The sequence below is a fragment of the Helianthus annuus genome, chromosome 1 (genome assembly GCF_002127325.2).
Source record: "Helianthus annuus cultivar XRQ/B chromosome 1, HanXRQr2.0-SUNRISE, whole genome shotgun sequence".
Lineage (NCBI taxonomy): Eukaryota > Viridiplantae > Streptophyta > Magnoliopsida > Asterales > Asteraceae > Helianthus > Helianthus annuus.
Window position 1 is genome coordinate 121749474 of NC_035433.2, and position 72089 is coordinate 121821562.

General features: G+C 35.8%; 4 protein-coding genes across 7 annotated transcripts; 3 read left to right on the forward strand and 1 right to left on the reverse strand.

The window, feature by feature from the left end:
- The first annotated feature begins 9032 nt into the window (after positions 1–9032).
- LOC110875385 lies at positions 9033–20113 on the forward strand. Of its 4 annotated transcripts, XR_002556578.2 has the most exons (10): positions 9033–9183; positions 10714–10956; positions 11195–11288; positions 12186–12234; positions 12393–13346; positions 13430–13619; positions 13714–14045; positions 19587–19694; positions 19778–19899; positions 19968–20113. XR_002556578.2 is itself a non-coding variant. In XM_022123589.2 (8 exons), the coding sequence occupies exons 3-8, from the start codon at positions 10725–10727 to the stop codon at positions 13932–13934; spliced, it is 1740 nt and encodes a 579-aa protein (XP_021979281.1). In that variant the 5' UTR covers positions 9060–9183; positions 9430–9469; positions 10714–10724; the 3' UTR covers positions 13935–14523. The 4 variants fall into 4 exon arrangements, 2 of the variants coding, with proteins under 2 accessions (XP_021979276.1, XP_021979281.1); XR_004859882.1 differs by lacking the exons at positions 19587–19694; positions 19778–19899; positions 19968–20113 and adding an exon at positions 16755–16842; XM_022123589.2 differs by lacking the exons at positions 19587–19694; positions 19778–19899; positions 19968–20113 and adding an exon at positions 9430–9469 and having other exon boundaries at positions 9060–9183; positions 13714–14523.
- On the reverse strand, positions 16306–16927 carry LOC118479665. Its single transcript, XM_035974308.1, has 2 exons — positions 16738–16927; positions 16306–16649 (listed from the first exon to the last, which is right to left on the reverse strand). The coding sequence occupies exons 1-2, from the start codon at positions 16909–16911 to the stop codon at positions 16428–16430; spliced, it is 396 nt and encodes a 131-aa protein (XP_035830201.1). The 5' UTR covers positions 16912–16927; the 3' UTR covers positions 16306–16427.
- Positions 20114–32217: 12104 nt separating the features above from the next.
- Positions 32218–41981, forward strand: LOC110875400. Its single transcript, XM_035974309.1, has 15 exons — positions 32218–32441; positions 32864–33079; positions 33180–33353; positions 33438–34309; positions 34402–34520; positions 35275–35379; positions 35464–35799; positions 35882–36133; positions 36217–36430; positions 36513–37258; positions 40014–40616; positions 40688–41194; positions 41265–41391; positions 41488–41552; positions 41634–41981. The coding sequence occupies exons 4-12, from the start codon at positions 34090–34092 to the stop codon at positions 41084–41086; spliced, it is 2994 nt and encodes a 997-aa protein (XP_035830202.1). The 5' UTR covers positions 32218–32441; positions 32864–33079; positions 33180–33353; positions 33438–34089; the 3' UTR covers positions 41087–41194; positions 41265–41391; positions 41488–41552; positions 41634–41981.
- LOC110929683 lies at positions 41159–41873 on the forward strand. Its single transcript, XM_022172860.1, has 3 exons — positions 41159–41194; positions 41265–41552; positions 41634–41873. The coding sequence occupies exons 1-3, from the start codon at positions 41159–41161 to the stop codon at positions 41871–41873; spliced, it is 564 nt and encodes a 187-aa protein (XP_022028552.1).
- Positions 41982–72089: the final 30108 nt, after the last annotated feature.

Sequence of the window (72089 nt, forward strand, 5' to 3'; positions counted from 1 at the left end):
ACTAGGTCGTTTCTAAGACATCAACCCGGACTAGATCGAGTCTTGCCTAATTCCCTATAATTATGGCTCTGATACCAATCTGTCACACCCCAACCGATGGCGGAAACATCGGGGCATGGCACTGAGCGAAACAGATTGTCCATGAGTATCCATAACAACTATTCATTACCAGATAATTAAACGTCATGTCCTATACCACAACATATCCAAATAAAAACAGTTATTACAAATAATTGTCTCACAAACAAATACTGTTCCGACAACTCAAATTTAAGCATGACATAGCTAGACCCCTAACTTGATTCACCAAAGCACAACAATTCCTAGCATCTTAAGCACCTGCCACATACGTTAAAATAGAGGTCAATACACATAGTGTAAAGGTGAGCATACAAGTCTGATTATAGCATAATAGAGTTCGAATGAGTTTACATATAACAAGCATGAAACATGTATAAAGTGAAGGCAAGTAGGCTATCGACAGAGAAATATGCACAGACGTGACTGCGAGTTGTAGAATGCGCAACACATATCCCCACTGGGATACGTGAAGTAAAGCCCTTAACAACCCCTGTCCACGACAGGTGCTGAGTCCAAACTATAGTACTATCGTTGCTAAGGTGTCAGGCAACAATCACTATGTTAACATAACATACAAGCATTCATCGAATAACGCGTAGCACGCAATAACGGTTAGCGTATAAATAGTGTTTGCGTTGTGTGTCGATTGTGATTTGAATATAGATAACGTATGTAACACCCAAAAGTGCAAAAAGCAAAAAGGGATCGAGTATACTCACAGATTGTGTTTAACAAGTAAACACGCTCTTGGATTGAAGGGAGCGCTGAGAGAGATTAGCCTGAACAGTTAACGATAGCATAAATGATAAGCGGCGCGTAAAACGGTGCAAAGTGATAAGTGTCAGATGGTCATCCGTTCGGATTGCCATCCGATCGGATGGCCAGTCGATCGGATGTCAATCCCTTCGGGTGGTCATCTGATCGAATGGCTATTCGATTGGATTGACACCTCGTTTGGTGAAGATATGTTTGTGTACGATGGTTTGTCTTTTGAAATTTTCGTTGTAGCATTTTGAAAACAGAGAAGTATCTCTATCCTTCAGGTCGATCGATCGAACGACGGTTCGATCGGATGACGATCCGTTCGGCGAGGTATTTCTCAGAGAACAAGTTCACAGCAGTGTTGTCACTCGATCGGATGGTCTACCGATCGGGTGGCAATCCGTTAGAACTGGTAATGCATTGAACATGTTGAAAATTGTTTAAGTGTTGAAGTTCCAAACATCACATGGTCGGGTGGTCGTTCGATCGGATGGCAATCCGATCGGACGGCAGTCCGTTCGATGTTCAAAACTTGAAAAGGTTGAAATAATGTTTAAGTGTTGAAATCAAGTGTAAGCCGATCGGGTGACAGTCCGATCGGATGGCAATCCGATCGGACGACAATCCGTCCCGTGACCTAATCGTCTTTGACACTTTGATTTGTTTTGTAGGTTTTGCGTTTTGTTCGAGACAGCGTGATAACGTGCTAAACAACAGAAACCTCGTCAAGACTCAAGTGATCCGATCGGACAGGAATCACCCTAGTCCGGTCAGTCACTGGTTCGAGCCGGTGGTTCATGCTTAACCCGAAATCGGTTTGTCTCTTGGATAGAATTCAGATCTTGAACAGATACATCACCAAGAAAGAGTAGAAGATCAGAACAAATTCTTATTCCACCGGTTTTGAGTGCATTGAGTGTAAAAGAGTTGAAAGAAAGTTAGAAAACCATCTTTCAATCCTTTTCACCATGAATATGTTCAGATCTATGCAAGATCTTTGTTTGTTTTATGTGGAAATCGTTCAGTTCTAAGTTGTTCTTGGTGGATTGAAGCCAAAACATGAAGTTCATAAGAACTCCATGATGACATCACCCTAGAACACCTCAAATCCACTGATTTCTCGGTTAAAAGTTAAGATTCAAAAGAGAAAAAGATGAAGGAGTGCGTGTAGATCATAGAAGTACAAGATTTTGGTTGAAAACTTACAAGAATCGTGAGAAATCGGGAGAAAGAAAGCTTGAGTGCGGCTGGGTCGAGTGAGAGTGCTGTCACATCACAAATGATGTGACAGGTAGGTATTTATAGAAAGTGCAAGGGATCGAGTGGGTCACCGATCGGATGACTGTCCGATCGGATGACAATCGGTTGACCATCCGATCGAGCGGTCACTCGAGCGAGTGGCTCCGACGATTGAGTTTCGGTGTTTCGTTTCGTGCGTTGAGTTTTGCGATGCGTCGAGCGATGCGATAGAATTATCCATTAATCCCAACTACTATATCTAACATACAATCATCCAAAGTAAGTTGCGTTTAGCGTTTGCGATTCGATTGCGATAGAGTTGCGATTGCATTTCGATTAATTACCACAACATAAACATAAATAAACATGCACAAGTAACACATAAATAGCACACACACGTAAAACAATATTCAGAACGCATAAATTCGGGCTGCGAATGCGATTGCGATGCGATAAGCGATAAAACAATAAAACATGCGATAAATAGCGATTAAACCTCGATTATTATCATGTACTCCACATAATACAACTAATGCGATAAAATAAATAGATTATCTATAAGTCAAAGAAGTCAAAACAGGAGTTGAGCAAGGAGTGATAGATCGCAATTAGCAATCTTTTCTTCCTTTGACTTCAGCCTTGACTTTGACTTTCGAAACACGGTGGTGTTACAATCATATACCCGGATTTTTTTAATTTATATTTTTATTTTCCATTAACCCTTGTCTATTAGGGATTTATTTTAGTATGTTCATAATGTTAAAAAATAAATTTTCTTTTAGTATATATATTTGATAATAGTATTTATATTTTGTATGTTGTGAAGTATATACATTTAAGTCTATAAGTATTATAAAGTTATTATTAATTTATGATAAAAGTTATATTATGTAATGTACGTTTTTAATTTATAACAGTTGTATAAATTAAATATATAATAATTATAATTGTAAAAGAATGTATTTGGAAACCCCAATGTAAATATTTTAACAAATTAATGGGTATACCCGATACCCGCGAGTATACCCAATACCTGACGGGTAATTACCCGATAAATACCCGATAGGTATTGGGTCGGGTATGGGACACGATTTTACAAGCGGGTATAGATATGGGATTATCAATACCCGACCCGAACCCGACCAATTTCCATCCCTACTCGTGTTAAAATGTAAGTGGATTAAAATGATTTTTTTTTTGTTAGAAGTATTAGTAACTTCGAAATGCAACGGTTATAAGGGTAAAAAGGTTGATAGTTGTCTACAACTTAAGAGCTTCAGATAAGTTTTATCAAATTTGCCCATCTTACTAAATTCAGGTTAGAGTACATGCTATTTAAATGTAACTAGGATTGAGACCCGCCGCAATGCGGCGGGGATTCTTTAGTTAATTAGTTATAACTAAGTCGATCTAGGACCCGTACGCTATGTTAAACCTGTCAAACGGGGAAGAAATAGACGATGTAAAACCGTTCACCCACAGACGCACGTTGCGTCGTGTTAACTCGCAAAATTTAGAACGAAACGTAAAAACGTTAAACCAAAGATGTAGTCAATCTAGGACCCGCACGTTATGTTAAACCTGTCAAACGGTGAAAAAATAGACGATGTAAAAACGTTCACCCACGCACGTTGCGTCGTGTTAAGTCGCAAAATTTAGAACGCAACGTAAAAACGTTAAACCAAAGACGCACATTGCGATGTGTTAAGTCGGTCACAAAATTTAGAATAAAGCATAAAGCAAAAACTTTGTGGAAAATGAAAACTATAAAGAACAAAAGTTGAAAGTAAAAAAAGTTGTTAGGATAGATTACAAAAGATAAAAAGTTTTGGGTTAAAAGTAAAAAAACAAATAGTTTTGGGTTAAAAGTAATTTATGAAATATTTTTAGGTGAAAAGTAAAAAAAAAATCACTTTTTGGAAAACCCCCAAAGCCAAGGTTACGACAACTATATGCATAACCATTTTTTCTTTGGAAAACCCCCAAATCACACCCCGTGTTGCGGCAGGGCGTAAAACAGTGTCAAATAGTATTAATGTCACACAACCGTTATCGACCACCAACACTGACTCGACCTAGGATCTGCGTGTTGCGACGAACCTGTCAAACATGAAAAAATATAGGTAAAAAAGTTGAACCACGCATGCACGTTGCGCCGTATTAACTTGCAAAATTTGAAACAAAACATAAAAAAAGTTGAACCACACTCGTATGTTACGTCGTATTAACTCGAAAAATTTAGAACTATACGTAAACCGAAAATCTGCCAAAGATGAAAAGTATAAGTGAGAAAAGTTATGAAGTTAAATTGCAAATAATGAAGAGATTTGGGTTAAAGTTAAAAAACAAATTATGTAGGGTTAAAATTGCAAAAGGTAAAAACCTTTGGGTTAAAAGTAATGAAAAGTTTTGGATTAAAGCTAAAAAAACAAATTATATAGGGTTAAAATTGCAAAAAGTAAAAACCTTTGGGTTAAAAATAAAAAATCAAGTTTTTTTTTTAAAAAAAACCCCAAAACACAATGTACAAGTTGCAATGCATATTTTTGTTGCTTATCTAGAGTAATAAAATTAATCAATCCCATAGGCATATGTTTGTTATACAGATTTAATGTTTTAAAATACAGTAGAAACTCGATAAATTAATACTTGATTATTTAATAAACTCTTTAAGATAATATTTTTTGCCGGTCCCGACTCGGGGATAGGGTGCTAAATTAATAATTCGCTAAAATTATAAGATAATACATTTTTAATAATTTCTTTAGACCCCATATAAAATATAAATTAATAATTCCTTATATATAGCATATTACATGAATGATTTATGAATGTTTCTTGAAAAATGACTCAATTGTCTTTTGTTTTTTGTTGAAATCAATTTCCCCTTGAGTTCTCAAAAGTCATGTTATCTGTTGATTGAAGTTTACAATGACGAAAGCAGTTCGCAATTGTATTTGCACGAACATCCATAGTCCATGCTGAAATTGCAAGATTCATTGCATCTAATACATTTATTTTTGCTGGATTTGGAACCCCTAATTCATAATTGGGTCGTTCATTTGATATACATGCATTGTATACAATAATTAAGTGAAAGCTTGAAAGGTGTTTGCAAACTAAGTATTCTATTATAAATTAATAAAATATTAATTAATATATAAATTAATAATTATTAATTTATCGATTAATTAATAACTCTTTTAATTAATAAATTTTGGTAATCCCAAATGTATATTTTATAGAGTTTCTAGTAGTTGTAGTTGTAAAGTGGTGTAATTTCCAAATAGCCTTTGAGAAAGATAGCAAGTTGAAAAGGCATTCGTGGAAGTATCTAATAGTGCTTTGAACTTGATTCACTACGGCATGTATGTGTATTATAAAGGAGATAAATGATTAAACTTTTAAAGATTATCTGATCTTTGTCTGTCGGTATCAAAGAAAAAGAAAAACAACTTTGAGGGAATTAATTAGCTACGGTGTTCGTTCATAGTAAACCTTCTTTGTATAATTGTATGTTAGTATAGTTGTCCTAAATGATTATTACATAAATAAATACAACAAAAGTCACGCTACACAATAAAATGGGATGTGATAGAGGATTACACGGAAGAGACTGAGTAATATCATATCCTTTTTCATATCATCATCTTATTATCGCTAGTTGTGAACCGTGGTTATGTCTAAAATCTAAATTAACTACTCATGTGTCTGCCAATGAGCTAGTGATAGTGTGGTAAAGGAGAGATCAGGTGTTCTACCTGACACAAGTTTGATTCCTGTCCTCCCCGTTAGTTTCTACGGCACCTGATGGGAGACTAGGGGATGATCGCTAGTTCGATCAATGAACCGAGGTTTGATTCTTGCTCTTCCTGTTAGTTTCCACGACACCTGATGGTGGTGGTGGTGGTGGTGAGAGACTACGGGGTGATCGCTAGTTCCAGGGTCGGCCCTGAGAATCCGTGTACCCTGTTCGAGCTCGAAAAAACATGCTCTTAGGCCTTAACGAAATTGGGTATTGAGCTCACTAAAAGTCTAAACCTAATGACAATGGGCTAATAACTAATCTAAACCATAAGAATATTTTTGTAAGTGGGCCTATGTTGGTGTTTGTACCCTGTTAAAAAATATTTTACATATACATATCGGGTTTTTTTCATAAAATAACATGCCCTTCGAAATATCGGGCCCTGGCCGGTGGTCGTCCCTGCCCACCCCCTAGGGCCGGCCATGGCTAGTTCAATTTTTGAACTGAGCAAGTTTTACTTCACTCCACTATCATGCCTTTGGGCGAGTGTTATCATGCCTTTGGGCGAGTGTTCACATGCTTCGGCTCAAGATGAAGGTTTTCTTCTTTTCATAGATGAGTGTATCTAACTTGGTGAATTTCACGAGTAACATATTTGAAGAATTCTTTCTCCATTAAAAAAAGAGTAAAATGCACGGATAGTCCCTGTGGTTTTGCAAAATAACACTTATAGTCCCAAATTTTTGGAAATTACACGGGTGCTCCCTGTGGTTTGACAGTTTGTTACTCGGATAGTCCCTAGAGTGGATGACGGTTAGTTTTCTCCGTTAAATGGATGTGAAATGACAAATTTACCCTTCATCTTCTCCACTATATAAAAACAAAACAACCCCACTCACCCCACCTTTCTCTTTGTTTCCCTCACCATTAACCACCCACCTCCCACAGATTAGATTTTAATATTTGAGTTGCAGTCGTTTTTTGTGAAAAGAGAGTGACGATTGGATCTGAAAGAATTTTGAAGATCTGAATCGACTTGGTTTGATTTTCAATGAGTTTCGATTTCAGACAATTTCGGATTGATTTTCGGTGATTTTTGATGAAAATCTAATCTTTTTGAACAATAATCATTGTTTTTTGAGTAATCGTTGTTTAAATCAGACTGTTTCAATGTGTTATTGAACAAATTTTGATCTGATTAAACAAGATCAATTGTGAAATCGGTGTCAGTTGTGATTTGAGAGTTTCGATTGGGCCATGATATAATAATAAGAAAGAAACAAATATTTTTTGTCTTGTGATTTACGCAGAAGAAGTATTGATAGTGTTTGTGTTTTTGGACAAGTGTTAATAGTTAAGATTTGGATCAGAACTGAGATTCGTATGTTGATTTTGGTTAAATTTTGATGAAATTCGGATTATTTGGTGAAATCTGATTGTTTTAATTTTGAGTTTATACATTCCGAAAAGTTTTCACTGAATTTTGAACCAATTAAACATAAATAATCGACTGAAAGCAAAACAATTTGAATCTTAGCAAAGCTAGCTGATGTTGATCTGAATCTGTGAATGATGGCTGGATAATTGTAGGTGGGAGGTGGTTAATTTGGGGGGGGGGGGGAAGGTGGGGTGGATGGGGTTGTTTTGTTTTTATAGAGTGGAGAAGATGAAGGGTAAATTTCTACTTAACGGAGAAAACTAACTGTCATCCACTCTAGAGACTATCCGAGTAACAAACTATCAAACCACAAGGAGCACCCGTGTAATTTCTAAAAGTTAGGGACTATAGGTGTTATTTGACAAAACCACAGGGACTATCCGTGCATTTTACTCTTAAAAAAAAGAGTAAATTACAAGTTTTGTCCTTTATGTATGTACCAAATTACAGGCGCTGTCCTTTGACTTTAAAATTGACTGATTTTGTCCTTAACATTTCAAAATCATGCACGTTATGTCCTTTAGCCCTAATACAATTAGATTTTTTAATTAATTGAAGGGTAAACTGGTCTTTTTACTTATTTATTTAAAAAACATTTTTCTTAATAATAAAAGAACATGAATTATATTATATTATATATATGCACAGATATAAATCTAAACACAAACATGCTCCCCTGCTCTCTCTCTCTCTAGGGCTAAACCCACCACCACCTGTTGCCACCAACACCAACACCTCCCGCCATTAGCACCACCACCCACCCCCACACCAGCAGCACCACCGCACTACCCACCACCGCAACAACCTGAAACTTAAGCGGTTTATGCCACGCTTTCCGTCGCAAATGGTTTCCCCACAGTTCCCCACTGCACCAGCCTGAAAATCGATTTCAGTAGCAGTTTGAAACCTAAAAGATTTCCCACACGCTTTTCGTCGCAAATGGTACATCACAAGCTCTTCATTGGTGGGGTGAAACCGGAACCCAGGTGCTAGTGATGTCGCCGGCGGTGGTTGTGGCACTGCGGCGTTGCCGGAGTAGCTACAACGATGATTTCCCGGCACATGCTTGTTGATTTTCGATCTGCAACAGATTATTACAGGTATTGTAGATTTGAAGTTGTTTGTTGTAGGTTATGAAAAGGGGGGTGAAATTAGGTTGAAGATAAAGTTTGGTGTTGAAGTTGTTTTGTTACAGGTATGAAGTCCTCTGTTACGGTAATGATGATTGAAGATAAAATAAGTGGGATAGTTAAGGTGGTTGTCTGTGAGTTAAGAAACCTCTGATCAAGAATGCCCAATTTAGGTTAGGGATTGAAGAATGGGGGATTTAAAAGAGGGATTTAAAAGGATTATAGTTGATATGGTTGTGCTGGTGTGGGGTGGGTGGTGGTGCTGATGAGTGATGGCGGAAGGTGGTGGTGTTGGTGGCAACAGGCGGTGATGGGGGTTAGCCCTAGAGAGAGAGTGGAGAGAGAGAGAGAGCTTGTTTGTGTTTAAATATATATATGTGTATATATAATATAATAATTCATTTTCTTTTTATTATTAAAATGTTTTTTTAAATAAATAAGTAAAAAAGACCAGTTTACCCTTCAATTAACTAAAAAATCTAACTGTGTTAGGGCTAAAGGACATAACGTGCATGATTTTGAAACGTTAAGGACAAAACCAGTCAAATTTAAAGGTAAAGGACACCGCCTGCAATTTGATACATACATGAAGGACAAAACTTGTAATTTACTCTAAAAAAAAAAAAAAAAACTACTCGTGCACCGGGTATCCCTTCAAAAAAGTGGACTTGTGGTTTTTACATGTCACACTCTAAAGAAGTTTGAAAATGATTTATCAGTTCTCTGCCCCAATTCCACAACGGAAGAGACCGACGCATGCATGAAAACCTAACAAACAACTGCAGGTTTCTTTCTATATCATCCATCAAATTACCTCTATATTTCTCCAATTAATACCTACATACATTTCATTTGCTATTATCTGATGCATCTTTGAACAACTTACGCTATATATGTGTTTATTTGTAATCGCTCTGGTACAAACTTAAAGCAACTTGTATATTAGGTCATTTTTGGCGCTTTTAGAGTGAAAGTTTGGGTGTAATATGACATTATGGCTCTAATCCTGCAAACAATGTTGTGTTTATTAGGTTTTGCACTGGATTTTTCATACTGAAAGTGTAGAGAGAGGTTAGAATTGATGCACATGGTGTGTTCGAGTTTAGGGTTTGAGAATGGGAATGGTAGAAGGTGTATGATAGCAACCATACACTCCACTGATCAATGGGCATATAATGTAGCATTGTTCAGTGGCGGATCTTGCCCGTTGAACCTGCCATGGCCGAAAGACACGGACACTAAAATTAGCACTGCGGCCGAAAAACTTGCCAGGGCCGTACATAGTATATATACAAAATTTCGATCGAAACGCGGAAAATTAGCACTACGGCCGAAAAACTTGCCAGGGCCGTGGCCCTGCCACGTCTCCACTAAGATCCGCCCATGGCATTGTTGTAAAATTCGGGATTAATCGCCGATTGTTTACCGATTAAATTTCACCTAATCAGACTTAAAATTGGTAATCTGTCAAAGGCAGTCAAAATCGGTTGAAATTTGGTCAAAATCTTTGAAGTATTTGAAAAAATACTCTTATTAATCCAATCCGATTAATAAGTTTGAAAAATTATATATCAAATTTTTTGTGTGCATATATATATATATTTTCTTTTGAAAATTACATATAAAATTCCAATCCGATTAATCCCTATTAATCGTTAGTCAGTACACCATTGCCTGACTAGCGCCTACCACAGGTGTCAATAGCAGCTATAGCGATCGCTATAGCGCGCTATGTAGCGAATCGATGAAGTGTCGCTATTTGGGTTATAGCGATAGTTATTTTCTTTTTGATGTAAATAGCAATTAGATATAGCTATAAAATAGCTGGATTATAGATTTTTGTTAAATATACATGTAAAATAGCATATATACCAGGGTATTTTGATATAATATACATATAAAAATTTTCAAAATTATTTTTCTAGTGTATCGCTATTTATAAAATAGCGGTCGTTATTTGTCACTATTCGCTATGTAGCATATAGGTCCCTTGTCGCTATTCGCTATTAACAACTATGGCGCCTACTGATTTTTACAACCATGTTATGTAGGTTACCTTAGGGTTTAACCCTAGATATTGGTTAATGTATTGATCAATGTGTTTATGTTTATGAACGTGAATATTGTATTATCAGATCGGGTTTCATATTCTTTGATCATGTTTTGGTGATGTTTAAGTAATCAGCGTTTCACCTGGTGAAACAAAGGGTGTCCACCAGGTGGTTGTGTTTACTATTAGTTTATTTAAAATCAGTTCCGACTCGTATACTGGATTTTGTGTATATTTGTTGATTTTAGTTCTGCTGTATCTGCAGTTTCCTTACTGATGGCAAAGAAGAAGAAAATTGAGAAACAGATGGGGTCCGGTCCTTTGAGGAGGTTCGATAGACGTAAGTTTTTGGTTGATATTACCAAATTATCAAACATCAAGTCAACAAAAGAGAAAACTGCAAACAGTTCAAAACAGAGTTCAGAAGATGTTAATGAAGATAAGAAAATCGAAAAGCCGGATCCAGATGTCGGTGCTAGGAAAAGGAAGAGAATAAGAATTGAATCAGGTGCCTATGTTTATTCTGCCTTTATTATTTTCCGTCAGGATATCATATACCATAATCAATTTTATTCTAGATATTAATTACAATGTGAACCATAATGTTTGACATGTTCTTAAATTATGAACTTATAGTGAATTAGTGATTTGAGTATAGTTTCTTGATAGCAGTCTTTTAAATATGTAACGTTTTCAGTTTTTGTTCGTGTGAAATTATGAAAGAATTGATCGACATTCCTTCCCAGGTTTGCGAGCCGGTGATGAAGAGGATCTACAAGTGGAAGACAAGTCACCTCAAGCTAGTACTAGCAGGAACACGTTCCGCACATCATCATACAGGTGATTTTGGTGTATTTAAGATAATCACAGTGTCAGTGTTTTTGGAACGTATTAGTTCATGTAAACGTGGGATAAAATTGAGTGTTTGACATTCTTTTTGAGGTTTTGGGAATCCATAGAGCTATCCTATATACCATTGATTAGCATTGTTGTTTTTGTTTTCTCTTTTTTTGATAAGATGGGGATAAGGGTCAGCCTTTGACCTTGCACATGTAAGGATAGGCATTAACTAGGGCACGAGGCTATCAGTGTTAGACTTGCATACTTATATACTATGCAGTTAATATCGGTTATATCAATCAGATCGGTCCCTTTGTAAAATATCGGTGCCAAATATCAGTACCGATATTATCAGCGATATTGACCGATATAACCGATATATCACCGATATTTGACTTATATAACCAATATATCACCGATATTTGACAAATATAACCGATATATCACTGAATTATATCGGTTATATCGGTCATATCGGTCCCTTTGTAAAATATCGGTGCCAAATATCAGTACCGATATTATCGGCGATATTGACCGATATAACCGATATATCACCGATATTTGACTGATATAACCAATATATCACCGATATTTGACAAATATAACCGATATATCACTGAATTATTGGTGTTAACTGTTAAATTCCTATATATATAAATTCTGCATTATATTAAAATTACCGATATCCCACCGATATCTCACCGAGATAACCTATATTTCAAATATCGGTCCTTGACCGATATCCGATATTTTACCGCATTAATTACATAGCTTATATAATCATAGTTTCTCCTCATAGTAGAAACTAGAACAAGTTTACAACCTTAGTTATTCCGTAGTATCATTCTGTAATACCTTTTGTGCAGCCCACAGTGATAAGTTACTCTTATCCTGCAGGATTGAAAATGATTTACAGAATCAGCAGGAACTTGACGCGTGTCACCAGGTTGGTCAATGTTTTTGTTTTTTATGATTTGAATAAATCTAGTTCGATCATATTAAGATAAGTTTTCTATGGTTAGAAAGCAAGGAGAACGTTCTAATATCTAGCCGACTTCAGTGGACACATTCTAATATTAGAAAAGTTTTTATATGTTTACAAAGGGCGAAGAAGCGTTTGAGAAGATTAACACTGAATGGGGTGAAAAGAGGGAGAGTTTAGAGAATGATTACAAAGTGGATAAATGTTTAATCCATGCACTTTACATGAATCCTTTGATTAGATCTGAAAAACTGAAAATATTAGAAAGAGAATTTGCAAACAAATTGGAAGAACATGAAAAATATTGGGAGACTTGCTTTGACGAGTTAAAGACAACAATGCTGGCAGCCCGACAGGTGGCAGCTGAGGTGGCCCCCACTTTACCTGAAACTCCAATTGAAGCGCAAAGTCAGGATGAAAAGGAGATGGTTGATGCAACAGTATCAAGTGAGCAGATTGGAGAACTTCCAGCTCAGCAGCTTGATGATGATATGGCGGTTGATGTGGCGGAAAAAGTTGACTCTGGTGTGAATGATATGGCGCCACATGTCCACTCTGGTGACGTTGAAATGCAAGCTGGAAATTACAACACAGAGCATGATGAAGATGGCATTGTAGGCCTTGATACATCACATGTTGCGGAAGACCGTCATGAAACTGTTGATAATGTAGCACCCGAAGTTGAATCTGATGAGAGGGGGACGCCAGCTGGCACCGTTGGTGATCTGCAACCGTCAGGTGCCAGTCAACTTGATAGGATCATTCCAGATGATGAACCAGATTTGCCGTCATCTACCGACCCAACGGTTGCCGAAAATCCAACCGTTACTGTCTCCGAATCTGGAAAAGTTTTGGAAGAAAATCTTGCATCTGCTACTGAGACACCTCATGAGGCACAACCGCCTCGTTTGGCTACCCCGGTTTCACCCGCACCACTGGTTAATGCACTATACATGTTTGATAACCTTACCAACGAAGTGCGCCATCAAATGCCCAATCAAACTCATCCACTTCAAGCTGAAGTAGAGCGGTTATACACTGTGAAAGAGAATGTAACCATGCTCCATCGAGAAATGGTCAGTCATATATTTTTTTATCTTGATAAGTTGACTCATATAGATCGACTTTTCATCATCCTATCTGTATTGTTTTCGTGCAGAAACAAAGGCTGAATACCGAATGTGAAAAGGAAATAGCGGAAATTGTTGCTGAAATAAGGCTCAAGTATGAAGCTAAACATGTTGAAGCTGATGCAGCTTATAACTCAAAAAAGATTGAACTTGAGACCAATATCAATAGATTAATCTTGAACAGACTATTGGCCGAAGCTTTCAGATGCATGGGCCAAGGTATTATATAGAAAAATGATATATAAATTAAAGAAAATTGTATATTGTTTTCGCTTCGTCAGTTTTAATGGAATATTGTTTTCATTCTTTTCAGACTCTCGGGCTGGAATAATGCAGCAACTGCTTAGGTTATCGGTTTCACCTTCTATAAGGATTTTCCATGGTCAATCTTCAGGAAACCAGCAGCCACTACAACCACCATTGTCACTGCCACAAGCACAGCCACAACGGCCTCTTCAGATAGTTCACCAACCAGCAGATCTGTTCTCAACCACACCAAGCAGGCTACAACCACCACCTGCTCTCTTGCATTAGCTACTCTACTGATGTCGCTCTATTGATCAACTTATCGTGGCCCTGCTCCTCTCTATTTTCCGCCACACGCAACTCACCAGGCACCACTACTGTTCTACACCACCAACAAAGGTAATCCTCTATACCTTTTGTAAAAATATTGACAACTGAAACTTGAAACTTGTTTTTGGGGGTTGGGGCAAACTCAAACACCTAGGAATACAGTTGGGGAAGATGAGTTCGCAAACAATATGTTAAAAAGTGTTAATTGATTGGCTTCGTCCACCATTGAGGTTTGGTCTGATGCTCTAGCCCTACAATTGTTCATTATTCAGTTTGAAACATTCCAAACCTATCATTGCTTTGGGTTCACGGTTGGTTTTTCAAAAAAAAAAAAAAAACGGTCAGTTGGGTTAGGAGCTTTCTAACCGTATCAAACGGTTTGGTTTGTGGTTTATACTTGAGTTGAAACCGGTCGAGAAATAACCGAACGAGAGCGTAGAATTTTGGGCCAGGTGGATTATACACACGATTGAATTTTGCTTAAAAATACAATATGAGGAGCCGGACTTTTAAGTTCACTCTTGAATGTTATTGCTTCATTTAGTTTGATCGTATTATATACTATTTTGTTATAAAATCAGCTCAAACCGTGAAAGCAAACGAAGCCACATCATTAGTAACGATTCAGTTCAGTTACGATTTGATTTTGGTTTACAATGGTCAAAAACTGTTACTAATGTTCTTGGCTTGATCTAAAACCCGTCAAAACCGAACTGTTAACGTTATCCTTTGAGCAACGAGGTGGTGTTTTCGATTCTAGCTTGCCACGGTTTTTAATTTCTTTTGCCAATTGTTTTTGTATGTGGTTGGGTAGTGGATACTTGGATATGAACTTTAGGCCCAACGGTCGTTTTGCGGCACACATGTGCAACCGATACGTTTGCTGTTTATTACATTTGTTCTACTTATTTTGAGTAAATTATGTATTATTATATCCTCAATTCAGTTTAATTCACTGAATTAGTCATTTTGTTCTAGATTTAAAAGCAAGTTGTTTAATTTATGCCAATAATACATAGAATGTGGTGTTTGTAGATTTCTAGTTATAATATTATGTACAGTGTGATTCACTGCTTTGTCAAGTCTTATAAAATATATTTTTAAATTAAATTCAGAAGATACTTTAAAAGATATTTTATAGAGATGGTTTCGGGCATGTTGGATAATAGATCAAATAGATGAATATTTTAGCGACGAGTGAAAATTGGGTAACCGGTTGTGTACACCAATAATTAACAATGTTAAATGATAGTTAAAGATAAAAAAAATTCGATAATAATACCTATAAGTTATGAAAAGCATATGCATCACGAATCGAGAAGTATACTTTAAATAGGTTTCATATTTAATCGATAATTCTGTTATCATTAGCTTCTTTGAAGTCAAAGGTGAATAAATTGTTGCTTGCTTTAAAATTTTAAGAATTATTGTTCCTTCAATCAGCAATGTAAATTGACATTCAGACTACTTGAACTTAAATATGTATCAAAAGGTGAGCTTCCATAAGCAAAAAGATGGTCATGAAAGAGGAGATTTGTAACTTAAAAAACTCTTCAAGCATATCAAAATTAAAATCTCAAAGCACTTGAGTTAAATTTTAATTCAAAACTTTTCTCCAAGATTTTTACATGAAAATTAATCTGAAATCTCAAAAAAAAAATCTAAAATTCTAATATTCAAGCATCATTTTCTATTAGATTTAGCAGCAAAACAAATCATTTAAAGAATATAGCATCAACAATAATATAGTTTAATCTCAAGAATCACATTTAGTACCTCAGAGAGTACAAATTTCTATAAAGTTTATCAAATTATCACATACGGGGGCAAAGTGCAAGACTGAAAATTGCTTTACACAATTTAGATACACATTTGACTTTATGAAGTAAAAGATAACATCAATTTAATCAGTTAGGCAATTTAGATACATATTTGACTTTAGGAAGTCAAACATAACATCAAGTTAACCCATTTATATGGGGGAAGGTTCAAATGAAAACCAATAGTTATCGCGAAAACTCGAAAACTAACTAAAAAAGGCAAATATAAAAAAAAATTCAAAAAAAAAAAATTTTTTTTTGTACTGCACATGTGTAATACTACACATGTGTACTACAAATTTTTTTTTTTAATTTTTTTTATATGAAAAAAGCTGCGATTTTTATAAAAAATTGAAAAAAAAAAATTTAGTGTGTTTTTTAGGCTTTTTTTAGTTAGTTTTCGAGTTTTCGCGTTAAAAGTGGTTTTCATTTGAACCATCCCCTTATATGATAATAAGCCAAACATAATTTTATGATAAAAGCCAACGATAATACAACATAAGTATGTCTTAACATAAGTCAAAGATAACATCAGTCACTAACCCAAACAAACATACCCAACATAAGTCAAACATGTCTAAACTTAAGTCAAACATATACCTAAACATCCTTAACATCATTCTTGAGTAGCCTATGGTGCACCTTGTGTTGCATCTTGTGAAACAAATTCTTGTGCTATAATTGCTAAACCTCGAGACTCACCTTGACCTTTGCAGCTTCTACAATTGTGCCTCTTATTCCCACATTTGCTACATGTTGGAGTGCTCCCCTTCCTTGTCATTTTACCGCCTTTGTCAAATGATTCTTGAACCTCCTCAATAGACTTTCTCCTCATTTTCTTTGGCCTTTCCACCTATTCAATTGACATTCCCATTTTATGTTAATAGAACAAACATATGCCATTCAACCGACTGCCATTCATAGATACATTTAATTCATACCTGCTTATGATGTGTAGGTGGAACGAGTGTTGTGGAACACTCTGATGGAGTCCACATATCAGGCCCTGTGATTGGTTCAATGACATGCTTGTGAGCTTCTTTCCATGTATCTAACCAGTAAACATTAGACACCCAATTTTCTGGTATACCAACTCCAATACCATTTCTAGACATGTCTCAAATTGCAGCTACTGCATGTTTACACGGCATCACAGTCAAATCCCATTTTCTACATGAGCATGTTTTCAAATCCACATTCACCGCACACTGAGACTTTGAACCACTCACCTAGTAATATAATGTCCAACATTAGTACCATCTTCTTTGAAAAGGATGAAAAAATTTAAACTATTATACCTGATATTTCAAAGAATCCACCATGAGAACATTCATCTGTGATGCTGCTTCTTTAATGTCACTGAAGACCCCTTCAACATACGGTGTTAATGGACCATTTAATTTTTCCTGAACCTTCTTCACATTAGCAATCCTTCTTGTCATGTATTCCCTGATGTACTCCAAACATGTGATCACATGCTTGTCTGTAACTCCAATTATTTGTCTGCTAAACTCCTCACAAATGTTGTTGAATAAAATATCACACAATGCCCTACTTGTAAAATGAGATCTTGACCAAGTTTGAGGTGGGATCTGACAGAGCCAATCATGTAAGGCTAGATCTTTATCCCTTATGTCTTGCATAGCATTGTTAAAGTAAGCCGGACTAGTAACAGAAGCTGCTCTCCATAACAAGTTTCTAAACACATCTCCACGCCATTGTTTCTTCATGTTCTCGTGTATGTGTCTAAGACAATACCTATGCTCAGCATTAGGGAAAACTCTCTTCATTGCTTGAATAAGACCCTACAGGAATTGGACCAAACAAGTTAGATTAATTCATATAGATTAGACATAATTGATTAATGAAAACTTGCCTTTTCACAATCACTAATAAAAGTGATACTATAAATTATTGTTAAGTCAAGATCATTCTGTAGGGAATCTAAGAACCATGACCGGCTCTGATAAGTTTCATCTTCCACAAGAGCAAAAGCGAATGGATATATACCATTGTTACCATCAACACCCACGACACTCGGGATATGACCAGGATATGGTCCATTCATAAAACAACTTTCCAGTCCAAGAATTTCTCTCCCACCGGGCGAGTCTGCTAGATCTGGCCACCCCCACTCCGGACGACGCCACAGCACCCCCTCCATCGCCCCGAGTCCGTTTCAAGCCGATCCGATTTCCGGACCTCCATTCCAAACGCACCGTTGGAGGTGCTCTTAGCATGGGTGCATCACCAAGGAACTTTCCAATACCTGTAAAGCTAACGACGGAGGAGATGGCTGAACTTGAATCATTTGCTTTAGTGAAGTTGTGAAAGGTGAAAGACTCAAAGACATGCATTGATGCAACTGACTTGGATAAATTCAGACTCCTCCACGATCTTCTTGGAAAGCCAATTTATAAGCTTTTTAATATTAAGTTTGTCAAATAATGGGATTTGGGTCAAAATGGGTTCTAATTAGACTTGGCAATAAAAACTCATTTGGGTTTTTTGGGTTTCTTGGGTTTTTTGGGTTATTTTGGGCCATTTTAAAAATGAGAAAGGATCAGGATGGATTAAGAAATAAATAAGGTTGGGTCAAGACGGATTGTATGATATCTATTTAAAATAATTCGTGGGCCAGTATGGGTGTTACGCTGGGTAAATGGGTAACTCTAAAAAGAGAATCACAGGCAGATTCTTCATCCTATTCGAGTGTTCGTAGACGTGGATTTCGCAAAGAAAAAAAACAAAAAATCAAAAATAAAAAATCTAAAAAATAAAAAAAATCAGAAAAATTAAAAAAATTAAAAAAATTCAGAAAAAATAAAACAATAAAAAAATCAGAAAAAAATTAAAAAAAATCAGAAAAATAAAAATTAAAGTTCCAAAAAAATTCAGAAAAAGTAAAAAATTAAAAGTTCAAAAAATTTTAAAAATTTAAAAAAAACAGAAAAAAGTAAAAAATAAAAAAAAATAAAAAATCCCAAAAAATAAAAAAATTCAGAAATTAAAAAAAATATCGGACAAAATAAAAAAAATGTTAAAAAATCAGAAACATAAAAAAAGTTTAAAAAATCAAAATATCCATAAAAAATTTTGAATTACTTTTATTTTTTTGTTTTCTAGTTTTTCATTTTTTTTATTTTTCCGAATTTATTGATTTTTTAGGGATTTTTAATTTTTTAATTTTTTGCATTTTTTTAATTTCTTTACTTTTTCTTATTTTTTTTTATTTTTTATTTTTACATTTTAAAAAAAAATAGGTTTTTAATTTTTCTGATCTTTTGATTTTTTTTGGGATTTTTTACTTTTTTTAATTATTTTGATTTTTTGGATTTTTTTTTATTTTTTACTTTTTTTTCATTTTTTTATTTTTTGAATTTTTTATTTTTTCAATTTTTTTTTTTTACTTTTAATTTTTTTTTGTTTTCATTAATTTTTATGTTTTATTTTTTGCTTGTCATCATCGAAAGTCGAACTAATATTTACCCAAACTCATCTTTACTTTTAAAAAACTAATTTTTACCCAAACTCATCCTAACCCATATCTATGCTAACCTTTTTCTTAAAAACTCATTCTAACCCAAACTCATTCTAACCTATACTCATCCTAACCCATAACCCAAACCTGCCCGACCCATCACTTTTGCCACCTCTAGTTCTAACTTGAGTTTAAGTTAAAACAGGAATTTTATATATATTTGAATTTGGTTGGCTAATCGAAGTGGGTTCACTTTGTTGAACAAATTAAAACTGGGAGGTGTATTAATAAATTTCGTATGTTGTGCAGAACCAACTAGGAATTCCGAATTTGGTGAAGGTTCCTGTTTTTATAGACACGGATGTGCAACTCAGAGAGTTGTTCTTCCCTTTCAGATGTTTTTGTACTAGAAACGAAGTTAGTCTTGTTGACTATTATCTTGATCTCAACCTAATGTCACACTTTGTATTTTATAAATCTTTTCTTTTTTCGTTAAACAGATATGATCACAGAACGTTTTGCTAGAAGATATAAATGTTGTCAAAGGACTACTCAACTTTGTCACACGTTCTATAGTAGAAGTTTTGATCATCAGATCCCCCTCAAACGGCGGACTTTTCAAGTATGTGAGTTCATCCTTTTTAATTACCTTTTTCATTTTCTAAGATTATATCTTTTTTTGCTGCATAGTTAAGATGGCAAAAGTACCAACACATTATCTGCCAAGCAACGATGACGTAGAAGGACCAAAGCGCGCACGCCGTGACTTTTCTTCTAATTATGTAGGCCACCTCATTTTGTTGAATGGTATCGTCTAAATTCATTTTCTTCTGTTTGTAAGAAATTATTTCAATGATTCCCTTATGTACTAAAATCGCATAGTATTCTTATTAATGGTTGAACCGATATGTGCTTACGCTCTAAACGCCTATTTTAATCACCTAATAAATGCATTACACCGCCGCTAAGCGCGGTAGGTAATTCCGTAATTCGACGCTATGGACTTAACCACTTTTGAATTACTTAAAAAAAGCATTACACCGCGACAACGTACAATGAGTAAATTACTTCACATGTTAATATAACGAATAACCCACGAATGTTATACACACACCACAAACCCAACAACTACGAGGCGACAAAATAAACGTGTCCACTGCAACGCGCAGGCTTTCCCACTAGTGATTCTTAACATTTTAAAGCAATTAACAATTTATTCACCGTTTTCTTCAAAGACGCAAGTTAAGGTATTCTTCTCCATTTTTTTTAATCTTTGACCATCATTTACCGGGTTAATCAATGGGGTACACAAACCGACACCCAATTTTCTTTCGTCACTAAAATATTCCATGTTAACCAACCCGCATGAACTATCTATACAAGATATCAACCCGTTACCCAACTCAATCTAGGTTTTAAAAAAAACTACGAGAAAAACGCCCTATTTGGAATTTGCTATAGACCTCCAAAAAGGTTAAGCCGCCCCTAATTCTGGCTAAAGGGACCCTTAGAATTTCGAATTATTATCATTGTACCGCTGTTTAGGACTAGAACAATTGAAATTCACCTATCCATAGAGAATTAATTGAGTCTTAACATCATGAACTTCAATCTTTGAATATAGTCGGCATTTATTAGGAATTTTATAACAAAATCATTTGTGAAATACATTTATAAGTTGCAACACCTACACTTTAGGTATATACCTAATGAGATGGTGGTGGGGGGAGGGGGTGGGGGAATTTCACCCACCCAATCATAATATGTCATGTCATTTCTCTCTCATTCTCCACTTTTGCCCAAAAACAGAAGGGGTGGTTTCCCCAAACCATTCAAAAAAAGTTGATTGGTTGAGAAGATACTGGGCCCCACACTTACCCCTCTCCCTCATCTTTGCCGCATGCGGCGTATGTTAACCAAAAACCTCCTCCCCTCATCTTTACCGCGCGGCAAATGTTTGATGGTAGTGGTTACCCTGTGCAACAAAACCTTTTGCCGCTTCCTTTGCCGAGACCACCCCGGACACCCTCACTTAGAGCATTCGCATTGGTTCCCTCAAAAATATGTGAGTAGCTTACTTATATTTATAAGAAATGGCTGTTAGTGGTTTTGAGTGCTTGTGAGTGGAGGAAAGAGAAAATATATGACAATGTTATTGTTCATCTGTAAATATATGGAAACACTGTTCACCCCTTAGACCGTGGGATGTGGGGCTTGGGTTTGGGCGTGGGAAACCCACCCAAGCCTTCACAATATATGATATTATATAAAAAAAATGCAGACTCCGGTCTTTGAACCTCAAAAGAAAAATAAATAGATTGAAAAAGTAATTTTATATGCTACCTCATCAGTATTTTCATCACCATTACCATCTCCACCAACCAATGTTGATCAGTTCTGTTTTAGGCATAATGGAAAACATGAAAAACATACCTGATTGCATCAGTACAGGCCAGCAGAGAATCCAGATGGAGACGCAGCAATAGTGTTTGACATGATTGTCAGCTTGATCTGGTTCCTCCTTAGGATGCAATCTAATGATGGTGATGAAGAAACCGAAAAGGGTGTTCGGTTGGGAGAGGGAGGCTAGATTGATGTTATGTGTTATTAGGGTTTGTGTAATTGTCTAACCCTTTAACCTCCACTTTATTCTCCTTATATATGCACCCAGGAGGAAACCCTAATTAGTTAATAAGGGTAATTAAGCCCATCAACAATTACCAACTAATTATTTAATAGGATTGTTATATATTTTGATCCATATAATGTAAATGATTATAATGGCTACTAGATTAAATATAAAATAAATATATTTAATCTTACATTCTCCCATTTAGCCGAGTAATCATTTACTATGAGTGTTAGGTAAGCCTGATCAGGAGTTAACTCTCATTTTAGCCTTAAACAAGTACTATAGCAGAGAAATACAGCCGTTGAATCATTATGCGGCTCAGGACCCCCATTAGTCATACTATAGCCTTAATTTAAAACCTAATCGTTATGATCAAAATACGCATACGAATAATCATCCTCATTAACCATGTCATGATTTCTCATGAATTTTGGTTATAATAGATGAAATTTATAAGTCTCATTTTCCTTTTGTCAAATTCTCAATTGCATGATAACAAAAGTTGTGAAAATGTAAGGTATCATCTAGTTTCATGTTAGTAATGTTTCTATCCAGATATTTAGAACAAATAAAATGAGAGTTTAAGGTAAGTGTGACTTTATGTTGACTATGCAAACCTCACAATCTTCATAATATTGCTTAATTATGATACTATATTCTGATTAATCTTCAGAATATATAAGGTATCGAAAATGTTGTTAAAAGACTGCTTATTATGTTTCTTGTAGTCTTAACATTTAATTTTGTCACTAACTCTCATGTTGTTTATTTGTTGACTTCTGGTAAGGAAACGTTTAAAACTAGAGTCAACTAATCATGTGTTAATAGGAATATTAAAATTATCAGACTTAGATATCATTAGTAAGTGACTAACTAATTAATTTATCCAACCGTTCTTCTGAATAATAGATAGTCTCGTTGCTTATGACTAGTCTAATGGCATAATTATGCAGTGAGATTTTTCCTTGAAGAACCTTAGAGTTGGGATTTTGTACTTATATTTTGTCTATAGACCTTAGAACAATCTTCTTTCAAAGTTTAAGTGGTTGTAAGGTGAGTAACAACTTATTTTCCAGCTTCAAACATTTATTTCTTTGTACATATGTTGCTTATCAACACACTCATTATACTTTGGTACTTTTGAGTGTTATAGTTGATTTATAAGGCATCAAATTGTACAAGTGAAAATCTTAGTATGTAATGTACTGGAAAATGTACTTATTTCCATGCGTAAGCCCTTAACTTTATGGGTCATGGTATGGTATATTATAATGTATTCACATATACCACTTAACTTTATAGTTTAGAATTTTAAATGAAGGCATGCATCTTAGGAGTTCTAGTGATTATTCCACAATTATAGATTAGTCTTAGGGAAGACTTAATCTGGAATAACCTTTTAGTGACAGCACTTATTCTTGATTATCATAAGAGACATCATGTTCGATTTATCCTAATCATCATGCTCTACTTTTCTTCTTTAGTGCTTTATCAGAAGAGAGCAATAGGATTATCGTGTCTTAAGAGATAATCAAGGATTTAATTTAAGAGCTAATTCTTATAGAAACTTTAAGCAAAACATATTAGATTTAGGAATTAGAGTGGATGAGATATAGATTTATAGAAGAAAATTATAGTGAGTACAATTATGGGTACTAAGAATAAGGCAGACGGAATGATCAAATTAATTAAGGATCATTATGTGAAGAGGTTGTGATATGTCTATTACTAACATCAAAATAATAGACTATTTAAAGTTCTACTTAAACGAAGACAACTCAGCTTTGTCCAGAAGTGTAATCATTTAAGCATGTGTGCAAAGTGGTTGTAACAAATCAGCTTTGGCCAGAAATTGAGACAATCACTTTAGTTATGCACTTGTTAAGTATGCCATCTATGAAGGAATTAAATCAGCTTTGGCCAGATATTAAGACATTCATGTTTATGATGCACACTTAACATAGCTTTCGTAATACTTGAACGATAAGTAGATGTATCAAATCAGCTTTGGCCAGAAATTATACATCAGAAGCTCATTCAAGTTAAGCCATTTTGGTTTTGTAAAACATTATTTGATCCTTATTAATTAACTAAGTAATTACAAAAACCAATTATTTAGTAGCAAACCACCTGTTAGCGCGGATCGAACACCGCGGTGAGTTCGCTGGGGGGCGGAGCCCGAGCTAAATCTTAGTTCACATTAAACAGCCTAACATAATGAGGTTTCAGGTGAGATCTCGACTCAATTATGAGGTCTCGAGTCAAGTCTCAACTCATCTTGCAACATTATAAGGTCTCGACTCATTAATGGTCTCGAGTCGCAACCTCAGTGTCTCGAGTCGTAATCATGGTCTCGACTACCGTGTTTTATGAGATCTCGAGTGCTTGATGAGATCTCGAGTCGCAACCATGGTCTCGAGTTGTGAAGATTGAAGTCCTTAGTCAAAACCTCAGTGGTCTCGAGTCGAAACCTTATGGTCTCGAGTCGAAATCGTTGTCTCGAGTTGTAAACATTTGAGAACACTTATGATTTCGAGTTGAGACCTTGTGATCTCGAGTCGAGATCTTGATCTCGAGTCGAAACCTGATGGTTTCGAGTCCACTGTTAACAGCTGTTATTGTGATAATAACTAAAAATTCGAATTCTAAGGGATTTTGAGATATGGTTTCCTGTTTTAATGATGATCTAATTTTGTCAAAATATTTCGAAAATTTTATCTGATTATCAATTAACAGTTTTCAAATAAACTTAAAAGATAAATTTGGATCAAACAGGAAAAACACTCATCAATCCTAATTACATTCCAAAACATAAAGGAATTTTCGAATTTTCTAAGAACATATGATAAACCCTAAAAAAATAAAACATAATTCTGGAACCCGAAATCTGAAAATTAAGGCTTCTAAAACAGATTTCGGATTTGTTGATTTTAACCATTATGATTTCGAGTCATTTATATAACATTCTTTTTCCAAAAAAAAATGATTTCGGCACATCAGAATCGAAATCGGCTGATTGTGATTATGAAGTTGTTCAAAAATTACTGTTATCATGATTTCCGAAACACTGACTCGAAACAGTAACTCGAGAATAGAGTTTCGAATTTTATTAAACTCTGAAAATTTATGTTTTCCAGATTTCAATCCCAGAATAATGGATAGAATCAGAACTGATTTATCAACATATACTCTGATACCACATGTTGATCAGTTCTGTTTTAGGCATAATGGAAAACATGAAAAACATACCTGATTACATCAGTACAGGCCAGCAGAGAATCCAGATGGAGACGCAGCAATAGTGTTTGACATGATTGTCAGGTTGATCTGGTTCTAATGATGGTGATGAAGAACCGAAAAGGGTGTTCGGTTGGGAGAGGGAGGCGAGATTGATGGTATGTGTTATTAGGGTTTGTGTAATTGTCTAACCCTTTAACCTCTACTTTATTCTCCTTATATATGCACCAAGGAGGAAACCCTAATTAGTTAATAAGGGTAATTAGGCCCATCAACAATTACCAACTAATTATTTAATAGGATTGTTATATATTTTGATCCATATAATGTAAATGATTATGATGGCTACTAGATTAAATATAAAATAAATATATTTAATCTTACAACCAACTCAGCAATTATTACTGGATCATCACATGTTCTTTGCACGGTATAAACATGATAGTCATTTTTAAGATTGAACTCTGAAACATCAATCTTAAAAGCGACCTTCCTATCAACCAATGGAAATATCTCATAAGGAAAACATTCAGTATCATTCACCTTTACCTGCCTCTCTCTTATGTCACTCGCCGCTAACCCAAGAAGCTGCTTCTGAACATCTCTATCAAACATAACAAAAGAAACACTACCACTCTCATCCTGCACCCGGACTTGCACCTTGAACCTGAAATATATACAAATGACTAAGTAAACTCCAAAACTATATTCAAATATCAGTCTTAAACTGTTATTTATATAAATAAAATGTTAAATAATCATCATTGCTTACTTTGTGGTGATGGATGTACATTCACTACGACATTTGGGACAAACCAAAGAAGTCGCAGGCAATTGAACAATATCATCTGAAACATTTTCAACATTCTGTAAGTATTCACTTTTAGCCATCACCTTCTTGAGACACTTACGACAGGCAGGGTAAAACCAACCATACTCTTCTTGCACAATCTTAATTGTCGCAACCACAACACCAGACATTTCCTGTAAAAACAATATATCAACTTGTAATCTATAATTTGACAAACACACAGGTGATAAACAAACAAATAACTAAACTATATAAAAAGATGTGAAACCTTTTCTATCTCACTAATCTCATCAACATGTTTCCTCACACAATCTGTTACAAATTCTTTATGCAATGGAAAAACGCTCTGAGACGATAGTATTGTTTGAGAAGTAGAACCACTCCCTTGTCCAAACTTCAGTATAAGACTTTTGAATACCACACATGATTAGAATTAGTATACAAATAACATGAAACCAAGTATTTGACTTGAATATCTATATACAATAGAAATTATATTGACAAATTACCTCCTCCTTAGCTGATTAACTTCATCAATTTCTTCATTCAGAAACATTCGTGTTGCAAACTTATCACTTTGAACTGTATATTCACCTACATGCAAAAGTATATAGATATTTTGTAACGCCCCAAAAACGGGTTTGGTAATCAAACGCCGTTAATACTGAAAGACGGGTAAAGTACTGTTAGAGGTAAACTTACCCGGTAAATATTAGGACTTAAATAATTAAACCTAATATTAAATAAAGGTTGTACGAAGAACTTTCAAGAAACAAAATGGATAAAAGGCCGAGTAACGGGACTTAAACCAAACCTAGTCATAAATTTCTCCGAACCCACTAAGATAACTAGGAATGCCAAACCTAGTTAATAAGTGGGAATATGGTTAGAAAGAATTAGGTTGTGGCTAACTTAATAACTAGCCAAAATACGGAGGACTAAAGTTGGATAACTTGAAAATGGAATTATAAAAATAAAACAAAACACAACACACACACACACACACAGTGTGTGTGTGCGTGCGTAGAGAGCGACCAGAAGGCTCCCATGGAGCCAAGAACCCTAGTTCAGCTATTCCTTCAAATTGAAAGGCTAATTGAAGCCCGAATTCAAATCTGAACACATAATAATGATCACCAATTCAAGGGGATCGTAAGGTATGTCGAATTTCTAACATTCATGAAAATGTGAAAATTTGTTAAGTTTGCATGATGCGATCAATGTGTGAATCGTAGAGGCTATGGCTTAACTAATGAAATATGATTGCTTAGGAACAAGCCCTAAGTAGAAATTTAAAGCAGAATTGCTACAATTTGAATGATTTGATGATTACCCATGTGTGTGCTAAGTGGGTTTTATACTATTATGATGAACATATGCTTATGTATGTTAAATTGTGAGAAAAACTGATGCTATGATGTAAGATAGTGATACTGTTCATGAAAACTAGACCAAGGGCTTGATTTTGATAATGTAGATTTGGTTAAAAGTTAGTATTGAACTAGATAAACCTAGTATAAAAATCTTGCCCGCAAGGTGTTCGTTAAAACGCCTATATGAAATTTGGTGCCTACTAGTTAATAAACTTGAATGTGCATTTTATATACTAAGGGACGTTTGACTTTAAAAAGTCAAACTGACCTAGAATACGATGAAGGATAATTTTTGGATATAAATGCGTAAGGTGGAGTAATAGTATTAAATTATGATTAAACTAACCACCTTGTAAACGATGATAATAGTTTGACGCATAACAAGCTAGGTGGAAGCTTGGAGGAGGAAGCGGGTCAAACGAATTAAGAAGGAAAAGAAAAAAAAAGCGTAATTTGGATGCGAGGTAAGTTAAGTATACACCCCTTATATTTACAATACGCTTACTTGTGAGTAATGATTATGAATTATGTTAAGTTTTTTTTGTATGATGATCCGATTCGATATGATTTGGATCGGAATAAAAATAAATGATGAAAACCATGGTTAGTGGTAAAAAGGGGCGAATTGGTAATTTAGTCATGTAATGACTAAGATTTAATGGGTTTTCGTGAAGGTTACCTTATAGTGTAACCAATAATAAGAAAAAGGGGTAAAATGGAAATGTAGTCAAACTGTAGACTAAGGTAAATTGAGGATTTAAGTGTACCCATGGTGTAAGCCAAAATGGGTTAATTATGCAAGAAAAAGATGAAAAAGAAACATTTGGGGTAAAATTTGAAATGGGTCGGATGCGTGGATTTGAAATTAAATACCAAGTTTTTATAAACATAAATGTTTGGTCATTTAGGCCAAACGGGTCAAATGGTAGTGATAACAACATTTGACAAAAATCGACTAATGTTTGGTTGTCAAGTCATATGTTCACAGGAGCGAATAGCAATTTGGATAATTGCGTCGCCGTAGAATTTCGGCTAATAAACGCGAGGTATAAAAACGGGTCCATTTGTTGACCCGGGCCAGGTACGCATATATAGTCTTATAGTTAAAAGTGCAATGATTGGTCAAGTATTTAGTGAAAGTCCTTCATCGCAAGTTGAAGGATTAAAATCGACCAAAAAAGCCATTGATGGGTCAACCGGGCAAACGACCCTTAGAGGTTGTTTAAAATCTTATTTTATGACCATGCAACCCTTGGGTGCGCATAAAAGTTGTAGGAATAAACTTTCTAGGGTTAAACGCCTTAAAGTGCGTCTTGCCGTAAAATGACATATCCGAGGGATAAAATTTGGAATAAGTATTTAAGTACGTTAAATCCACCACAATCAAAATTGTGGTGGAAGACTATTCAATATAAATGGGTGGACTTATGTTGCATACAAGGGACGGGCGTAAATTAAGCTTAAAAGTACATAAATACCCTTAACGGGTCAAAACAAGCATTTAAGCGTAAACGGGATTTTATTATGTAAGAAACCCGTGATTTGAAATTAATATGATAGAAGATATTGAAATAATGAATTTCATGAGTTTAATAGTCAAATAAACACGTTGGTGTGATAAAATCACGAACGGGTCAAAGGTTGGTAAAAAGGGTAGTAACCCGAGGATTAAAAGTCTGAAATTTTATCATGTTGGATGTTGGATTTTAACTCCAATAGATGGAGGATTAAATTACGGACGCGTAGGAAAAAAAATCGGGTAAAACGGATCAATAACGAAGAAGTTATGGCCGTTTACGTGAAATCGGGTTGAGCTGGGAATGTACAGCAACAGCTGAAGCAACAGTCTGTGAAAAAGGGGGCCTAGCGTCACGCGACGCCCCCTAACTCCGAAAATTTTTAAATTCTGTCATTTTTAACCCCTGTACTTGTTTGAACTAAATATTTGACTATCAAAACTAACTTTTAAGTTGGTTTTGATCATAGGTGAATGTCAAGAGTGCCCGGATGAAGATCAAGCGACGAGCAAGAACCGAACACGATTACGAAATAAGCTTCCGCACTATGTATCGTTATTATGTTAAACGACGAACTTATTTATGTTATGTTGAAAACTTTTAAGTTGTAAAAGTTTTAAATTACTCGTATTTTTCTGAGGATACTTAATCGTAATTACATGTTTATTTTCGTTATTTATACGCAAACCTTTAAAATAATAACAAGAGTGTTACAAGTTGGTATCAGAGCCTTGGTTTAAGAGATTCAAGTATGGTGGGAAAACCATGCTTGGACTTAAACCTTATGCTCTTAATAAAGATAGGTGTTCGGTTCGAGGCTTGATCGCAAATCCGGTAAGTACATGTATATCAATGGTTTAGTATGATTAAAGTGTTGAGAACAACACATATGGTTATCGTGTAATACACGTTACACCAATAAAAACGATATAGAATAGATATGGTCAACGAAATTACACGCGTTGATGTTTATAGTAGAAAAGCCTTGTATTATAATACGGGCATCCTTTAATGTTGAAATTACTAACTGTTGTATATGTTTTAGCTGAAGGACACTCGCATATGAGGATAGCGAGAGTTTAACAAATCGCAGATGCGACAGAGGAACGGTCCAAAGAGTATGCTCGTCAAGGACCTAAATCGCGTAACGATCGCAAATAAGTAATGGCAAGAAAGCCCGTTAGGGCAAGCATTATCAGGTGCACACTTTTAAATTTAATTGCACAAGTAGTAATATGCAACAAACACGTAAGTAATGACGGTTGCATACATATATGATAGAACTTAGAAAACCTGATTTCCAAGAGAAATTTAATAGAAAATGTGTTATTCACGATGATGAATAACAAATGAATAACAAGATTTGTTCATATGGAAACTTGGATTGGGGTAATTATCCAAGTGGAAAACTCTCAATTTAATGCTATTGAGAAAAGTAGCAATCACATTAACAAATGTGATTATATATTAGTTTGATAAAAAGGAAAAAACATTGTATATGTTCATGAATGAAACATGTAAATCCAATAACTGTTAAATAGTAACTGAATAAATGGTTGCTAATGAAATTCAAGAATATAGAAAGATTAGAGGCGTCACTTACATGGGGTGTAGTGCGGAAATTATGAAAAGGTCATGTGTGTCATGTGTTGATCGCTTACTCTGTCTAAGTAAGTAGTGAACACATGATGTCATGAATTTTTTATGATGGACATACTTACATTCGATGTAGTGGGGACGGGGTGAATGAGACAATTTAAAAAGTACCCAAATGAAACAAATGAACAAAATAGTTGATAATAATGTAAACGCACAGCCGGGTGACGGAAGCGTATTACATTAGGATAATGAGCCCAAGAGAAGGGACAAGGATTAATGTAAATGATGATACAAATGAATGATCAAAAGAAAATTCACGAAAATAAGTCATCTTGGACGAAAGGGCCATGGTGAACAAAATGGGCAAGTAAAACCAAAGTATAGATGATCCGTCGGGTCATAAAAACAAAGGTGTTGCCCACACGAAAAAGATAATCAAGGTTGTTAACTTTAGTCGTAATAAAGCTAGGATAACGATGATAATCGTCACTCATAATTAATAAGGCCACCAATGGTGGTCATTTAAAGAATAAAAGACATGATCGAACAAAAGCGATGGATTTCGCTAAAACGACCAAGTAAATTGAAATGACGTCTAAAACCATATGAGAATGGTTACTTGATAATGATTTCGGTAAAGATACCCGATGTATGGGTAGGATTGTGGACGAGTGCGTAAACCAAGAGACGGGAACGCGAAATGGAAGGTTAAAAGACTCGGGTTTTGAGTCATAACTAAAAGACGATAGGATAATGTAAATAGAAATTTTGAATAAATTATGTTCAACTATTTTAAAGTTGAACGGGTCGGGTTGACTATTCGATTCAATTCGGGTCAAATAATAATAGTTCCAAATAAAAAAAGTGTATATTTACCAAACTACCCATTATTTATATACAAAGTTTATAAATATTTAGGATATACAATTTAGGAAAAATAATCGGGGGGCGATCCTATATAAATTTAAAATTTTCGGACGAAAAAATCGGAACTTATACACTTCTAACCGAAACATTGGGGTGGGCGGGTGCACCCCCGGGCACCCAATATACTTCGCCCCTGTGTTTGGGAGTGCTTATAAAACTCCTTATTGACTTTTTGGAAAAGCCACTTTTCCCTCACATACACCCTCGTTGCCAAACATCATTTTGGAGCTTATGACTTTTCAAAAAGCCAATAAATCAATAAGCTGTTTCAAAAAGCTTAGTCAAACATGCCCTCAGTCTATGGTACCTACTAGGGGTGCAAACGAACCGAGCTACTCGCGAGTTACTCGAGCTCGGCTCGAAAAAAAGCTTGAACGAACCGAGCTTAAACGAGCTCGAGCTCGAGTCAAGCCTAAAAACAAGCTCATTTAGTAAACGAGCCCGAGCCTGAGCTTCGCTTATCGAGCTCGAGCCGGCTCGCGAGACTAAACGAGCTTTCTGTTTATATATTTTTATTAATATATTAAACATATATTTATATAATAATAATTACCATTTTATAAATATAAAAAAATATAACTAAATTACATGTATAATAATAATTACAATTAATATAAATTAATTAGTAAATACTAAACGAGTTGAGCCCGAGCCGAGCTTGAAAAATTACGTTTAGCTCGAGCTCGGCTCGACTCGTTTGTACCCCTAGCACTTGCACATGTTATAGCAATCGAAAAAAAACCCAAAAAATAAGATGATAACATAACCAAAACGATATATAAATCTGTTTGTTTTCAATAATCATATATTTTTCTTCTTTTCTCAATTTTTAATTTTCGATATTTCCCTCTTTCGAAACCAAAATTTCTGTAACGACTTATCACACCCGTATTCTTATTATTCCTTCCTTCACACACTTCCCTTGTGTTCTACCACCGGAGACCTTTTTCACTCGCCGGAAACTTCTCATTACCGGCGTTTGCATGACACTCTCACGATCCTAACTAACAACGGCAACTTTCTCTCTTTATTCATGAAATTTTCGTACAATATTCAACAGAGCTCGAGGTGATTCTGCAGTTACGTTCATTTGCTGAAATTCGGTGCATTTGTTAATGATTTTAGCTGTATGTGTGTTTATTTGTTAGAGTAAATTGTATATTAGGTCAATTTTTGTATATTTTAAAGTAGAATTTCGGTTTTAAGTACGCATATAATGTTGTTTCATGCATGTGAAATTGGTGTGTTGTTTAGTTTTTTTACTGGATTATTGATTGTGAGAGGTTAGAAATGATGATCCTATGATAGTGTTTGGGTTTTTAGGGTTTTAGGTGAAAGTTTTGAAGTATTGCCCTAAATTATAGGGATTGTGTTGAGATGTGACATTTTTTGAAGCTTTAGCAACCATACATTGTTGTAATCTATAAACACTTGTTACATTTTGTCTCTGCTTATTTTTTGTTGAGTTTTAGTTCATAGTTTGGTTACAGATACATGCAAAGCAAGCTGGTAGCATGGAGAATGCAGAGAACAATGTTGATTCTACAAATTCCAAATTTGTAGAATTCTGGGTTCCTGTTCCGATTTCAAACGTGCAGCTTGAACAGTATTGTGCTACTCTACTTTCTAATGATACGGCTCTTCATACAAACTCAAGAAGTGATACTCTCGGGGCTCTTAAGGACCTTTTTGTTACCATCCGAAAGGTTTGTTCTAGGTTTCTAGCTCTATCACTTCATTATTTCAGTATTTTAATCTGAAATATGATAAAGTATTAGTAATATTGGATATTATGTTATCTTGAAGTGTTGTAATCACCCCTACACGGTGGATCTTAAAGTTGAACAATCACTTATAAAGGATAAGGACCCAAGTATGGCAGTAGATGTTGGCGTGGAAGCAAGTGGCAAACTACGGTTTCTTGACCGCGTACTACCTGAAATCCAAAAACAGCAATGGAAAGTGCTTATCCTTTTTCAGGTATGTATAAATCAACGATCTTGTTATTTTTAATGTGCATTAAGGTATTAAGGTCCAACTCATTTCATGAATTTTATAATATAGCCTACAAGTGGTGTCTCAAGCGGTAATCCTTCACTTGGAAATTTATTAGTTGAGTTTGTCATTCAAAGATTTGGTGAAAACTCATACGAACATGTGGATGGGGTTCCAACCATCTCCTCGAAGAAGCAAGCTGCAATAAACATGTTCAATAAAGATATGACAAAATTTATTTTCTTACTAGAATCTCGTGTGTTTCCTCAGAGCATTAAGTTATCATCAGTGGATGCTATTATCATATTCGACAGCGAATTAAATCCCTCAAATGATTTGAAGTCATTGCAAAAGTTATCTATCGGTTCACAGTCGGAACAAATCATGGTGTTCCGATTATACTCTTTATCCACTGTAGAAGAGAAAATTCTTAAACTTGCAGAGATCAATGTGGTTCTAGATGTCAAGTCACAAAGTTTAAGGAGTAATTATGATGCTTTACTCGTGTGGGGGGCCTCTGACTTATTTGACAAGTTGACCAAGTTTCATAGTCAAACTGTTGTAAATATTTCATCTGAAGAATCTTTTCTAAAGGATGTAGTGGAGGATTTTTTATATATACTCTCTCACAAATGTAAAAGCAATGATACAACATCGAAATCGATCATCACCCGAGTTCAAAATACCCTGTTACATGCTGAGGTAAAAACACATTTACCTGATGGAGATCAGCAGTATATATTTTGGAAAAAAACTATTGGAGGGACAGTGTCCAGCATGGAAATTTGTATCTCAATCGACCCCGCAGCGTCAAAGAAAAAGACCTAATTATCTTTTGGAGGGAGAAAGTGATGTGGATGGTGGTGGTGTAAAGACACGTAGGAAAATTGTAAATAATGAACCTGCTCAGTTGAAGACTGTAACTGGAGGAGTAAATGAGGGTAAATGAGCAATATTGTCTTTTATGTTTTTTGTTTGTGTAATAGAGTGTCTTGTCGTTGAAGATATTGATATGTTACTGAACTTATTTCAGGGGTTTCGGCAGCAACTAACAAGTCTCAGTCATTGTCTGGCGATCAGTTTTCATTAACAAGTATGCTTGATCATTTGAAGCCCACTGTATCTGAGCTTTGCAACATTCTCAAGTTTTCGGTACGTTTTTGCACATTGTGTTGAATTAGGTGATTTTATTACATGTCAAAATGGGCTGGGTTGACCCGTAAACACTTTTGTCCATTTTCTTTAACTTGTTAGTTAATCAATGCATGAGTACAAGTTTAATCTCAATAATATTCAAATTTTAGACCAATAACGATCAAGGTTTCAAAGTAGGAAATCGTGCCTCGAGGCTTTTTCCCTTCGCCTTGAGGAGAACCAAGGCGGAATTAAAAACTAAATATAAAAATTATATATCTTACTAAAAAAAATAATAACTAATCTCATCACCAGATTCATCAAAAACACACATAAAAAAGACACATAAATGTTTGAAATTGACACAAAAAGTCAAAAACATCAAAATCCCCTGAGGCACACCTGATGAGCAACTTTTCTTAGCGCCTCAACCATATGGGGCGCACCTACAAAATAACTCCCTGAGGCGCCTCCTCAGACTCGTTTTTTGGGCGCCTCGCCTCGAGGCGCATGCCTCGGCCGTTTTTTTAAACCATGATAACGATTTGGAAGGTTACATACTTTCAACTCGTTTGACCCGTTTTGTTTATTTTAACATTTTTTTAAATTGCTGTTTTATTTTTTATTTTTTAGTTTATCGTGTGTAGGAATAAGAGTGAACTAGGATATCCCTGACAATCGAGGAAACTAAACATGTTACTTATTGTTATCCTGTTTTGATGCTTATGTAACATGTTGAATAGTAATAAGATTTAGTCGACTCTAAATGCAGGAGGATGTGAAGATCATAGTGGATAGATTTCTTGAATATGTCCTTGAAAATTTTACTGTCGGCAAAGAACATACAAGTCTATTACAGGCTCTCATGATATCACTGGTACTATCTTTTAACAACTGAATGCTCACTTTTTTTTTGACAATATTTAATGTATTTACTGACATGATATTTTTCGTATTTTAGTGTTGGATTGGTTCTTCTCTAGCGAAAAATAAAATCGATAGGAGTGAGTCCTTTGCTCTTGCAAAGAAGCACTTCGAATTCAGCTGCACGGAAGAAGAAACAGAATCGGTGTACAATAAGCTGAAACTAGTAAAAGACAAATACTTAAACCATGTGCTACCATATGTTGAGTCTGCTGAGGTGGCAAAACCAGCTGTGAAAGAAGAGAATGCTGAAGATAGCATTATACTACCTGCTGCGTTGCATGCTAATGAAGACCATAATGTTTCTTTTTGTTCCGATAGTGGTAATCCAGTGTGTGCAGCCATATCACAGGACAAAACACCATCTGTTCATGTAGGTTATTTGCATTTAGCATATTCCGAATTCTTTTTGTTCATCATGTGTCTCATAAACTATAATTTGAACTTCTTTTCAGGAAATAAAAAGTGAGCCTCTTCAACTTGAACAACTTCCAGACAGTGGGATTCAAGATGAAGAAATTAACGTTTGTAATCTGCAACCATCAGGTGCCAGTCAACTTGATCAAATCATTCCAGACGATGAACCGGATTTCCCGTCATCTACTGATCCAACAGTTGCTGAAAATCCATCTGACACACTTCCACCAAGCGAGCCATTACTTGAACCCACTGTGGAAGATAACGTAACGAAGTTCTATCAAGAATTGGTAAGTCATTTATTTATATACTTTAATAAGTTAACTCATATTGATCAACTTGTCATTATGCTATCGGTTTTGTTTTCGTGCAGAAACAAAGGCTGAAAGCTGATTGTGAGAAGGAGATAGATGAAGTTGTTGCACAAATACGACTCAAGTATGAAGCTAAACATCAAGAAGCAGATGCGGCTTACAACTCAAAAAAGATGGAACTTGTGACCAATATTCATAGAGTCCCCATGAACAAAGGATTGGCTGACGCTTTCAGGTCGAAGTGTCAAGATCTTACCCCTTCTATGCATCCAGGTATATTTACATTTAAAAAAAGGATTCGTATATCGTTTTTGTTTCCTCCATTATAACGAAATACAATTTTTATTATTTACAGTATCTCAGGTTACTCCAACCACACCTACCACTAGCAGGCCGCCACCGCCACCTGGCTTTAACATGAGTAAACTCTTAGCCTTGCATAGTGAGGAGGATGATCCTGATTATATGGTAGAAGAAGATAATCCTATGGAGGATGTACAACTGGATGATGATCCTGATTATATAGTAGAAGAAGATAATTCTGTGGAGGATGTAGAAATGGACATGAGCCATGTTAAGGCCTTTGTTGATCATGGTATAGAAGAAGTTGATGAGCATATTGATCAGCATAATGATGATTTACAGGATGACACTAATGTTGATATCGACAACTTTGACAGCCATAGTGAGAACGATGACGGTGATTTTACGGTGTTAAAAAAGGTTGCAAAAAGAATTAGAAAGCAGAAAAGAAAAAGTCCAAGTACTGACTCATATAATCCCTTTTATATTGGGCAGTTAATAGAAGATAAGGAGAAGTTGCATGAGATGGTTAAAAACTATGCACTTACTTCAAGAAGAGAAGTTTTCATTGCTAAAAATGAACCTTTAAGGTATAGGGTAGTTTGTATGGGTACAAATCCTACATTGATAGGTGTTGAATGTTTACAAGGGCAAAGTTCTCATACCAGCACGGGTCAGAGTAAAAAACCGAAAAAACTTTGTAAAAGGAAAACCAAACCCACTTGCCCTTGGGCTATTCACATCTCTAGACGAACAATCCTAGATTCGTGGTGTGTTAAAACAATTTGTCATCAACACCAATTATTGGTGTTTTAAACTAAATATAGGTATAGGGGTCGTTCTGTAATTAGTAGTTAGTTAGTTTTATGTTATAATTAGATTAGTTAGTAAGTGCGAGGACCGGATGCGACAAGTTGAAAGTTTGTAACCTACACTTAATCAAGGGACGCCTCTCCTGGAGACGCACCTCTTCAGAAACGGCGGCAACATCTCAAAACAAGGAAGACGCGACTGTTCGCAAGGAGACACATCGATTCAAGAGGAGACGCAACTGTTCAATCGCACCTATTCGTATAGTATATATAGGGTTCATGTATGTCAATTGTAATTATCACTTTTCATTCAATACAAGCAAGTTTATTGTTCTTTTGATTCTCAATTCGTTATATTCAAACCTGTGATTCGCATGTTCGATTACCAACAGTGGTATCAGAGCATCACGGTTAATCGATCCAGGAAGCAAGAAAGAAAATCTCAGTGCAAGATTACGAGCAAGAAACGATTATTTGCGTTTGCCAATCGAATCGGAGAATCAGAATCAATCAAGAACCAATCGACGGTGTTCGATTTCGTAAGTTTTTTTCTTTTCTTTTGATTTAATCGAACCGCAAGATAGGAATCAATTTCCAAAGTATGTTTGTTGGTTAGGCTTTATTCTTCTCAAGATTGAAGTTTGAATTCTTTATATTCATACTTCGAGATTAAAGGCAAAAGTCAAACAACAATCTGTTTGTTTTTTCATTTTTCAAGGAATTTAGAAAAACCTTATTTTAGTATTGAAAGGAAGGTAATTGGTTCCCATCATCAGTTCATGTTTTTTAGAAAGAAGTAAAGTTTTATATTTCAAAAGAAAAAGAAATCAAGTTTTTTGTACGTTGAAAAGGGGATCATTAGCATGTTGTTTAAAATAAAGCAAGTCAATTTTGAATCATAAACGATACGTATAGAAAGAAATCGAATCCGTATCGGTTCTAGCAAGTCAAACCGATTCTTGGTTCAAATAGCAAGTTCCGGATCGTTTGGTTCAAAATAGCAAGTAGCACGTCGAATCTTCACGATTCAGTCTAGCAAAAAACGACCATTCTTGGTCAAAGCAAGAAAAAGCAAGTACAGCGGGTCGATTAAATTAAGTCCGATTAGCAAGTTGGTTGGATATTTTTTTATCACTCGCAATAGCAAGTTAGCAAGAATCTGATCAGCAAGTCGGTCAGAACCTGATTAGCAAGTGGGTCAGGGTACATAAAAATCTGATTAGCAAGTCGGTCGGTCAGAACCTGATTAGCAAGTGGGTCAGGGTACATAAAAATCTGATTAGCAAGTCGGTCAGAAACGCAAGAACCTGGTTAGCAAGTTGGCCAGACGCAAGTACTAAGTAAGAAAAGGATCATTCGATCACAAGCAAGATAGGAAAGAAAAGCAAGGAGAGAAAGAAAGGAGGCATGACAGAAAAAGATGGAAACGCATCAATGTCACTCCACGAGCAAGGGAATGTATCTCTTCAATGCCCAAAATTGAAAGAGACGAATTACACCCAATGGGCAGTTATGATGGAAACAATCTTGAAGGCATATAGTCTTTGGGAAACAGTTGTTTCAACGGAAGGGATAAATGAAAAGAAGGCGCACACAACGAAAGCACTTATCTTCCAAACGTTACCAGAAGATGTTTTGATGCAAGTTGCGCAATACGAAAAAGCAAAGGAAGTATGGGATGCAATCAAAGTTCGTTATCTCGGGGCAGATATGGTTCAGAAAGCACGTCTACAAACTTTGAGGAGCGAACTGGAAGTTTTAAAGATGGATGAGAACGAAACAGTAAGTAGTTTCGCAAGCAAGTTGAGTGGTATAAAAGCCAAATTTAAAACTCTCGGTACCACTATCAAAGACAAGAAACTCGTAAGGAAGTTACTTATCTCCGTTCCGAAGAAGTTCCTACCCATCGTGGCAAATATCGAACAATATTCGGAAATAGACAAAATGCCATTTGAAGAAGCAGTGGGAAGAATAATAGCTTTTGAAGAACGTCTCAAAAGTCAAGACAAGCAAGAAGATAATAATCAAGGAGGACTCATGATGGCAAGTACAGATAACAAATTTGAAAGTTTGCATCATGGAAAGGGCCGTGGTGTTCAAAACTATGGCAGAAGTCAAGGACGTGGAAAAGATATGGGTCCAAGAAACCAAGACAAGAGCAAGTTCAGATGTTATGATTGTGGAAAACTTGGTCATTTTGCAAGAGATTGCACCAAGTGGAAAGAAAAGGAGAAAGACACGCAACAAGAAGCCAATCTCGCATTGGAAGAGGAACCAATGCTACTGCAAGTCAAGCAAGTTGAAGACCTTCGTTAAACTATATTTAGTTTAAGGGGGAGTATTGGTGTTTTAAACTAAATATAGGTATAGGGGTCGTTCTGTAATTAGTAGTTAGTTAGTTTTATGTTATAATTAGATTAGTTAGTAAGTGCGAGGACCGGATGCGACAAGTTGAAAGTTTGTAACCTACACTTAATCAAGGGACGCCTCTCCTGGAGACGCACCTCTTCAGAAACGGCGGCAACATCTCAAAACAAGGAAGACGCGACTGTTCGCAAGGAGACACATCGATTCAAGAGGAGACGCAACTGTTCAATCGCACCTATTCGTATAGTATATATAGGGTTCATGTATGTCAATTGTAATTATCACTTTTCATTCAATACAAGCAAGTTTATTGTTCTTTTGATTCTCAATTCGTTATATTCAAACCTGTGATTCGCATGTTCGATTACCAACACCAATGCCTCCAAACTATAGAACCTGGTCTGTACACTATGAGTTCCATAGCCAAAGAGATTGAACCAATTATTGAAAGCAATCCAGAAATACCCTTACGTGCTCTTCAAGATGTAATCCAAAAAAAACATCAGGTACAGGTTTCACTTTCGAAAGTTTTTAGAGCTAAAATGATTGTTACAAAAAAGTTGGTTGGTGATTATAGAGATCAGTACGGTATGCTAACAACTTATTGTGAAGAACTGTTAAGGGCTAATCCAGGTAGCACCATCAAAATAGATGTGGAGCCATCGTCTAACCCTAGTAGTAATACTAGGCAATTTAGAAGAGTATACATATGTTATGCTGCCATGAAGAGAGGTTTTAAGATATGTGGGAGAGAAATTCTTGGATTAGATGGTTGTTTTATGAATGGGCAAGGGCAATATCCAGGTCAGATCTTGAGTGCTGTGGGTGTTGATGGTAACAATTGTATCTATCCATTTGCTTCTGCTCTTGTGGAAGCTGAAACTTATGAGAGTTGGTCATGGTTCTTAGATTCCCTCCAGAATGATCTTGACTTAACATGCAATTCTAATTTCACTTTTATTAGCGACCGTCAAAATGTAAGTTTTTATTAATCAGTTATGTCTAATCTATATGAATTAATTTAATTTGTTTGGTCCAATTCATGCAGGGTGTTATTCCAGCAATGAAGAGAGTGTTTCCTAATGCTGAGCATAGATATTGTCTTAGACATATACACGAGAATATAAAGAAGCAATGGTGTGGAGATGTGTTTAAAAACTTGTTATGGAAAGCAGCTTCCGTTACTACTCTGGCTTACTTTAACAATGCTATGCAAGACATAAGGGATAAAGACCCAACCTTACATGATTGGCTACTTCAGATGCCACCCCAAACCTGGTCAAGATCTCATTTTACAAGTAGTGCACAATGTGATATTTTATTGAACAACATTTGTGAGGAGTTTAATGAACAATTAATTGGAGCTACAGACAAGCCTGTGATCACATGTTTGGAATATATCAGGGAATACATGACAAGAAGGATTGTTAATGTGAAGAAGGCCTAGGAAAAATCAAATGGTCCATTAACACCATATGCTGAAGGGGTCTTCAATGACATTAAAGAAGCAGCGTCACATATGAATGTTCTCATGGTGGATTCTTCAAAATATCAGGTATCATATTTTAAATTTTCATCCTTTTCAAAGCGGTTGGTACTAATGTTGGAGATTATTATATTACTAGGTGAGTGGTTTAAGGTCTCAATGTGTGGTGAATGTGGATTTGAAAACATGCTCATGCAGAAAGTGGGATTTAACTGGGATGCCGTGTAAACATGCAGTAGCTGTAATTTCGGACATGTCTAGAAATGGTATTGGAATTGGTATATCAGAAAATTGGGTGTCTAAAGTTTACTGGTTAGATACATGGAAAGAAGCTTACAAGCATGTCATTGAACCAATCACAGGGCCTGATATGTGGACTCCGTCAGAGTGTCCCACAACACTCGTTCCACCTAAACATCATAAGCAGGTATGAATTAAATATATCTATGAATGACATATGTATGTATGTATTATTAACATAAAAGGTGTTTGTCAATTGAATGAATAGGTGGAAAGGCCAAAGAAAATGAGGAGAAAGTCTATTGAGGAGGTTCAAGAATCATTTGACAAAAGGGGTAAAATGACAAGGAAGGGGAGCACCACAACATGTAGAAAATGTGGGAATAAGGGGCACAATTGTAGAAGCTGCAAGGGTCAAGGTGAGTCTCAAGGTTGTTTAGCAGTTGCAGCACAAGAACCTGTTTCACAAAATGCAACACAAGATGTACCACAGGCTACTCAAGAATGATGTAAAGGATGTTAACACTTTGTTTGGCTTTCTGTTTGAAGGTTGTTTATGGTTTTTAAGACATTGTATGGGTTTATGTTTGACTTAAGTTAAGGCATGTTTGATTTATGATAAGTATGTGTTATGGACTAATACCATTGCAAAGTATGAGACTTGTCTCACATCGGTTGTATGGGCAACCGATGTGGGGTTTATATACCAAATGGGCTCTCTCACCCATCAGACTAGTCTTTTGGGTTGAGTTCTCTCGTTTGGTATGTAACATTGGTATCAGAGCCAGAACTCGGAGTGGTGACCTGGAGAGAGCCAGCCGTGACCAACATGGCCGTGACCAACGAGGACGTTGGCCCTTAAGGAGGGTCGATTGTCATGGACTAATACCATTGCAATGTATGGGACTTGTCCCACATCGGTTGTATGGGCAACTGATGTGGGGTTTATATACCAAATGAGCTCTCTCACCCATCGTAATGAGAGAACTCAACCCAAAAGACTAGTCTGATATGGGTGAGAGAGAAACGAGACAACTCAACCCAAAAGACTAGTCTGATGGGTGAGGGAGCTCATTTGGTATATAAACCCCACATCAGTTGCTCATTGTTAGACAAAATATTAGAACTTGTTTTATATATTTACATTCTAGAGGGATTACTTATGTAACTATTAACTCTATATATAGAGTCCTTTGTATTCAGTATCAAATCAATCAAAAACAATTACATACTACGGCTTATCATGGTATCATAGCCGTGAAAAACCCTAAACACCCTACTGCCGCCTTCTCTAATCTCTGCAACAACTTGGGCAGCCTAAACCCTACTGCCGCCACCATATTGCTGCAAACTTCCTGCAACCTAAACCCTTCTGCCTTCTCTTCCTATCTCTTTCTATCCTTCAATTCCAACCATGGCAGCCATTGCAGCACTAACCACTGCTGAGAAAACAGCCCTGAACTCTCACAAATTCGCCTTCACACTATCTCCTACAAACTATGGATACTGGAAACAGATGATTGAACCATTCCTTATTTCCAACAATCTATTCGGTTACATAGATGGCACCATACCATGCCCACCAAAAACTGTCACATCAGGAACTACAACTAGTGACAACCCTAGCTATCCTCACTGGATATCGAATGATACTCATGTCCGTATGCTGATTACTTCAACCATCTCTGAAGCCGTTTTCCAACATGTTCAGGGCCAAACATCCAGAGAAGTCTGGTTATCTCTGGAACGTGCATTCGCACCAAACACTTCCTCACGTGAGTATACTCTAAAAACACAACTTCTTAGAATTATGATGAAAGGAGACGAAAAACCGTCTGATTATCTTACTAGAGCACAAGAATATGCTACTGCCCTTGCTAATATCGGTGAACCCATGAAAGATAAAGACCTTGCCATGCTTGTTATTTCGGGTCTAAAAGAAGAATATCATGGCCTCAAATCCAACCTTCTAACCTGACAACCACCCGTGACTTTCAATGAACTCCACGGCCTCCTTCATGACCATGACTACATGACAAGTATTCATCGCAGTCCCTCCATTACTCCTGCTGCTGTTCCACAGGCCTTTGCAGCCTCAACCGAACCAATTTCACCAAACTTAAATGCCATCCAAACTCAACTTTCCAACCTCCAATTGTTAGCCAGCCAACTGGGGTACCAACTCAACCCTATTTCACCCTCTACCCAGCAACCACAAGCCAATTATACCACTCGTTCTTTTAATGGCAACCGGGGCAATCGCCGTGGCAATTTTCGGGGCAACTCACGTGGTGTTTTTAACAACCGAAATCGGGACAGCCGTGATACCAGCTCATCCAAGCAGTTTTCATGGGCATCTACCCAGAACATGGTCTATGGCCATTGTAATCGGTGTGGAATAGGCCATCTTCCTTCTCAATGCCCAAATCAGTCTGGTTCTTCCACTCCTAGGCAGCCTCCTCAGGCCACTATGTCCGGTTTTTCAGATGTTGGATCGCAATCTGAAACTTCGTGGAAGCCCGACACTGGTGCTAATGGTCATACCTCTCCGGACTTATCAAGCCTTGACCACTCTGAGGTATATCAAGGTAATGACTCACTCCATGTTGGTGACGGTAATCCCCTTCCTATTTTCCATATTGGCTCATCAAAATTCTATTCACCTAATAAAACCTTTAATTTATCTAACATTCTTCATGTGCCAAACCTCAAACAAAATCTTTTGTCCGTTCAACAATTTTGCCTTGAAAATAATGTTTTCTTTGAATTTCACTCTTCTTTTTTTGTTGTGAAGGACGAATCTACACACACTACCCTTCTCAGTGGCCCAAGTGAGAATGGTCTCTACACCCTACGGCTCCCTCGGTTCAAGTCCATTCCGAAGATTGCCTTCACAGCCATCAAAGCCCCCTCTACAGTTTGGCATCAACGCCTTGGTCATCCACATCAACGTATTTTTGATTCTGTTATTTCCCATTTTTCATTACCTGTTTCCACTAAACATTGTTCTTCTTTATGTACTGCATGCCAATTAGGCAAATCATCTAAACATTGTTTGCCACTTTCAGATTTTCGTAGTCATAATGTTCTAGATTTGGTTTATTGTGATGTTTGGGGGCCTTCGCCTACTTTATCTACTAATGGTTATCGATTCTTCCTATTATGTATTGATCATCATTCTCGCTTTATGTGGTTTTTCCCTTTAACATGCAAATCTGATGTTTATGCCACCTTTAAAACTTTCCTAACACTGGTTGAAAGACAATTCAATACGAAATTAAAAAGTGTCCAAACTGACTGGGGAGGGGAATTTAGAAACTTGTCATCCTTCTTTACCTCCCTTGGAATCATCCATTGACGCTCTTGTCCATATACAAGTGCTCAAAACGGCACTGTAGAGCGTCGTAACCGTCATGTTGTTGAAACAGGTCTTACCCTTCTAGCCCAAGCCAATCTTCCACAAAAGTTTTGGCACTTCGCCTTCGAAACCGCCGTCTACTTAATCAATCGTCTTCCTTCCCGTATTTCTTCCAACAAATCTCCTTACGAACACATTTACAATCGCAAACCCGATTACACCGTTCTTCGAGTTTTCGGTTGCCGGTGCTTTCCCTACTTGCGCCCTTACAACCATCACAAAATGGATTTTCGATCCACACCGTGTGTTTTTCTTGGTTATAGTCCATTTCATCACGGTTATCGGTGCCTTGACATCGCCACCGAACGCGTCTACATTGCACAATATGTCGCTTTAACGAACATGTCTTTCCTTTTAACCCACCTACTCCATCTCCTATCCCAAACTCTCCGCCATTCGTCTCTATTTTCCCAGAACCACCTCCAATAATTCCTGCAGACCACACTTCTAATGACCCACCTTCACCAACCCCGACCCACTCTCCTTCAAATAACACCGTTCAAACCCAACCAACCTCTATTCAACCTGCTGAAACTTTATCAGCAGCGTGTCAACCAGATCAGCTTCAAACAACCCCTTCTTTACCCACCGAACACCCCCAAACCGGATCCTCCTCAACCATACCAACCCCTCCACCCCCACCACCTCGCCCACGACCATCAAATCTGAGACAAAATCCGAAACAAACACAATTCTTTAACCCATATGCTTACTTTACCACCATCTCTTCCAATCTATCCATTCCTACCACCTTTACCGTTGCCAACAAATCTCCGGAGTGGCGTCATGCCATGAACCAGGAGTTTCAAGCGCTTATTAAGAATGGAACATGGTCCTTAGTCCCTTATGATAACCGTTCTAACTTAATTGATTGTAAGTGGGTGTACAGGTTAAAGTCTGACGCACAGGGAAAACCTACTCGGTACAAAGCCAGACTTGTGGCGAAAGGTTTCCATCAGAAACCAGGTGTTGATTATAATGAAACTTTCAGTCCCGTTATCAAACCTACTACTATCAGGGTGATTTTATCTTTGGCTGTGACTCAGCAATGGCCCCTTCGTCAACTGGATGTGGAAAATGCTTTCTTACACGGGGACCTCTCAGAAACCATATTTATGAAACAACCCCCTGGTTTTGAAGACCCAAGTAAACCTAATCATGTGTGTCGTCTTCATCGGTCTCTGTATGGGCTCAAACAAGCTCCTCGGGCCTGGTTTCATCGTCTTTCCACTGTGCTTCAGCAACTGGGTTTTTACGGATCCAAAACGGATCCATCCTTATTCATTCTCAAAGCAGGTGCCACCTTGGTTTACATCCTCGTCTATGTGGATGACATTATCATTACTTGTAACAACAACTCTACAATTGACAGCATTATTAAACAGTTGAACTCATCTCTTGCAATTAAGGATCTTGGCACACTACACTACTTTTTGGGAATTGAAGTTATACATCACCAAAAGAATGTTTTGTTGTCTCAAAGAAAATACATCCTAGACATTCTACGGCGTTCTGGTCTCTCGGATTGCAAGCCAGTTAACTCTCCCATGAATATCTCTCAGGTCTTAACTCTAGATGACAGCCCTCTATTACCTGACCCGACACAATATCGCCAAATTGTGGGAGCCTTACAATATTCCACTCTTTCTCGACCAGACATTGCATTCGCTGTCAACAAAGTGTGCCAATTTATGCACGCCCTACAGAAAACCATTGGTCTGCTGTCAAACGTATCCTACGATATCTAAAGGGCACATCTGATCTTGGTCTTCTCATCAGACATAACTCAGACTCTTTTTTACATGCCTTCACGGATGCACATTGGCAGGACACCGCTATTCAGGCCTTTTCTGATTCTGATTGGGCTGGTTGCACTGTCGATCGCCGGTCCACGGGGGGATTTGCAGTCTACTTGGGTTCTAACCTTATTTCTTGGACCGCTCGCAAACAAAGAACTGTCTCCAGGTCATCAACCGAATCAGAATACAAAGCTCTCGCAGACACTGTTGCAGAACTAATTTGGCTGAAGGCACTTCTACGTGAACTCAATGTTGCTACCAAATCTTCACCCACACTTTGGTGCGACAATCTTGGAGCTACCTATCTTTCAGCTAACCCCGTTTTTCAGGCTCGTACAAAGCATGTTGAAGTAGACTATCACTTTGTCAGAGAACAAGTAGCTCAAGGTCAACTAAATGTCAAGTTCATCTCCACCAACGATCAGATTGGTACTGATGTGTTCACTAAGCCCTTGTCTTCTCAAAGATTTATCTTTCTACGGTCCAAGTTGCAGGTCGCACCCCGCCCTCAACTTGCGGGGGAATGTTAGACAAAATATTAGAACTTGTTTTATATATTTACATTCTAGAGGGATTACTTATGTAACTATTAACTCTATATATAGAGTCCTTTGTATTCAGTATCAAATCAATCAAAAACAATTACATATTACGACTTATCACTCATACAACCGATGTGGGACAAGTCTCATACCTTGAAATTGTATTAGTAACGGTATGTTTGACTTATGTTGTATTATGGTTGGCTTTTATTCGTAATATTACGTTTGGTTTATCAGTATGTTTGACTTATGTTGTATTATGGTTGGCTTTTATTCGTAATATTATGTTTGGTTTATTTACATATTATAAATTTCCAACATGTATATGCATAGGGATGTTGTGCACAAAGTTTAGGGTTGCTTTCAAAAAAAAGATTATTATTACATTTTTAATCCAAACACATGCATGTGCATTGGGGTGTTGTATACAAAGCTTAGAGGTGTTTTTTTAAAAAAAAAAACTAATTAATATTACACTTTTAATCTAAAATTTATTTGATTTTTCATTTTTAACCCGCACAGTTTGAGATGTAGTCCATAATATTCTTATTCTTCGAGGAGTTCAAGTGAGCAGTCATGATTACATGGACCCACACGAAAAAATTTCACCACGCACATCTCGCAATAAGGCAAGAAGCAAATATGTGATTTGTCGTCTCCTCGAACCCCCCCCCCCACAGGACATGCAATCCAGATCATTTAGGGCAAATCCTCTAGCCGCCAAGCCCGTCTTTAAAGCGACCTTACCAACCATCACTTTCCACGCCAAGAAGTTTGTTTTTAACGGAGCCCACATGTATAACTTCTTTTTCAACTTCATCAGATTGAGATTGAGTATGGTTACAAAAAAAGGTGTAATTATCATGAAAGATGTATTCAAAATATAAAATAAGATCAAATCAATATTCTTATAGACTAATTATATTTATCAGATTGAGATTGAGTATGGTTACAACAAAAGGTGTAATTATCATGAAAGATGTATTCAAAATATAAAATAAGATCAAATCAATATTCTTATAGACTAATTATATTTATCAGATTGAGATTGAGTATGGTTACAACAAAAGGTGTAATTAACATGAAAGATGTATTCAAAATATAAAATAAGATCAAATCAATATTCCTATAGACTAATTATATTTATTAGATTGAGATTGAGTATGGTTACAACAAAAGGTGTAATTATCATGAAAGATGTATTCAAAATATAAAATAAGATCAAATCAATATTCCTATAGACTAATTATATGAGTTAATTACTGTTTTCGTCCATGTGGTTTGTCAAAAATCATTATTTCAGTCCATTAGTTAAAAAATTGCGATTTCAGTCCCTGTGGTTTCACTTTCGTAACCATTTCAGTCCCTGTGGTTTCACTGTCGTAACCATTTCAATCAATTATTTTGTTAAGTACAGGGACTTTACTGGTTACAAGGTGGACTGAAATGGTTACGAAAGTGAAACCACAGGGACTGAAATCGCAATTTTTTAACTAATGGACTGAAATAGTGATTTTTGACAAACCACAAGGACGAAAACAGTAATTAACTCCTAATTATATTTATATATATGTTAAAGATTGTTTTGCATTCAATGGTTACCATATTTCCAATAAGTGTGAGGTTTATTGGGGAATACTAAAAAAATGGGGAACAGTGAGGAACCGACTCAAACGAACTCCGATTGGAATCATTCCAGCGGCGTTGGAACCGGCTCGTCGAACCCTAACTAGGATCTCTTAACCCTAAACCCTAAATCATAACCCCTAAACCCTAAATATATTAGGGTTTAGCTTTAGGGTTTAGGATTTAGGGTTTAGCTTTAGGGTTTAGCTTTAAGGTTCAGCTTTACGTTTAGCCTTTAGGGTTTAGCTTTTAGGGTTTAGCTTTTAGGGTTTATAATTTAAATTTTATGGTTTAGCTTAGGTTTTAGCCTTAATTTTTAGCTTTAGGGTTTAGAGTTTAGGAGTAGGATTTAGGGTTAAGAGATCTTAGTTAGGGTTCGACGAGCCGGTTCCAACGCCGCTGGAATGAGTCCAATCGAAGTTCGTTTGAGTTGGTTCCCCGCTGTTCCCTATTTTTTAGTGTTCCCCAATGAGCCTTCCCCTTTCCAATAATTCCTAACCTTTGTTTACCACCTTCAAACCTTTATTATTTGAATAGGTTAATATATATAGACACACTAAGTTTCACAATGAATAAAAAACGACTATTCGTTCTTATTTTGGTTGGAGAATACGACAAACCATCAATTTTGGACGGTGGATATTCTAATACGAAGTCATCGTCATCATCATACTCAATATATCCCACCAATAGCAAAGTTAAGGTAGGGTCTGAGGAGGGTGAGATGTAGACAGTCTTACCTCTACCCCATAAGAATAGAGGGGTTGTTTCCAATGAGACCCCCGGCTCGATAGTAGTTTTGCATCAAGCCTTGGACATAAGGCACATAACACTCAGCAATTGAGACAAATGCCGATTAGTGCAAGTAGCCCCTTGTCTTTCGGCTATCAACACCACCACATGATGCATGATTAACCATCTCCCTCTTTTAACATTATTTTCACGAAATTAGTAAAATAACGTTAAAATTAGTGCACTTTCACTTTTGCCCCCTGAGCGCCCACACATATATACATTATATGAGGATACCGCAAGCGGGGTGTATATTCTAATACGAAGTAAGGTTGCCAAATTTTTAAATAAGATCTTAAAACATTATACAAGTTGATTCTACGTAATTAAGGTACGGAATACGGAACAACACTATGTATACAGATTTGGGTCTTTATTACTTCGTGTTCTAGAATTCCAAATTCGATATTGATTGCCACTGAAACTACTTACTATATAGTATTGATTGTATATAGATATAGACATGTACTAACATCACCGCAAGGTGATCACTGAAAGCATTCATATCACCAAAATGTGACCACTAAAAGTGACCATTGAAATAGTGTTGTAAGAATCGTTAGGCGCTAGTCGGTCCGTGGGTACCGACTAGCGATTAATCGGGATTAATAGGGATTAATCGAGATTAGCCGAATTAATGTTATACATGTAAAATCACATGTACCCAAATGAATTGGTGCTCTTATGATCATTTGCTTTGCAATAATTTGTGAACGTTTAGTGATCGTCTCAACAAAGCAATTCTTATATGAACATAAGTTATATGAACTTCAACAATTATTCCAATTATCATTAATAATTTGGGAATTAAACTCATTGTTATTACCAAAATAAATATACCAATCTGGAATAATATGCTTGCTATCACATTAGTTATGTCGTAAATCACACAATCTTCAAGTTGTGTATTTGATAAACTTTTAGATGATGCGTCGATTTAAGATACTAAATGGTATCATATTGGGATATTTATATCCCTTAATCATTTCCAGAATATTTAGGGATCCACACCCTACTTTATCTGGCAAATACTGAATTTTCCTCAAGAGCAAACCTTGCATTATCATGAAAAAACCTTCATATTCTTCAATGCATTAAACATCATCATTGACTCGGTATGGTCTTACCTCATGCCAACTAATTAAATAATTATGATCCATAAACTCTTGATTATATGTATTACTTGTACATATATAAAATAAAACATAAGATACGAGAGAATGTGTTATAACTTCAAAGTTCAAACCATCATGTTATATAATCACTACTTAATTTGCCTCTTTTGGTGGTCCATCTCGTTATTAACATGACCATTATTACAATTTTAATGGTTGATCTCATCATTACAACTATATCAATTATGTCTATGATCACTATCTATACAATGATCAATATTTAATCACATTAACTTCAAGGAATGAGATAGACTCTGATAACTTTCATGGATTTTCATTCTTTACTCAGTCACATGGGTAGGAATCATTTTAAACTAGGAATAATGGATTTTAATAATCCCAACTATTAGCCGTTGCCGGCAACGGTCCCAACTTAAAAAATAACCAGTGGTTGTCTCATCTTTTCACATATTGTAAACCAATGGACCTTTACTAAACCGAAAAGGATAAGGGGGCAAAAATAAATTAAGGTTCTGATACTAAAGGTCCATTGGTTTACAATATGTGAAAATGTGGGACCACCATTGGTTATTTTTGAAGTTGGGACCGTTGCCGGCTAACGACTAATAGTTGGGATTATTAAAATCCATTATTCCTTTAAACTATTAGTACTCTCTTAATGATATTGATACTTCAGGGACATATCTCATCTTATATGTGTTGTATCCAGATTTTCATCATAAGCAATCTTCTTTTCATATGATATAAATTAAGATATGTATTTACGTGACCAAGCCATTTAAGATTTATCGGTCTAAAATCTTATGACCTTCTATAATCTGATAATGAGATCTAGGGAGTATAACACTTTGAGTATCACATTTAAATATATTGATTCCTTTTCATGATAGAATAAACCCTAACTTTGGTATATTTGTTCTTTCAATAATACTATGTACACATGGCAGCATACAAGATACAAGGTATACCATAAAATCATATGATACAATACATGATGTTGTAACATGTCGGCATATAAACCAAGTTATATTAGAACTTTTTGAAATATGCCTTTTCGTCACTTAGAAGAAAATATATATAATTGAAGTGTCAGTCGATTGTGGTATACCATATCACAACTATATCTTTGTCACAACCCCCAACCCCTATTTCGGGAGCGGGCGGCCGTGAGCCAGTTTCAGTGGTATCGGTGTTTATCAATTTGGCAGCGGAAATTTCATCAGGACCGTAGTTAGGAAATATTTTATCAGAGTTAAACACCAAAAATATTTAAAATAAAGAAATGGGATAAAACCCAAGTTTCTCTGATAATATATTTATAAGTGGGACAAAACCCGAATTTTCATTTTGATGCATCTATAGGGAATGACCCCAATTATTGAAAACAATTCTCATTTTTAATTAGGTAACTTTTATTGCCACTTTTCTAAGCCTTCAGTGCTCTCCAGCTGGCTTTTATTAGCTTCACACTAAGTTACCTGAAACACGTGTTTAAAAAAATTTTGTCAGTGGGAAATACTGGTGAGTGAATCTCAGTTTAATCAAGTTTAATAAAAACCATTGTACAGTATTGAGGGCGGTCTCGCAATTACATTTGTTTCCAAGTTATATCAATTAACATCCATGGTACTGTCATACTCAACTTGTGGAAATGTTACTCTTTGACCAGGTGGTAACAAATTTTGTATACAAAACCCCAACATACTCATGATAATTGTATTCTTACAAATACTCAATAACTGCTTAATATATAATTAATTAAGTGAGGTTTCGTAAAAATAATTTGCAAAAAGAAGATTACTCACATTGCTATTATAGGCCTTTCCTTTGTGACTTCCTGGTTATAATCTAATTAAATAAAAAATGCACATGTATCAGTATAATAACCCATTTTAACATTAGTAATACCCTCCCCGAGACGGCATTCCAACGACTACGTCGGGCAGAACCACTACAGCCGTTACGGAACCCTAGATCAATCGGGCAGAGTATCTAATACGTATCCAGGGGTTATGATACTTACAACGAAGCAGAGCTTCGCTAATTAGGGGGTATAATGCCCTGGTATAGGGCCTACACTACAGAAATTGAGAGAGAAAATTGAATTCTGAACGAATTGGTATGGACAGCCGATCGCTTCTATTTATAGGGGCTGATTTCAAGTTTTACGCGGCCCACGTAAGACGTAGCTAAGGGCTACGCGGCCCGCGAGGTCCAGAAAGGCGGCTAGGGTTTGCTGAGTCATCGACACGTGGCGGCACCAGGTTTTCGCTTATCGTTGAGCTGTCGCGGCCCGCGTAAGCCGAAGGCTATGCCTTCGCGGCCCGCGAGCGACCCCTAGAATTTGTTTTATTTGTTTTTTTTAATGAAATAAAGGTTATTCGGGGCCGGTTTTCGTATACGGGGTGTATTTTAGGACATATAGGGGTATTCTAAATATATTAGGGGTGTCTGAAATATTTTAGGAGGGTTGATATATCTTGGTATAACTCCTGGATTAAAATAATGCACTCGCATTAAGTATAGTAACCCGATTCCACTTTATCCCTACGTCACGAGACAGAACCCCAACGAATTTAGGCAGAGCCTTGACATACGTTACGGGGCCCTACGTCAGTCGGACAGGGTATCAGTGATCAAGGGTTAAAATACTTAAAACGGGGCCAGCCTTTGAAGTATTATTGGTTTAATAATAAAAATAGAATTATAGAAATGAGGGAGAGAGGGGCGAGCCATAGGCAAAAGTGAAAGACTGAGCAAATGTGTAGTCTATTTATATTGAATTTGAGTGAAACTTACTTCCACGTAATCAGCCTCTTATTTTAACATCTGTCATTCTATTGATGTCATTAATGTAAAACGTGGCATCTTTCCTTTCTTAGTAAGTTTTCATGTACCTATGTGTGCATGTATATTATAGAATATTACTTGGCATGGTATTTAAATGTACCCAACTTTTGGAAACTTAATGTCCACATACATATAATATTTACTTTACATTTAAGCTTTAAATATATATATATATGTATTTGTCTAAGGTAAGGCTAAAGATTATATTATACTATAAAATATATATATATACACATTATTATTAATTGTTAATTTGTCTTGCTTCATAAACGATTAATTTATATATTATAATTAATTCAGCTGCTTTACTTATTTGGTGCGTATAACTTATAAAATATGATATTTTTATAAAATAATGACTATGTCATTAGAACGAGAATATTTGTATCTACATTTTGAACCAAGTTTCATATTAAATGGAGTAGGTTCAAATATAATGTATTTTTATAATTTAAACGGTTCCTACGTTTGCCAAAATACTTTATATATTTTTATTGGTTAACTTACCCATGACCTATTCGTATAATAACTTTATTTTAAATTTAGAAAATTTGGGAATGTTACATCCTCCCCACCTTGTTTTAAATCTCGTCCTCGAGATTTGGGCTATGATATTTTATTGGGGTTACGTCTTTTTAGTTGGTTATCAAGGTGTCTAGGATAGAATCAAAAGATAAATATAAAGATATTATAGGATATTTCGAATTTTAATGGTCTCGAAACTTAGTTTCAGGAGTTGATGTTAACCGAATGAAATGATACCATTATCAAGGTGACTAAGTTTCACAAATCAAAAGAGAGGCATAGAATTCGAAGTGCAATGACTTGTAGAAACAATAGGATTCAATGCCAGAAAGAGCTTACTTTGATTATCAGTTGAGGAAGATTCTCAATTTGTGAATGGAAGTATGAAAAATGATTTGTCAATGATCAACCCAGAAATCAATAACGTTTATTTAAATGGCAAGGATACACTGGACAATACAATAGAATTTAGTGTATCATGGTCTAAATACATAATTGTATCAAGACTATTTGAATGACGAATCAAACGAATGACGTATGAATAGGGTTTATTATTAGCACAGGCTACAAATTTATACAGATACCGCAAGGTGTTGTAGTAATCGAAAGAATTCAATAATTATGGTGACCGAACGAATTCACCATTTTCGAAATTAACTGAAAGTTCCAAAGAATCGAATCTAGATATTCAAAACATAGGATGTTTCAAATGAAATAATGAATATTGTAGGATTAATTTAAAGATGAAAGAAATACTGGAGGCACATAAGAATAAGAATTTAGGTACCTTTATCTTAACTCAAAATTGTATGAAGACTGGTTTAGGATCAATGAATCAATAAATTCGTACCTCATGTGTGATAATGAAATGAGTCTAAGTTTCAAAGAAATCGCCACCGCAAGGTTTCGTGTCTTAACAAATGATATATCAAAATTGAAGACTTTAAACAAAGTTACTAGGATTCAAACAATGAGATTACCTCGAATATGATGATCTCAATTCATCATATGGGATTTTGAATTGAATGTGTATTGTGAACAAGTTTAAACAATTGAGCTTGATTTGGACATATTCCAACAATGTGTATACGTTTTTTACAGGAATAAAAATCTGGTAAGTAACTTTGAAAAGCGATTTTGAAAAAGAAAGGAGTTCTCCAATAAATTCGTCGACTCGATTATTATGTAATCATCAGAATGAGTATAACAAAATGTTTATTTGAGAATAACTGATCTTTTGAAGTGAATTCACATGCATAACAAGTAATGCATGTATGACATAGGAATTTTGTCAAAATAAGAGTTGACTCTATAAAAGAAAAACAAAGATCTTTTATTGATGAAGTTTCGATCAGAATCAAAAGTCAACTAATACTTAAGTGCAGACAAAACATAAAGGGTTTATTTTAAAAGTTATTATGATTTATGGTTTTTATGTGTTCTTCTTAGCTTCATCTGGGTTTCTATTCTCGTTGTTGGGGGCCTTAGATAGTTTTGGGCAATAGTGACGGAAGTGGCCTGGATCTCCACATTTGTAACATATGTTGGTTTCCCTTCTTCTTCTGCATTCTTCTTCTACATGCCAAGCTTTCTTGCAGAAGTTACAACGAAGTGACTTCTTAGAATAACGTTCTCTTGCATGCTTTCTGTTGTTGCTGGTAGGTTATGCGATTTCTGGTTTCATTCCTTTGTCTTTGGAGGATTTGTTAGAGTAAAATTCCTTATAGGAGTAGCCGTAGGTTGTGGTTTTCTTTCGTTTGGAAGATGGAGTTTTGTTACGAATATCATGACTTTCGTTGATACTAGGGCTAGGTATGAACTGATGGGTATGCTTACAGTGTATAGTATGATCTTCGTTTATAGGCACAAAAATCTTAATAGCTTCAATGATCGAAGGTATGGCATTCGATATTCCTTGAGCTATTATATTTTCTATAGTGTTTCTATCCAAAGAGTTTCCATTACTATTCTCAATTTCGTAATCACATGTCATTTCGCTTGACATCTGAATTACAAACATGTTTAGATATAACTATCACAGAACTAAGCAATTATACAGGCATATTTTGTTTAACACAATTATTATAGCTATTAGTATGATGATAATTAAGGTAACATATACCTGTTATGTCTTAACATTTTCTTTTACTATATATCTTATCAAATTATAAGGAAAATGGAATCTTATATGTTTTCTTCCTTTGATGTAATAATTTTTATATTGCCTTAATTTACTTATATTTCCAGGGCTTATGGCTGGATAGATATATAAAGATAAAAGCTTTATATGAAATTCTGAGATTTTCCGTCTTTGACCCATTTATTGTTTTTCAAGAGATGGTGCTAATACAGATATCCTTAAGGTATCTTTTAAATTAAAGTTGGGTATCAAAATAAATCTTAAGTAAACATGTAGGTTTGTTTCTTCTGTTATATAAAATCTTGTCCTTTTGCAGAAGACATTTGATTCTTATATTGTATATATTATCAAGAAAATTTGTGTCTCGTATATACATACGTATAAGTATACAGTTTTAAAATTTCCTTTATAATATCAATTTATAAAAATCCAGTTACATAATTAATTGTATTAGCTATCCTGGTTATTTTCATAACTTTGTTTATTCCTTGATATTAATCAGATGAATTTCTATCAAATTTATTGAAGATGATATTTTAGAACAAAAAGGGAATTCGTCAGAAAGAATAAATTTAATAGAGATATAATTTTCTGGATTCCTTTTAGAGCAGTTTTAATCTTGACAGGTTAATTAAATTTTGGTTATAACATATTTATTTGATTCAAATTCTACTTATTTAATATTCGTAATACCCAATACAAAATCTGGTGGTTCTAGATTCGATCCTTAATATATTAAGAATAAAGTATTATCATAATATATATACATATGAATTAAATATAATTTAAGAAATGAATCGAACTTATCAAATGGTAAAAAGTGTTTCTTTTAGAAATATATGTATATCCATTTTAAACCATATTGTTGTACCGTACTAAATATTTTTGCACATATTTTACTTCATGGATAAAATATTATTTATAATATTGATACAAATCGTAGATATAAAATATACATACATTTGATTTACAAATAAGTTTTAAGTAATTTCCTGTTGACACATTGGTATTATGTATTAAAATTACAGTATCAAGTTGTTGTATGTATTCTGGTTTCATAAATATTGTTTTATAAAATATTTTGCATTTTCTGTGGTTTACGTACATGTGTTTAAATTTTAAAATTGTTGAACTATGTTCATTATTAAATTTAAGGATTACGTTTTATAAAATCCTTTCTAATATAACTTTATTCAAGAGCGAAATATTTTATTTTTCCAAAAATGTTATTACTATTATTAGTTTAATTCAGAATAATATAAATAATGATGATAATAACAACATATTTTAAAGATTTTTCTTTCGAGAGCATGTGTATACAAATTTTTTTTTAATATATTAATTATCATAAATGTTGACTTTATACATAATTTCTGAATATTACGTAATTTATCAAATTTTGATAATAATGATAAAGAATTATAAAGTGATTTACAAGGTATTTTAAATTATTGTGTTTAAATAATGCTGAAACATTATGTTTTAATATAATTGTATGTTTTATCAAAATTTTGACAAATACATATCTTTTAGTTCGAGTAAAATTATATCATAAATTATAAAATATACTGTTTTCATTAATAATATTTTATATTATGATATTTACAAAGTATCATATCTGAATTGCATTTATTTTACATTAAAATATTAATATCAACATTTTATTATTACTATAAAATTTATATTGCATTATATTCCCACATATATATGGATAAGATAGAGATATAAGGTATCACAAAATTAACTAAGACATTATATTATTAATATATATCATTTATATATATATTATAGCATAAGTGTAAGATGCAGATATGGGTAACACATATTAGAATTTTAAAATTCATGGAATAACACAAAAATTGTAATAAACACATTAAGATTTTTATGTTTACAGAATAACACATAAGATATTAATTTCCTAACACAAATGGTTAAGGGTTTAGGTATTGGAAGAACACCTAAAGGGCTTAAACCAGTGGCATAGCTCTGATACCACCTTCTGTCACAACCCTCGACCCCTATTTCGGGAGCGGGCGGCCGTGAGCCAGTTTCAGTGGTATCGGTGTTTATCAATTTGGCAGCGGAAATTTCATCAGGACCGTAGTTAGGAAATATTTTATCAGAGTTAAACACCAAAAATATTTAAAATAAAGAAATGGGATAAAACCCAAGTTTCTCTGATAATATATTTATAAGTGGGACAAAACCCGAATTTTCATTTTGATGCATCTATAGGGAATGACCCCAATTATTGAAAACAATTCTCATTTTTAATTAGGTAACTTTTATTGCCACTTTTCTAAGCATTCAGTGCTCTCCAGCTGGCTTTTATTGGCTTCACACTAAGTTACCTGAAACACGTGTTTAAAAACATTTTGTCAGTGAGAAATACTGGTGAGTAAATCTCAGTTTAATCAAGTTTAATAAAAACCATTGTACAATATTGAGGGCGGTCTCGCAATTACATTTGTTTCCAAGTTATATCAATTAACATCCATGATACTGTCATACTCAACTTGTGGAAATGTTACTCCTTGACCAGGTGGTAACAAATTTTGTATACAGAACCCCAACATACTCATGATAATTGTATTCTTACAAATACTCAATAACTGCTTAATATATAATTAATTAAGTGAGGTTTTGTAAAAACAATTTGCAAAAAGGAGATTACTCTGATGTGCACAAAATGCAACATATAAATTACATCAATTGTGGCATAAAACAAACCCTTTTTAGTACTAATGTTGGAAAAAGTGTGTTTTTGTCTTCCTTTTGTATTTCAGGGAACGGTTTGGTAAGAGTCTTGCCATTGTTCAGTGTATAGATCCTTCAAAGGACCTGGGTCAAATTTAGTAGGACCTCCTTCAATATCTACCGGTATTGGATGGCGGGGGTCCAAACTCTTTGATCCCCTCATAAGTAAGCTACTATTAAAACTTTAACCCGGCTACTTAGGACTGTATCCCTGCTGACTTAGACTACTTAGCCGAAGGTAACGTCACCTTCAAAAGAGGGGCCTACCACATTATACATTAATAACTTAATTAATTATCTTTCAATAATCCGACCCTTTAGGATTGTATCCTTGCTGACTCAAACTACTGGGTTGAGGGTAACGTCACCTTCAAAAGAGGGGCCTACTACAATAACTAAGATAATCTCTTAAAAAGTGCAAAAGTGCGGAAATAATCAAAGGTTACACTACACACGAGTCAGATCCAAGTGATTCATCTTGTCTATCTGTTTTTATTTTTATTTTATTTTTCAGCATTTTAGTTAGTTTTATTTTTCTAGTTTAAAAACCTTTTTCTAACTTTTGATTTGATTAGACGTTGAGGATAAACCGGTACTAAAAGCTCTTGTGTCCTTGGACGACCTCGGTATCTTACCAACACTATACTACGTCCACGATGGGTGCACTTGCCCATATGTGTGTTTAGTGTTAGTAAATATCGTGTTTTATAAAGTTAAAACTTGACTAAAAAGTGTAAAAGGGCTTAAAATATACATTAAAAACCTATAACACACGACACGCATCAAGTTTTTTGCGCCGTTGCCGGGGACACAAGGATTTTAAGAAAGTTAGGAATCAACGGCCTAATCGTTTTTCTTATTTTTCTGTTTTTTTTAGGATTTTCTTAATTTTTCAGCTTCTGCAGAACTCAGCACGGGTCGTGCCCGCTGAACACGCCCCGTGCCCAATCTTTGGAACTGGCAATCCTGTTTTAAGTCAGACAGTAAGCTGAAAACGGGGTTGTGCCCACTCAACACGCCCCGTGCCCCAGTTTCAGTTACTGAAAACAGAACCGTAAGATCCCGACGGTTGGTAATTTCTGACACAAACATGAGTGATACTGATATTTTTTACTTTCGGCACTCTTATGGTATGTGGTGTCAATTATGTGGTGGCTCTCATAAAGAACTAGAATGTTATTTTCTAAATTATAAGCCCCACTATATAGACCCATTGTTTTCATGTAGCCTTAAGGGGAGCGAAAGTAAAAATAATCCCTATCTCTCCCTCGAATGCTCTCAACCGGACCTTCTAGGAGAAATGCTTCTTGATGAACTATTTCAATTAGAAGATCTAATTCTTAATTGGTTAAAAGAACTTAAGATGGATTTCATTGATTCATCTCATGACGATACCCAAGAAGAATTGTTGGGATCGCATTTGAATAAAAACAACTTCGTTGTTCCCGACATTACCTTCAACTCTAGCGAAGACTTGAACGATAGTCGTCCCTGTGCCGATTGTGCTGTGAAGGACTCTCCATCGACTTCGTTTGGTGCATACATAGACCTGAGCGATTCGGCATACACCTTCTTTAATGAGAGTCCGGGAAAGGGTTGGACTTGTCCACCTACATTTCGCATAGGAATCACCCTCACCGACAACCTCTTGTGTTCTCGTCTTAATCTAGAACAATTAAGGTAGCTTAGGCACTTTGGGGTTGTTCCATCCAGTAAGGAACCGCCCGATACGGATAAGTTCCTTAGAAATAGACAAACTTCATAAACAGCCTCTCGACACGGGGCCGTGCCCAGGTCAACACGCCCACGTGTCCACCAAAAGATTCCCTTCTGACTTCTCGTCAGAAAACGGACAAAATGTGTCAGGATCCCGTCTGAACACGGGGCCGTGTCCAGCCGACACGGGGCCGTGTGCAGCGTGCTGTCGTTTTCCATAAATGCAGCCAAGAATCCTACACATTTGGACCATCCACGGACAGAGATTTGAGAGGATCTTCTCACATACCATCCTAGGTATTTTCTAAAAGAAGGTTCTAACAACCATCTTGTCTTTTCCTCTTTTATCCATTACCTTCTTCTTCATCTTTCTTGCTTAAACACCTCTATTGAAGCTTGAAATCACCATGATTCCAAGCTTTATGATAATGTTTGGTAGGTTTTTGATCAAGGAATCTTCTTAAAAATAAGTTGTACAATATTGTTTTAAGTTATTTCTGCTCAAAAATGCTTCATAAGTTAGGAAAATAATTTGAAACTCCAAGATTCCTTGCTCCAAAAATCTGCAGAAAGGTGAACACGGGGTCGTGCTCATTGAGCACAGGGCCGTGTCCGAAGTACTATTTCATTAAAATGAACTCTTTTTGGTTTGTTTTCGTAGAATGTCAAGTCAAAACAGTGGAACATCTTCTGCACATTCCAGAAACAGTTGGAGGGAAAAAAGGTCTTCAATTGAAGCAACTCTCGTATGCTACGTAATGGCATTAGGTCAAGCTCTTGACGAGATGACTTCGGTAGAGGAGGTCCTTATAGACCGCATAAATTATCTTACGGTGGGGCTGGAAAACAGTTTTCATGAAATTAACCTCTTGCACCAGAGGTTAAACATTCTTGTAACACCTCCCATGGAACCAATCCTCCCTCAAGAGGATTGGAACCTAGCACTTGGAATCAACAATCCTACCCGGTGGGATGACATTCCAACGGAGCCCCCTCTTGAAGATCTACAAGAAGTCCCGGTGGAGGTTGCACCCCCTCAACCCGATGCCAATGAGCCCGCCTTTCTTCTCCCAAGGGAGATAGAGGAGTGGCTCGCCGACGTGTGAGGGACCCATGCCCGGAGGAAGAAGTTCTTCAAGCCGCATCCAACCGAGAGAATTGTCTTTTCGAAAATTTTGCTAATAAAATAAATTTTAGGCTAGAACTTCTTGGTTTGAATTTCTTGTGCTTCTTTTGACTTATTAATTTAGAACTTTAACTTATTAGGAATGTTATGTAATTCTCTCTATGACTTAAATGGAATGATGGTTTTAATTAATTTGATGTTTGGATGATGTTGTAATGGATAAAACACACTTGGGATGGTGAAGGATAACAAGGGAAACTTGCACCAGCGCCCCATGCACGAAAACAGAGTCGTCCGACTAAATCTTCTTCATTACAGCAAGTTCAGCACGGGTCGTGCCCGCCCAACACGGCCCCGTGCTGCACAATCTGCAGAAAATGCCCAGTTCAGGTAACTGGACACGGGGCGTGCTCACTGAACACGCCCCCGTGCCCAGGCTTCTGTTTCTTTTTACAAACTTTTGTTACTGGCAATCTGAACACGGGGCCGTGTCCAGATGCCCAGTAACAGAAAATTTTGATTTTTCACACATTTTTACACATTAAATCAACCTAAAAACTTATTTTTGGGACACATTGAGGACAATGTGTAATTTAAGTGTGGGGTGGATGCTAAAACCTTGAATCTTGTAAGTCCTAAATACAAGCCTTACACAAAACTCTATTGGAACCGCTAATCACCCCAATTTTTTTTCAAAAATTTTCATTTTTTACTTGTCTAGGTTAAAATTGGGAAATTCAAGTTCTAAAAAGATTATATTTTTACAAATTTACAACCGATAGCGTCGTGATAAAAATAACCAACATAAGAGAATTATGAAACGGCATGACAAGTTTAGTTAAAATTTGATTATATATACTTGATCACATAAAAACCCATTCCCACAAAAGTGAGTTTTGAGCCTTTATTGAGCATACAAATACATATCTTTAAACTAAATGCTCATTTTTCGTTTCTTGTGTGAATAGCCGCTTGGTTCTTACGACTCTAGAACTTGCCATGACGATACATTCCCGGTCCTTACCAACTTAAACCCGAGTAAGTAAATGATGGAGGCATTAGTACTAACTTTTTTATTTCTACACCATTATTTTTTCTTTTTTACCACCTACCCAAAATCCCCCTAGCTAACCCCTTTGAGCCTAAACCTTTTCATTTCCTAACCCAAAACAAACACCCTTTTACCCACCAAAACCCTTTTTCATTTTACACCCGTTATTTTAGTAACAAGGCTCGGTCTTTCTCATGACTTGCTTATGAAAAAAAAAATGATGATGATGAAGCCAAAAGAAATAAACAAACAAGTTTATCAAAAAGAACTTTGTTTGAAAGAAATGCTTCATCAAAATAAAAATTTATGAAAAATAAAGAGTCTTCCGAAAAACCGATGCTTTTTATGCCTTTCGCCCTTTTACTAACCACTAACCCAACCACCCACCTTTAGCCCAAGCCTAACCCTTCACCCAAAAGTCCTCTTGATATTTACAAAGGTATATAGTTAAAAAGGAGGAGGATTGATTGCTTGGCAAGCTTATGGCAGGAGAAAGTTCCATGCCGCTTTCGAGTGATTCACTAAAAATACATCTTCGGCCGAGTGTTGAGTGATCCCCCGTGTGGTATGTGAACTTGTATATAAATGGAATTTTAAAAAGGCATGTTATGCCCTAATAAGTAATTTATCTTATGAAATGTTTTAAATAAATCATGACGAATAGGATTGTAAATAAATAAAAATAAAACTTAATAAAGAATCTTGGAAATCCCGACACTCTATGACAAGCCCAAAAACCTTCTCTTCTACCCATTCCATTTGGGAGTGTAAAGACACATTATAAAGAGTTTTGCTTGAGGACAGGCAAAGATTCAAGTGTGGGGGTATTTGATGTGCACAAAATGCAAAATATAAATTACATCAATTGTGGCATAAAACTAACCCTTTTTTAGTACTAATGTTGGAAAAAGTGTGTTTCTTTCTTCATTTTGTATTTTTAGGATTAAATGAGCTCAAATGAACAAAAGAAGCAAAAAGGCAGCTAAATCTAACACAAATACAAGAAAAGGGACAAACGTGGCATGCCCGACCCCCCTACAGTATCTTCCCAAGCAAAAACAAGAGAACAGAAGGCTGAACACGCCCCGTGCTCAATGAGCACGCGGGCGTGCCCAAGTGTCAGCAGAAAAGACAAAGTTGTAGAAGCTTCTATCGCCCACCACGGGGTCGTGCTTAGCGGACATGGGGCCGTGGTCAACTATAAGATTCGCAGAATCTAGGGAAATCTTGATAGTACAGATACGCTTCTGCACACGGGGTCGTGCTCAGCGGACACGGGGCCGTGGTTAACTAATGCAGACAAACTGCATTTAATGAAGAAAGAGAAGGAGGATGGACACGGGGACGTGCCCGAGCTACTGTTCAGGCTATAAATAGGGGTGCTTGGCTCATTTGCAAACCATCCCTTGGCACACCACCTCTCTCACACTTCACCCACCACCCACCACCATCGCAACACCATCATCTACCACCATCATCCATCATCCATCATAGAGTGTGTGAGTCGTCTCGGGATCCAAGATTGATCGTAAGAGTTCTTGACAATCAAAGGCCATGTTTGCCTAAGTCTCTTACATCACTTGGTGAAGACAAGTGTTTAGTGTAATACTTTTTATTTTTAATCTTTTCTCACTTTTTATTTGGTTATGTATTAATGACTTTAATAACTAGTTTCTTATGTTGAAGGTGATTCTTCCTTATCGTTTGTCCGTGGTGTCTTGGCATTATTTTACTGTCTATATAAAATAAAAGATTTTCACCATTCATATCTCAACGGTCTATATGGAGATATGTTGGCTACCTGGTTGGGGGTTAAGGGAACGCTTTGGTAAGAGTCTTGCCATTGTTCAGTGTATAGATCCTGCAAAGGACCTAGGTCAAATTTAGTAGGACCTCCTTCAATATCTACCGGTATTGGATGGCGGGGGTCCAAACTCTTTGACCCCCTCATAAGTAAGCTAGTATTAAAACTTTAACCCGGCTACTTAGGACTGTATCCCTGCTGACTCAGACTACTTAGCCGAGGGTAACGTCACCTTCAAAAGAGGGGCCTACCACATTATACATTAATAACTTAATTAATTATCTTTCAATAATCCGACCCTTTAGGATTGTATCCTTGCTGACTCAAACTATTGGGTTGAGGGTAACGTCACCTTCAAAAGAGGGGTCTACTACAATAACTAAGATAATCTCTTAAAAAGTGCAAAAGTGCGGAAATAATCAAAGGTTACACTACACACAAGTCGGATCCAAGTGATTCATCTTATCTATCTGTTTTTATTTTTATTTTATTTTTCAGCATTTTAGTTAGTTTTATTTTTCTAGTTTAAAAACCTTTTTTCTAACTTTGGATTTGATTAGACGTTGAGGATAAACCGGTACTAAAAGCTCTTGTGTCCTTGGACGACCTCGGTATCTTACCAACACTATACTACGTCCACGATGGGTGCACTTGCCCATATGTGGGTTTAGTGTTAGTAAATATCGTGTTTTATAAATTTAAAACTTGACTAAAAAGTGTAAAAGGGCTTAAAATATTAAAAACCTATAACACACGACACGCATCATACTCACATTGCTATTATAGGCCTTTCCTTTGTGACTTTCTGGTTATAATCTAATTAAATAAACAATGCACACGTGTTAGTATAATAACCCATTTTAACATTAGTAATACCCTCCCCGAGACGGCATTCCAACGACTACGTCGGGCAGAACCCTGACAGCCGTTACGGAACCTTAGATCAATCGGGCAGAGTATCTAATACGTGTCCAGGGGTTATGATACTTACAACGAGGCAGAGCTTCGCTAATTAGGGGGCTATAATGCCCGGGTATAGGGCCTACACTACAAGAATTGAGAGAGAAAATTGAATTCTGAACGAATTGGAATGGACAGCCGATCGCTTCTATTTATAGGGGCTGATTTCAAGTTTTACGCGGCCCGCGTAAGACGTAGCTAAGGGCTACGCGGCCCGCGAGGTCCAGAAAGGCGGCTAGGGTTTGCTGAGTCATCGACACGTGGCGGCACCAGGTTTTTGCTTATCGTTGAGCTGTCGCGGCCCGCGTAAGCCGAAGGCTATGCCTTCGCGGCCCGCGAGCGACCCCTGGAATTTGTTTTATTTGTTTTTTTTTAATGAAATAAAGGTTATTCGGGGCCGGTTTTCATATACGGGGTGTATTTTAGGACATATAGGGGTATTCTAAATATATTAGGGGTGTCAGAAATATTTTAGGAGGGTTGATATATCTTGGTATAACTCCTGGATTAAAATAATGCACTCGCATTAAGTATAGCAACCCGATTCCACTTTATCCCTACGTCATGAGACAGAACCCTAACGAATTTAGGCAGAGCCTTGACATACGTTACGGGGCCCTACGTCAGTCGGACAGGGTATCAGTGATCAAGGGTTAAAATACTTAAAATGGGGCAAGCCTTTGAAGTATTATTGGTTTAATAATAAAAATAGAATTATAGAAATGAGGGAGAGAGGGGCGAGCCATAGGCAAAAGTGAAAGACTGAGCAAATGTGTAGTCTATTTATATTGAATTTGAGTGAAACTTACTTCAACGTAATTAGCCTCTTATTTCAACATCTGTCATTCTATTGATGTCATTATTGTAAAACGTGGCATCTTTCCTTACTTAGTAAGTTTTCATGTACCTATGTGTGCATGTATAATATAGAATATTACTTGGCGTGGCATTTAAATGTACCCAACTTCTGGAAACTTAATGTCCACATACACATAATATTTACTTTACATTTAAGCTTTAAATATATATGTATTTGTCTAAGGTAAGGCTAAAGATTATATTATACTATAAAATATATATATATATACATTATTATTAATTGTTGATTTGTCTTGCTTCATAAACGATTAATTTATACATTATAATTAATTCAGCTGCTTCACTTATTTGGCACGTATAACTTATAAAATAATGACTATGTCATTAGAAGGACAATATTTGTATCTACATTTTGAACCAAGTTTCATATTAAACGGAGTAGGTTCAAATATAATGTATTTTTATAATTTAAACGGTTCTTACGTTTGCCAAAATACTTTATATATTTTTATTGGTCAACTTACCCATGACCTATTCGTATAATAACTTTATTTTAAATTTAGAAAATTTGGAAATGTTACAATCTTACGTATAAATATATGTCATTTAGTTTAAAACATAAACAATATTTCGATCAATTTTCAATTATATGTTATAATAAAAGAATATTTTTTTCCTATAATAATATATCTTATCGTTCCAATTGATATGGATCTAGATTAATTTTGAGATATATCTTTCATATATCCAATTCTCATAAAATAAATGGACACCAATTAGTATAGAGAAGTCAAGATACTAATATCGATACATTGTAAATAGAGAAGTCAAGATACTAATATCTATACGTTGTAAATAAGATGATAATTTATTTAAAGAATTAGATTATATTATTGAAAGTGTTATAAATACAGATATATTCCCTCCTAATTCTCCTCTTAAGTTATTATGTTTTCAGTTACATTTTGACTACATAAATTTTCAGTTACATTGTATATGTGGTTGATAAATGAAAGAAAAATACACTTCTCATTTTTTCAATTATTTCTCTCACGTTATCAGCACCCTGGCTCTATACCAATTCTAATTTGTTGAAGATATTTCAAGTTTGGTTGCTGTTTTTCACCTCCATTTGAGATCTTGTTTCATCTACAAATTCACCCATCCAGGTAACAACCATCGAAATCTCGTTTTTATTAGATAGACATATGCTATGTGGATAATAGTACAGAGCACAATAAAGTTTGTTTTTTAAAATTGATAACAAAACAAAATGTTTACCAAGGAAACTGGTTGAAAGATATATGTTTGTTTGTTTATAATACTCTGCTCTGTACATATTATTACCCATTTTGTTTTCTTTTTGATAGATATATATGCCATGTACATCAATACGTATATGTTATGTAACTTATAAAACGAGACAGTTGAACCATTAAAACACAAAATACTGTTTTATATATGGTGTTTTAGAGAAAAGAAACAGAGTTTTAGATCTGAATTTAGAACACGATAGGATTTTTTTAAACTGAACTCAACTCATTACAAGATGAAATAGATGCTTTTATATAGTAGACATTAATGTATGATACTAGCACCTTTAAGAGTGACCGAACTATCGACAATAATGAAACCCTTATCGGAGACCTTTCCCTGTTGATCGCCGGTCATGTTCCATTTTTATACCCCCATCGATCTCTGCTTTTCGTTTTTCTGTTTGTCCGGATAGATTCCGGTAACCCGGTTGTCGTAACCCGATTATCATCAGCGAATCCGCGATTCAAGATTGTGTCATATAGAGAAAGATGATATTTTATGTTTCTTTTAAACGCCGTCGTTGCCAATTTCGTCAGACCGGAACTTTTCGTCGGACAGTCTGTTTGCTTTACCATCGCCATCGAGACTGTCCATTGGGCAATCTGAAACCTGTCGCCTGCCGAATCATCGAACACAGCATCTGTTGCAACCGATGAGAACCGCTCGGAATTCTCTCTGAATGTCTGAACTTTTCGAGTGGCCATTTAATACACTTTCTTCAACGGACCAGTTACATATAATCATGATTTCGGTTTTGCGGTTACACCAATTCAACTTCGAATCATTTAAAGAATGAATTAAAAAGTGGGATATGATTCTATTTGAGTTAACAACATTAAATCGTGTATAAAGGCGTCAAGCTTAACTGAATATGGCATTAAATTGGACATTAGAGAAGTTTTAAGTTTTGCTGGAATTCATGTCGATAAGAAACGGGTTTCATGTGCAGACATTAATTTGAAAGTGAATTTTACACTTTGCAACCTTTCTCTATTAAGTGTTATGCTCAAGTAGTTATTTTTTTAAAGTTTATATCTTTTATAAATTATATATTTTATATGCATAACCTTACTGTGTTTGTTTTTAAAACAATTTTCTTTCAAATAATTTTCATGTCTACTTATAAATCTATATATTATTTGAAAACATGTAATTTTTTTTAAATGGATACTGTTTTCATCCTCCAAAATCGATAGATATACATGTAATTGATGTGTTTTATAAATATCAAATATACGAGTTTGTTTTCCTTCTCTATTTTATAAACATACTTAAAGTTTAGAACATGCGCTCCTAGCAAAAGAGAACCCGAAGTTCTCATGCAATATTTATTTTATACACATGCTCGTTTTTTATTTTAAATACACGAATCTTTCCTTTGTAGCTAAAAATGTCGAACTTGTCAAATCTTAAATTCACTGCACTTGAAATCTCGGGCAACAACTACCCCTCTTGGGCTTTTGATGCTAAAACTCATCTGGAAGCAATGAGTTTGGGGGAGACAATCATTGATGGGAATAAAACGTCCCTTTAAGAAAAAACTAAAGCTATGGCATTCCTTTGCCTTCATCTTCATGAAGACCTAAAGAGGGAAAACCGTACTGTCGAGGACCCTCTCGAGTTATGGAAAAACATTCAAGAAAGATTTGACCACCTGAAGTTGTTCTTACTCTCTAAAACTCGCTACAAGTGGGTTCATTTAAAGCTACGAGATCATAAGACTGATAGTGAGTACAACTCTGCCCTTCTTCGCATCACCTGTGAACTTAAAAAATATGTGGTGAACAAATCACCGACAAAGACATGATTGAGCAAACTATCTCAACGTTCCATTTATCGAACATGCTTCTAGCGCAGCAGTACAGGGAACGTAATTTTACAAAATATTCTGAGCTAATATCATGTTTGTTGGTCGCGGAACAAAACAACAAGCTCATACTACAAAATCATTAAATGCGTGTTATGTGATGATTTTTTTTAGACTATGTTTTTTTTCTTCTTCTTTATTTGGTTTTTATTTCAACTCTCGTGGTATTTTATGTTTTGAACTATCGTTATGGTTTCACTTAAAATCTTTGTGATGTTTGATTCATATTTGTGTGATGTGATTTTTTATCATACTCAAGCAAGTAGTTCGTTATATTAATTTATTTTATTATTTCCAGAGGAAATATGTTTACAAGCTCCAGCTATTATTGGTGATGAATGTCTCGTAGATAGTGGTACTACCAACACTATTCTTAAACATAAGAATTTTTTCTCTGAGTTGTCTCCTGCAGAGACACTTGTTGGTACTATTTCTGGTGTATGTGATCTTATAGAAGGCTCTGGAAGAGCAAGCATCATATTACCATCGGGTACTAAACTAATTATAAATGATGCATTATACTCTAGTAAATCAAGACGAAATTTACTTAGTTTTAAAAGTATTCGACAAAATGGTTACCACCTCAAAACAACTTCCGCCAATAATAATGAATACTTACAAATTACTTCAAATGAAAATGGCAAAGGTACCATTGTAGAAAAGCTAAAAGCTTTATCCTCTGGATTATATTGTACTAATATTACCCCTATTGAATCATATATGGTGGTGAGTAACCAAAAGGTACTAGATAAAGATACATTCACAATATGGCATGACCGACTAGGTCACCCGGGTAACATAATGATGAGGCGAATAATTAAAAGTGCAAATGGGCACCCTCTTAAGAACTTAAAAGTCTTGTCATCACAAGATTTATCATGTGCGGCATGCTCTCTAGGTAAACTCATTACTCGACCCTCACAAACTAAATTGACACAAGAAAACCCCTCATTTTTGGAAAGAATCCAAGGGGACATATGTGGGCCTATATCATTTTTGGAAAGAATCCAAGGGGACATCTGTGGGCTTATACATCCGCCTTGTGGTCCATTTCGTTATTTCTTAGTATTAATTGATGCTTCATCGCGATGGTCACACGTGAGTCTTTTAGCTACCCGAAATGTAGCATTTGCTCGACTATTAGCGCAAATCATACAGTTGAGAGCTCATTTCCCTGAAAATCCAATTAAAACCATACGAGTGGATAATGCTGGAGAATTCACATCCCAAGCTTTTAAGGTTTATTGTATGTCGATTGGGATAAAGGTTGAACATCTAGTAGCTCATGTTCATACACAAAATGGTTTAGCTGAATCATTAATTAAACGATTACAAATAATCGCTAGACCTCTCCTGATGAGATGCAAATTGCCATCTTCTACATGGGGACATGCTATTCTACATGCTGCTGCACTAATCTGATTAAGACCAACTGCCGATCATGAATACTCCCCATTACAACTGGTCTCCGGAAGAGAACCAAACCTGTCCCACCTCAAAATATTTGGTTTTGTGGTATATGTACCGATATCGCCACCACAACGTACCATTATGGGACCACAAAGAAGACTGGGCATTTACATCGGTTTTAACTCCCCGTCTGTTATTAAATATTTAGAACCATTAACGGGTGACATGTTTAGAGCGCGCTTTGCTGACTGTCAGTTTAATGAGACAGTATTCCTAGTCTTAGGGGGACATAAGACTAAAGAAAGACTGGTAACACAAGAGTTAACATGGAATGCATCATCATTATCGAATCTCGACCCCCGAAGTGGTCAATGTGAATCTGAAGTCCAAAAGATTATACATTTGCATTCACAGAAACAAATAGGGTGACAAAGTCACATATACCAGCATCAAATGCACCTGCTTGAATTGAAGTAATCCCAGAAGCGATTACCATACAAAGAAAACGTGGGAGACCAATAGGTTCCAAAGATAAAAACCCACGTAAGCGAAAAGAGCAGAATAAATCAGTTGGTGAAAATTTAGTAAATGAAACCCTAGAAGAGGTAAATGTCCCAGAAGAGACAAATATAATTCCAGAGGAAAATGAAAATCCATAAGACGCACTGGTACCAAACGAAAACGAGATCTCTATCAATTATGTACAAAAGAGTACAATATGGAACCGAAATGAAACATGTGTTAATGATATATTTGCATATGCTATAGCAACGGACGTAATAAATGAAAATGATTACATACCTAAAACTCTAGAAGAGTGCATGCACAGAGTTGATTGGCCAAAATGGCAAGAAGCCATAAAGGCTGAGTTGGGTTCGCTTGAAAAGCGAAATGTTTTCGGACCTGTAATCCGAACACCTATAGACGTCAAACCAGTAGGTTATAAATGGGTGTTTGCTATAAAAAGAAATGAAAAGAATGAGATTGTACGATACAAGGCACGTCTTGTAGCATAAGGGTTTTCCCAAATCCCAGGAGTTGATTATGAGGAAACGTATTCCCCTGTAGT

Excerpts from the sequence above, each read along its gene's own strand:
- LOC110929683 (XM_022172860.1), top strand. The coding sequence starts at position 41,159 with ATGAATGTTCTCATGGTGGATTCTTCAAAATATCAG. Across the intron at positions 41,195-41,264 it reads TGGATTCTTCAAAATATCAG|GTGAGTGGTTTAAGGTCTCA; the intron begins GTATCATATTTT and ends TTATATTACTAG. Across the intron at positions 41,553-41,633 it reads CACCTAAACATCATAAGCAG|GTGGAAAGGCCAAAGAAAAT; the intron begins GTATGAATTAAA and ends TTGAATGAATAG.
- LOC110875385 (XM_022123584.2), top strand. The coding sequence starts at position 10,725 with ATGGCAAAGAAGAAGAAAATTGAGAAACAGATGGGGTCCGGTCCTTTG. Across the intron at positions 10,957-11,194 it reads GAGAATAAGAATTGAATCAG|GTTTGCGAGCCGGTGATGAA; the intron begins GTGCCTATGTTT and ends ATTCCTTCCCAG. Across the intron at positions 12,235-12,392 it reads AACTTGACGCGTGTCACCAG|GGCGAAGAAGCGTTTGAGAA; the intron begins GTTGGTCAATGT and ends ATGTTTACAAAG.
- LOC110875400 (XM_035974309.1), top strand. The coding sequence starts at position 34,090 with ATGGAGATCAGCAGTATATATTTTGGAAAAAAACTATTGGAGGGACAG. Across the intron at positions 37,259-40,013 it reads AAACAATTTGTCATCAACAC|CAATGCCTCCAAACTATAGA; the intron begins CAATTATTGGTG and ends GATTACCAACAC. Across the intron at positions 40,617-40,687 it reads TTATTAGCGACCGTCAAAAT|GGTGTTATTCCAGCAATGAA; the intron begins GTAAGTTTTTAT and ends CAATTCATGCAG.
- LOC118479665 (XM_035974308.1), bottom strand. The coding sequence starts at position 16,911 with ATGTCTAGAAATGGTATTGGAGTTGGTATACCAGAAAATTGGGTGTCT. Across the intron at positions 16,650-16,737 it reads CACCTACACATCATAAGCAG|GTGGAAAGGCCAAAGAAAAT; the intron begins GTATGAATTAAA and ends TCAATTGAATAG.